The sequence below is a fragment of the Callospermophilus lateralis genome, chromosome 8 (assembly GCF_048772815.1).
Source record: "Callospermophilus lateralis isolate mCalLat2 chromosome 8, mCalLat2.hap1, whole genome shotgun sequence".
Lineage (NCBI taxonomy): Eukaryota > Metazoa > Chordata > Mammalia > Rodentia > Sciuridae > Callospermophilus > Callospermophilus lateralis.
In genome coordinates, this window is record NC_135312.1 from 70,635,188 (window position 1) to 70,695,931 (window position 60,744).

Below are 60,744 nucleotides of genomic sequence, written 5' to 3' on the forward strand. Positions count from 1 at the left end.
TTATGCCAATTATTAGCTACTAATCTAGTAAATATATATTATATCTAAAGGTGAATGCAATGTGAACTATACTAGACTCCTGTTTGTGTCTCTCTCAGTTGTAACATGTGTTTCTCATTCTATCAACATATGCATTTAGACAACACATTCTTGTGCTGTGACAATCATTAAAAAAAAAAAAGTTTTGACTGAATCTACCTGAAGCAAATCAATATTTCTTCTATAAACAAATCATTTAAGACAGTACTTTGATTGACGTGAAATGCCTTGATCAAAATATTTAAGATTTCTTTTTGCACAATACTAATTATACAAACAGTTATTTTAATGTGGACATCAAGATTTCTGAATTTGATTTACTGAGAATTTTCCCAACATTTGCATCCAAAATTATTTCTTCTGTCACAGTTTTCTTCTGGAAATACAAAAGCACAAGTCCTCTAACCTTTTTCTGTTTATTTTTAAGAAATATATCATGCTCCTGGGTTTTAAGAGCCTTATCATGACCAAAGACACAATAAGTTAAGAGTGACATTACTTTATTTCAGCCAAAAAGATCCCAAACAAATAATAATTAGGAAGAGTAAGATTTGCTGTTTTTCTAAAGTGTATCTGGTTGGAAAATACTTATTAGTTCCTTTTTGGTGTTGTCATTTCAATCAAATTTCTTAAACAGGTAATAAAATAAAGACTCTAGAATTAAATCCATATTCCTTGAAACAGGACTTTACATGCTTACAAAGATGCTATTTGTGAATCCTGTACTCTAGGTCCCAAAATGTCTACTCCAGTGTATGGTGTGGTGAAGGTAGAAATGGATCACCAGGTAAATGTTCTACCTCCTCTGCAGAAGTAAGAGTACTTATTGATCTTTTTATATTAAAATATTTTAACATACAAAGAAAGAGAAGGCCAATAACCCCCTACCATTTTTTTCTTTTTCTTCCTTCCTTCCCTCTTTCTTTTTTTTCTTTGTTTCCCTGCTGGGAATTGAACCTCTCAGGGAATTTAACCACTGAGCTTCATCCACTCCCAGTCTTTTTTTTTTAACAAAAGGTCTCACTAAGTTGCTGAGGCTGGCTGGCCTCGAACTTGCAGTCCTCCTGCCTCACTCTCCCAATTCACTGGGATTATGGGGGTGTACCACCATGCCAGGCTCCCTTCCATTTTTTTAAAGATTAGGTACAAGCCTAAAAACATTTTGTGTGATGGCAAGCAGTTTTAAAACAGTCATAAAACCTCTGGAAATGCTGATCTAGAATACAGTCATGAGAGACACTAAGGACTCTGGCTCCTTGGGTTGCCACAGCTCATGCCTTATCGCCTCAGACCTCTGCTTGGAGTACTTCCTTGCCTGTCTCTTCCTCTTCTCTGCACCCAGTTGATGCCAGGAAGCCCACCCCAACCTTGAACAGAGGGATTTCCCAGGCTCTCTGCCTTACCCCAAAGACTGCACCACTTCCCAGCATGGCTCAAACCCCCACACCACTGTCACTGCACCAGTACTGTACCACTCCTCCATCCTAAAATCCCAGAGAGCAGGGAACCTATCCTATCACTTCTAAGGCACTGCTTCCAACTGCTGCTGACTGATAGGTACAAATACTGCTTCAGTCAGCATGAAAAGGAAAAAAAGAGGAGGGAGAAGGAAAAAGTTAAATGCAAACATAGAATGCAAAACCATCCCCTAGAGGTTTAAATGGACCATCGATGAGTTTAAAATAGTATGATGGGCTTATGTGAATGAATTTATATCGATATGAGTTGTTGTGAGTTTGTTATTTTTATTTTTAATTATTTTTAGTTATAAATGGACACAATAACTTTTACTTATTTATTTGTTTCTTTGTTTATTGTTGTGGTGCTGAGGATCGATCCCAGTGCCTCATGCATGCAGGGCAAGTGCTCAACCACTGAGCCACAATCCCAGCCTGTGAGTTTATTATTAATGCTACATGAATGAGTTTGTGATGACCAACAGAAAACAATATTTAGGGAGAGAATAAAGGAAAAGTTCTAGTAATGTCATGCCAAACCTATGTGCATTTTACTTAAAGTGTCAAAGCTTTTTGAAAAACTTTCTAATAAAATTCATTTGTTAAGGAATACCAATATTACAGTGAAGGACAATGAAGTAAAATATATTTCTGGAGAACTGACCTAATATAAAGAAGCTACAGAAAATAACTTAGAATACAACATCAAAAAGAGCTGTCCACACTCCTGCTTGGTATTGCATAGGGGAAAAAGAGGCTTTGCCAAAATGGAAGGAGACTGTTCAATCCTGATAATGTCTACTTCACTTAGATTCAAAAAGACTGAAAAGCAGCAGCACTGGCTGATTAAAAACATCAAGCATTGTCCTTGGGAAAAACTCTCTCTTAAGTTAAATGTTACATAAACATTCCTGATTTTCATGCCTACTTTTAGTCATCTGAATGACAGACATAAATAATTAAGTTCAGGGGTGGGAGTTGTAGCTTGGGGGAGCACTTGCCTAGCATGTGTGAGGTACTGGGTTCAATTCTCAGATCACATATAAATGAATAAATAAAAAGTAAAAATCCATCAACAATTTAAAAACATCTAAAAAAATAATAATTAAGTCCAGTATAAAAGTCCTCTCTGTACTCACCAGGTAACCTATAAATATCCTACTTGTTGTGCCTCTTTTGAAAATGAATTACTTATACTAGATATCATTAACATTAAAACTATTCAATTTCTAAATAAGGCAAACTATTGATCAGTATACACATATAAAAATACCCTCTTAAGATTATTCTCTTTAGCCTCTTCTGCTGAACCTTGGAGTGGTTTTGCTTTAGTTCTTTTCTCAGTCTTACCACCACAAATGCAGCCAGATTATCAATAAAGAATGCATAACTGAGATAATCTGCCATTCATGACAGTATTCTTCTAGGAACTGGAATGCAGTCACCAACCTCCTCCAGAGCAATCTGTGCAAAGCAGATTTCAATTTTATTTTTTGATAATTAGAGACCATAATGTTCTGAAGAGCTATTTTCTTATCCATTGCCAGACTTTTCTTGACAGCCTCCCTCCTGAAAAAGAGAGAAATCCTGTAGCTTTTGTGATTAGGCCTAAGGCCAAGAGATGCAGGAGATTCTTCCCCAGGACAATGTCTGTGTTGAAACCATTTTTTTTTCTCTCAGCTCACCCATGTAGAAACATATTGAAAGAAAACTCAGTTAAAGGCCCCAGTATAGTGTAATCTAAAAGTAGTAATCAGAAGTTCATCTTATAGCTCAAAAGTCAGAAAATAGAAAATAGAGTTCATGAAAGCACTTAATGCTTAAAGGAAAAATGAATTGTAGTGAACAAAAATTCATTGGTGATTGGTCAGATCAAAACAGACTAAAGACTTTCTTAAAGAGATTCCCATACCCAAAACCAAGGAAAATGTAATAAGAAAAGTTACAGTGTGATGAGACTAAATTAACAAATGGGAAGAAGTTTTAAATCCCTACTATGAAAGAACAGCCACCCATCCGTGAAACACAGAACTGCAAAGGGACCTACAGTCATGAAGCAGGTGGACGGCCAACACAATCCTCTCAGATATCTCAATAAATGCTTCAACTGTGGGCTGTGGTTATGGCTCAGTGGATGAGCACTTGCCTAGCATGTGTGATGCACCAGATGCAATTTTCAGCATTGAATATAAATAGATATGTAAGTTCATCAACAATAAAAATACTTCAAAAAAAGCTTCAATAATACACATGCCACTTAAAGATGAAAACTGTTCTGCAGCTATACTGAAAGTCCATGATCCATTTACTCATTTTCCAAGATATAAATTTTGCCTATTGATAAGTGAGAGACACCAGCCAACCACCCAGACTCTGAAGATCAGGTGGCCTTACTCTGATTATCATGCTACATATAAGTTTTTTAAAGAAGCATTTAAAAATCAGGGTAGGAGATGTAGGGATATATTTCACTAATAGCATATGTGCTTGGCCAAACCAAGTTCTGGATTCAATTCCCAGCACAAAAATTGAAACTGATTCTCTGAGGAAAATGGCCCAATAAAGAAAGCCAAGTACTAGCACTATTGGCTGAGCCTAGCATAACCAGAAAGCAAAGATGCCTAAAAGTAGGTATAATTATTAGCCAAAAAATTAAAAGTTTTGGATAAAATCAGGGAAGGTATGCTGAATTTGTGGGTGAAGTAGTTGTATGGTGTGATTAATTATATCACAAACTCTAGCACAAAGTGATGATCAATTCTCATCAAGGAGAAATGATGTGAAATTAATGTTTTCAGGTTAAAAGCACTTGGCTTGAGAAAAAAAAATAGGAAGTGATTTATAAAACAGGCTGTGAACTGAAAAAAGTACAATCAGAAAGAACCTTCCATGGAGCTAGAGCCAGACCAAGGAAAACCACCTGGTAGAAAGTTAATGGATGAGAAGATGCCATTTCACCCCAAATTGATATACAGGTTACTGTAGTTGTTACCAAAATTACAATAAATTTTTTTCTCTGTAGCTATAGATAAGAATATTCTGTAATTTATACGGAAAAGCAAAGGAATAACAATGGCAAATCAATTTTTAAAAAGTGGAATAAAGCTGAAACACTCGATTCAATTTCAAGGTTTATGAGCCAAGAAATCAAGACTGCATGGTGCTGATGGACAGATGGAAACTAGGAGGAATTTAACAGAATACAGAATTCCATGCCATCTAAGAAATTTTAGTTACCTAATTGACCAATGACATGTTGTGAAGCATGTTCCCCAGAGCCCCCAAAGTTCCTGGCATATGATGAATGAAGTACACAATAAGTGAGTGTTCTGCACTAAATCAGTTAACACATTAATCTGGTAACAGAGAACAACTAGCATTTTAGGGTTCTGTAGAATGCCATTTCAAGTCTAGAACAAGGACAAGGGGAATTTATGCAAGCTGGTCTCCCCACGAGGATCTGCTCTAGGTCACCTAGTGTGGTCTAGTACTCTTTCCCAAAAAAAAAGTGGAAATAATATGAACTTTACCACCTGTCCATGAAAAGTGTCAGCATTTTCTGGAAGCTGCTAAAAATGCGAAACAAATTGTGTGTAATGAATAAAAAGGACTCTTATTCTTTCTGCCCCATTGTCTCAGGAATAGTATGATGTAGAGAATCAGATATAACTGCGTTACTATTACTGTCTTGATGGAGTCTGCCTGCAAATGGGATATTCTGTCAAGGTATAGATAGGTAACAGTGGACATGCTTGAAAATGAGGTGTCTGCTGTCCTTGGGAGGGCCTACTTGCAAACAAGAGGCTCCTTCAAGGTTTAGATCAGGTAACAGCGGACATGCTTGAAAACGAGGTGTCTGCTGTCCTTGGGAGGAGTTGCCTGCAAACGGGAAGTCTGCCAAGTGGGCTAGGAGGGCGCTGAGAAAAAATTTTATTATCTGTTCTTAACAAAGAGCAGAGCTCAACATACTCCGGGCCGAGAATAGATTAGCCATGAGAAGCGGGTTACTTCTGATTAGAAAGTAAAACTTCTGTATGCTATGTTTAATTAGCTGAAAGACCTGATTTATTGATGTTGGAAGGCTGCCTTCTTTGTTCACAATACTATAAAAAGATTGCTTGTACACAATAAAGGACTTTTTTTCTACTGCTGCTTCGCTTGCTCTGCTTCTTCTTTCTTTTCCCATGCTGACCTGCAAGTGAATTACTGCAACAGTATGAAGATTCCTGTTACTCTCCCAGCTGCATTTACAAAAAGAATTTCAATCCATCACATAGGTTTAATGAAGATTACATAAAAGTAAAGGGCCAGTTAATAAGGAGTGCAAAATTGGGCTGTGGTTGTAGCTCAGTGGTAGAGTTCTTGCCTTTCATGTGTGAGGCCCTGGGTTCAGTTCCCAGCACCACATAAAAAGAAACTAACTAACTAAATGAATAAATACATTCACAATATATACAATCTATTCTCTTTTATTTTCACTTTTATGGCCACGAAATAATAACCAGATAAATGGTAAGAGTGTCCATAAAATAGAACTTTTAATACTCTTCTAGCACAGAATAATAAAAGTTTCATTTCATTCATTAAAACAAATGTAATATTTTGAAATATTAAATGATAAAAAGATTTTAAATTTGTCTGAAAAAAATTATCCTTTTTTTCCACACTCCCCTGCCAAAATTGGAATAATACTGCTATACCACAAAGAAGTAGAGTTTTAAATTCTATTAATAAAAGATTAATAATCCAATTCTGAGCAAAGATTGTCAAGCAAAACAGAAATCTCTAAGCCTGACAGTTATTCTACAAAAGTCATTCAGATCTGGGCCTGTTGTTTTAAGTGTCTATATTCTTTAATAATAATATATTTCTATTTCCTGTTATGAATGTTAACTAAAATTACTAAAGTTGGCAACAGAAGCAGAAGGCCATTCATAAGACTAGCATAACAGTTTCAGCAAACTACAGAGTTCCCTTCCTACAGTCTTTTAATATTTATACAAATATAAGAGTTGTCATGCTAGAATCCATTTTGGAAATGGAGCATTTCTATTATTTGGCGGTAATCAATTCTAAATTGCTTTAGCTCAATTATAGAAAAGCTATTTAAGTTATATTCATCTTTATTCATACTAATTAACAATAGGTCAATCCTGTCTAGAACTTGACCTAATACCTCAAGTAACTGAACAAAACTATCCTTAATGCCTTCATTCCAAACCAATGAGTCCTATTATTGACATTTTGTGTCTAGTACATCACAAAGGGAGTGGGGTCATGGAGAGTGGGCAGCATACTGGGGACCATTTAAAGGACCTTTCACTTTTTTCCCCAGGTGGAAAATAATTTTTATTTAAAAGAAAATTGCCTAAGTGCCTTTCTGGAAGAGGTTATTTCTACTTTCACACTCCTCAGATTGTACATGATACCCTAAACTTTTTTTTTTCTTCTTCTTACGGGGCTGAATCAGATTGATTAGTTGAGAACTGTGTCCATTGTTTAATGAGTCAGGAGAGAAAGATTTCTGCAGTTACATGTAAACTTGTGATAGGTCAGCAGAAGTTCAGAGGGTGGTGAGGAAGTTAACCATGATCCATCTATGTGAAGGTCACACCAGCTTCATTGTACACTTTGAAGACTTTCTCAATAGCATTGACATAGGCAGCTGTTCTCATGCGCAAGCCCAGGTTATACTTCATGGCTGTACACATAATTTGCCTAGCTGAATGCTCCATGGTGTAGGCTAAGCCAAAATGCACAATGTCTTTCTCTGATGCACTGGATATCCTGTCCTGGAACTCTGCAGTTGGTACAACAGAAATTGTTCCACCATGCTTTCCAAATTTCCTTTCTTAACTCTCTTGCACAGACATGAGCAAGTGGTAGTTAGACTCCCTTTCATATTTGATGGTTAATTGGCCATAGCTGACATGATTTAGATTCTTCAGCCACTCAAAGTAAGATACTGTTACTCTGCCAGCATTTAAGTAGAGATCTGGAATAACAATGATGTACCTCTCCAGGGAAATCTTATCAGCTTCTGGAGTGGTTGGTCCATTGGGACATTCAGCAATGATCTTGGCTTTGACTCCGGGTGCATTGGATTTTGTCAACTGCTTCTCATTTTCAGGCAGGAACAGTAGGTCATGATCAGCCTCCAAGATGCTTCCTTCATAGACTTTTGCCTTGAGGAAGTCCAGAATTGATCCATGCTGCAGTCTGAAATCTTCCAGTTCCTTTGGTTCAATACCATGTGGATTCCATACACTCCCATCAGATTCTCCAACACCAACACATTTAGCACCAAAATGATGTAAATATCTCATAGAGTGCAGGCCTACATTACCAAAACCCTGAAGCACAAATGTTTTTTCTCCAAATTCTGGTGTCATACCTAAAATGCTCATGTAAGAAGCTTCATTGATGAATTATTCAATTCCATAAAACACAACAGCCAGTAGCAGAGATGCATTCATGGATGCCTCCTTGACTGACGGGTTTACAAGTAACACAGGCATGTATATTAATATCATAGTGCCAGCACCCCAAATGGCACATCAACCACCGCACACTTATAAGTCATCAGAAAAGCCAATGGTTTTACTTCATCTACACTCACATCAGTGGATACCTCCTTGCAGGGCATGTGGTGCTGGCTGTGCTGGGCCCAGTAGCCCTCAATGATCTCAGATGTTCAGCACATGGTTACAGGGCTTGATGATTAATTGAATGCCTCGCAATGGGTTCCGCTTCTGTTCTTTGCTCTCCCGGGTCTTCAGGTCCTCCACCAGCTTATTCTCCATGATGCTAGCACCATGGTTGAAGAAGCTGCAGGGATGCAGGGAGGCGTCGGGTTGTCACTGACCCAGCCCAGCAGCACAGCCAAGTTGGCAACTGCAGAGGCCAGCACAGCGGGTCCAGGTCTGGCGCAAGACAACAACAGTGCTTCACCTGGTGGCAATACATGGCAGTAAGTAGAGATGAGAGATGAGCAGCCACAGAAGAGGTGCGCTCCGAGGCTGGGACAGAGGGAGAGTTAAAGGACCTTGTGCAGGCGCTGGAGTTGTAGCTCAGTCGAAGAACACTTGCCTAGCACAAGTGAGGCGTGGGATTTGTACCTCAGCACAACATAAAAATAAATAGTCATTGCATCCATATACAAGTAATTTTTTTTAAAAAAGAAAGTGTTATAGAAAATGATCAAAGAATATACAAATGCCTTAAAGGAATCAGAGAAAGCCTATAACTAAGTAGTAGAACAAGTTCATAAACAGCAAGCCAATGTTAAAAAAATAAAACCGCATAGTTTCTATGACTATGTTATTTCCATGTATCTTTATTTCATGGAGTCTGGATTTTTAAAGGTAATGAAAAAATTTCATTGTTTTCCAAGTCATTACACAGAAAACCTACTTCCAAATTATAATTCTCAAATCAACAAATGTTGGCTTTTATGCCTTAAGCTTATTTTGGAGTAAATTTAGATTTACAAAATACATTTGTAAACACAATAGAGTTTCTGTACACACTTCACCCAGTTGCCTCTAAAGTGCACACCTTTAAAATCATGGCAACATATCAAATTTAGAAATTAAAATTGATTTATTATTTTGAACACAACAATATTTTATCCATTTTTCCATTAACATTTTTTTTCAGTTTCTAGGAATAATCCAAGGTACCTCATTGCCCTTAATAATTTTTTTAATGTGATAACTTTTGTCACATGCTATAATTCTATGTATTATTAATGATGTCCTTCTTATGGTTATTATAGAAAGTATACCTGAAATTCCCTGAAAATATATGATTATTGGGTACAAAGGGAAAGTAACATGAAAAGTCATATGTAGACATTGTATTTCTACTAATGTATTATTTAAGAAAAAATGAAGTTGGTCACTAAGATATGGTTCAGTGCCTATTTGCCAAAAACCTAGGAGATCAAATGACTTAATATTCCAGAAATAGCTCTTTGAAAGAGCCTTGTCACATACCTAGTTCTCAAGGATCTTGTAGTCATAAGATATAAAGTAATCTTTCAATTAATTCTGTAATAATATATAAAGCAATATCATCATAGATAATCAAATTTTCAAATATATATAAAAGTTGCTTTCATTTTCAACTTTCATTTTTAATTACTGTATATTTGTACTAAACAAAAGTACTAATTTCAGGGAAAATAATTGCATGTTTTATTATATTATTATCTTTAGTTTAAAAGTTAAAGCACACAGCTAGGTGCTGTGGCAATCCTAGCAGTTCAGGAGGCTGGGGCAGGAGGACAAATGTTCAAATCCAGCCTCAGCAAAAGTGAGGTGCTAATGAACTCCGTGAGAACCTGTCTCTAAATAAAATACAAATTTGAGGTGGGAATGTGGTTCAGTGTTTGAGTGACACACAGTTCAATCCCCAGTATCAACCCCCCCAAAATTGAAAGCATACAAAATTTCATAAACGTTTTCAGATGAATAGAAAATGTTCCAGAAACAAAAGAAATGACACAATGAATAAAATGGACTATTAAGAGTACTTCACATTATTTTCTGAGTGCATTAAACTGTGGGAATTACTAAATATTCACAGACAAGTAAATCTTTTTGGGGGGAATAGCCTTTTTGATGTGAAAACAGTAATCAAGAATTTGGTGTTATATTTTTGAAAGAAAACATTTGGTAAATTGTCCATGTGTATCAGTTTCCCCAAAACAATCCCAATTTATGCCCACTGTTTCAGTGCCCTAACCAATTTATTTTGTATCCTAGATTTTTCAGTCTCCAGTGATTTTTATGGGACTATTGAAACAAGCTGAGACACATTTCTAATTTTTATTCAGGCTCTGGCATGAGCTCATAGGGTCATGTATGAGATGCACAAGCAGTGAAGCCAGTTATCAATTTAACATGTAGTTACCTCTGAAAGACACTTAGTAGTAACCTAGCTTTTATAAGTACCATAACTGACACCTGACTGTCAAAGAGACTACCCAGAAGAAATACTCAATTCTGCTGCCTCTGCTTATGACTTGCTCAAACACCAGTGGAATAAAAGCAGGTAGAAAAATATTTTATATGTTACTCTATAAAGCATGACTTTTCATCTAGATCAAATGTCATTTAAAAAAATATCTCAGTTCTGATTCAAAATTGTTTTACACAGTTAAGATAAAGTGATCAATGTAATTTTGTTGCCTCCATTAAAAGAAAAAAATTCACAGTGTAATTATTTTAGCTTTCTATCAGTGTCAAATAGAAAAATCAATTCCAATAATTGGTTGATTGCTCCATCTATTTAGTGAACTCAAAGTAAAGCTTTGAATGTTCATCCTGTACAACATGAAATACCTGATATTGCTGTAATTGCTATTTCAACTCAGAAAGAAACTTAAAAGATGAATTTAAAATACTTTTGTGATAAAGATGATGCCATATTTAAAAATACTTCCTCATAGTACATGTCTTCTTTTTGTTTTGCTGTCTTAGAATTCTTTGAATTTTTTAAGATCCACTTGGCAAAATAAATATCATTGATGATTTTCAATCACTTTCTAAATCTTGATTTGATTCTGTTCAAACTCAGTTGTTAATAGCTATGGATTAAAAATATGTGTCCCTCCTCTCAAATGATTATGTTGATGGTATTTGAAGGTATGGCATCTGGGAAATGATTAAGGTTTGATTAGGTCTTGTAGTGAGGAGCTTCATGATTACATTAATGCCTTTATAAAAGATGAAACAAGATAATTCTGGTCTCTTGCTTTCTTCCTTTCAGGACCTAAGGGTACGGGAAGAAAGGGCCCTATAAGAACAAAAGGTCAAAGCAGTTCTGCAACCAGGAAGCAGGCTCTTGTCAGATAATGTATCTGCCAGCATTTTGGTCTAAAGTACTCTTAGCATCAAGAACTACAAGAAATAAATGCTTATTATTTCAGTTACCCAATTTAAGGTATTTTATAATTGCAGGCCAAATTAATTTTCTAATTAAGTATGTAGAATTTAAAGAGAGAATAGATTTTTTTCTTAGGTTTATAATATATGAAAGAATTAAATGAACCAAAGAATGTCTAAAAGTTAAGAGCATATAAAGTTGGTAAAATTATCAAGACCTTTAAAATATATACAACTTATGTAATAAGCCTTGTCTTATAAAAATTTTCTTAACTAGAAGTATTCTAAATGAATTAAATATGAAAGTATCTGTGAGATAAATGGGTTGGAATGTTTACATATTAAATTATATTTTAAGAATTAGAATATTTTAAAAATCTCAATTTGGTAGAATTTGCTTTGAAATGAACAGATACCTTAGCATTTATGATTTGAGAGTCTATTCTAAAATTTTTAAATCTTAATTCAAGAGAAAAGCAGCTATTGAAAAAAATCATTTTTAAAAAAATTTTCAATGTTTTAAAATTTAGCAACCATAAAATGCAACTTTCAAAAATAAACACAATTTTATGATAATTAAAAATAATACAATTAAATTTTTAAATGTCTTTTTTTCAGAAATACATAAATACCCAATTTTATGACTATAATACTAAATAATATACATGAACATTTACTGTGAATCCCATTAGTTTTCTTAAACTCAACCAAACAGTTTTTTGTTTTGCATTAATAAACATAGATAAATGTTAATATTATTTAGAATAATTTTACTAGGACTATTTTGTAGGTTAAACAATGATAAATAAATTGTCAATGAATAAAATCATATAATAGTCTGTTTATAAAATTATATTGATTTATTTATAATCTATAACTCCTTATTCTCAGAAGAAAATCTCAATTTGGACAACAAATTTAATGTTCAATGTAGGTGTGATGATAATTTGATGTGTCAACTTGGCTAAGGTTAGCTGCCCAGCTGTGTAGTCTAATACTAATTTAGATGTTGCTTGAGAGTCTCTGTGGATGTAATTAACATTTACACTCAGATGATTTTAAATAAAGCAGATTATCCTCCATAAATGGTGGGCAGTATTAAATTAATGAGAGGCCTTATCAGAAAAGACTGTGAATAACATGTGAATTTTGCATGAGTTTCTAGATTGTTGGCCTTCCCTACAAATTTCAGACTTGCCAGCTCCCATACTTATGTGAGTCAGTTCCTTAAAATGAATACACTCTCCCTTACTCCCCTCCATGCTCTAATATAAATCCATGCATCCATTCATCCACCTTATTAGTTTGAGTTCTCTGAATTACTCCATCTGACTAATACAGTAGAAAGGGAGGCCAGAAGTGTCAAAGAACTCTATGAAAGAAGGAAGCTATACCTAATGGGAGTGGAAAGTGGAAAAAAAGGTTTTATTTTAGGAAATATGAAATAAAATGATCACATTACTAATAAAGAAGAACTTAATCTCAGATTCTATGACCATGCCTTCCTATACCAGAATGATACTACACATATCAGCAAGGCTGACACATAGGTTTGGAGAACATGGACGTGTCTTACACTTCTTTGTACCCTCTTTCCAGCAGGGTGGTGATGGAGTTGTCTGAGATCTTAAGGACTGTGGTTAAGCTGCAAATGTTAAGGAGTTAATATCCTCTGAGCTCTTGGCAGGCTAGATCAAGCAAGAATAGCCAACTGTTCTCAGAACATACTCAGGTTACATGGTCAGATTTTCCATAAGTTCCTCTTGAGATTGTGGACATGCTTCCTGTTTTTTCCTTGTGATGGATTTATTTTGAGGAATGTTCCTGTTATCTTATGTTTAGCTGCTGGTATAGATCTAGGACAAAGATTAAGGATATAAATGTAAACATGGAATTGTTATTTTTTTAAAGATATTTTAGTATTTTGTCTGCCTAACTCCAAGGTTTTCTTCCATAGTTGGGAACCCACTGTAAATTATAAAATGTTATGCTTGCCAATAACAAATGCTGCACCAAGTTTTGGAACCCCTGTGTCCCTTCTTTTGTCTCACTGGGCTCTTCAGTCCCCATCAATAGGGAAGGAGTCAGACAGATAAGTTCCTCTAGAAGATTTCTAAAAGAAGTGAAGTGTCAGTAAATCACTCCAGCACCAAATACTATTAAGATGGTGAGAGTATATACAAAAAGACATATTCTAATGTTTTAAATAGTATTAGTGTCATTACTCACTGATATTAGTATCCTATATTATATTATTATCTTTATAATATGGGATAAAAATGAATAAATAAAAATCAAATTGTCTAATTTTATATTCACTTATGTCCTTGAAAGACTGAATTCTTGGAACACAGGAAAAGAGATATAATGGAAGATTTAAACACAGTACAGTCTCAAGCCAAAATTTATACAAATAAGAGCCTGTGAAGTGTTTTTACCTTATCTTAAATCTGTGCATTGGGTATTTTGTAAATATTAGGTGTTCCCAAAAGTTCATGTGTGAGACAATGCAAGAAAGTTTAGAGGTGAAATGATTGGGTTATGAGAGGTTTAACCTTAATCAGTTCATTAATTCCTTGGTTGGTATTAACTTGGTGGTAACTGAAGGCAGATAGGGTGCAGCTGGAGGAGGTGGGTCCATGGGGACATGCATAGCTTTAGGATTTATATTTTGTCCTTGTTGAGCACAGCACTGTCTCTCTTCTTCTCAGTGCAACATTCTAGGTCACTTTTCTCCACTATAGCCTTTTGCCATTATGTCCTGCCTTCCCTCAGGTCCTGAGGAATAAAATTGGCCACCAATGCCATGAGACTTCTAAAACTATGAGGAACGAATAAATTTTTTCCTAATCTAAAATTGTTTTTGTCAGGTTCTTTGTTAAGAAGAGCAAAAAAGTTAAAACATATACATATTTCTAACCTCTGCAGGTAAGAACATAGAAACAATGACCAACCCAATGTCACACCTTATATAGGGCTTCTAAAAGAAATGACTGATTTTTCCAGGCATGGTAGTGCATTCCTATAATTTCAAGGGCTCAGGAGACTGACACAGGAGGTTTGTGAGTTTAAAACCAGCCTCAGTAATCATGTGGTGCTAAGCTACTCAGTGAGACCCTATTTCTAAACAAACTACAAAATATGGCTGCGGATGTGAATCAGTGTTTGAATGCCTGAATTCAATCCCCAGTTTCGTCCCCCAAAAACCCTCCCCCTCAAAAAAGAAAGAATGACTAATTTTAGGACCCAGAAGTCAACTTCAAGAATCTCCTCCTGGCCAAAAATGTAATGACTTCAGCTTCAATAATGATAATACTTGAAATTGATTAGAATCACCAAATATATTTAATGCTAAGAATTATTAATAATATATTTTTATAATTTATTACCCTCAATAGATAGGGAACCACCTCATTTTCTTAAAATCAGTAAATTAAAGAGAAAAATATCAAGAAATTATCCTACTTTTTTTTAGTTAATTCTACACTGGGGGTAACCAAATAGTAGGTAAGGGTATATGTTTATTTTTACAAAATTCCAATACAAAATGAAAAAAATAGCTAGGCATGGTGGCACATTCATCTAATCACAACAGCTCAGGAGGCTGAGTCAGGAGAATTGTGAGTTCAAAGCCAGCCTCATCAAAAGCAAGGCACTGGTATACTCAGATAGACCCTATCTCCAAATAAAACACAAAATAGGTCTGGGGAGGTGGCTCAGTAGCCATGTGCCCCTAAATTCAATCCCTGGTACTTCCCCCCTGTCAAAAAAAAAAAAAGAAGAAAAAAATAGAATATTGTCACTTTTACAAATAAATAATGAAAATATACAGTATGCACAAATAGCTACTAGGATACAAAAAGAGATGCCACCAGACATCCAAAATATGTTTTCTAGCAGCCTGAGCATCACTTTGCTATTTGCCAGAAATGTAAATTCTCAAATCATGGTTTAGACTTATTGAAACAGAAAGTATGGACCTAGCACTCAGTAATATTTGCTTTAATAAGCCCAGCAGGTGATTCAGAGGGATGCTATATTTGGCTAAATTCCACACACAGTACTACCAAAGGAATCAAAACTGAGTCTGACCCAGTTTCAGGACAGCTGCGAATTTGTAGAAACAATTGAGAGCAAAGGAACATGCTGATCAACATCACAAGTGTGGAAACACCAAACCCCAGGATGCTGGGTCCATGAGCGGGAAAGCAGCCTACACTGTTTATGTGAAGGTCTCTTAGGGCTCAGGACACTGAGTCTGGATATTTGTGGTTTGGTACACTGACGACAACCAGCCCCCATCCCACCTTGGTAATCTGGCCACCCTCAGATGCATAGCATGTTCCTTTCCTTCTGCTATTTTGCTGCTGACCTGTTAGCCCATCAGCACCATTTGTTAGGGGGTTACAAGCTCATTGGATTATTATGACCCTCAGCTAAATTTTCCAGGAAAGGCTATACATAAAAGGCTTCCCTATGCAATAATAACATTGATCAAGTTTTCTCAAACTGGTCTCCAGAGGTGTCTTTTTGACTCCATCACCACATCATCCTCAGCTGTTTGGTGGGCTTTGTTTTGCCCCATGTTTAGAAACTAGTAGCCTGGATTTTTTATTTCCACTTATGTCTGAAAGAGAGTGCAGCTGGACTGAGTGATCCAACACCAAAATGTAGGAAAATATACAGGAAAAACGTCTGAGGTTCTTCAACAGGTAAAGTACATCAATACTAAGGTGATGAAAATGAAGACTAAAGATTTAAAATCTATAACTTAATGTGTAGACAAAAAGAGATATAAAATTTATAAACTATTTTAAATGGGTAAAACCAGAAGACTGAATTTTGAAATGGAAAAATAGAGTATTACAGAATCTCTCCCCCAACAAATAGCAACTTAACTATGACAAATTATTTCAAACATTCATTTAATTGCTCTGAAAACTGTGATAAGAACATATAACAAATAGAGTTAGAACATATAACAAAATATAACATTCATTCAAGAAAATCTACTAAGTCATAGTAAGTGCTACTTGGTGACATCTAAGCCACGACCTGCTTTTTCTACATATCCCCCACATTTCTAAGTTTTGACTTATGAAATGACTCCATGAGCTCTAGTGTAGGCAGATCTAGTCAAGAAAGGGGGGAGCTTCTTTTTCACTCATTTTTCAGTCTGCCACTACAATTTCACTCTGGCAAGGCATGGTACTGGTATTTCTCATATTCCCCAGAACTTAATGGTAGACTCTCTCTTCTGAATAGGCACAGTTGAGAGGATCCAAGTTCTTTTCCTCTAGCCAACTTCTCATTTGAGGGGTGGAAGCTCTACCCTAGGTGTAACAGACTAATACTGGGCTGCTATCACTCCTAGCCCAGCTTGCTGCTGAAACACTGGTTCTACATCCAGAAGGGCAATCCAAGACTAGAGTATGCCCTGGCTCCTAACCACCTTTGATAAGGCAAGGGTGTCAGTGTGAGAGAAGTGAGACACTATCCTTGTTCTTGTGCAGTGGTTACAAGGTTCAGCCTAGAAGGAGAGGCAAACTAGATAAGCAAGACTCATGGACGAACAGATACTCTGATGTGATGGAACTAAGTATTTATAAGAGAACTTACAGAAACAAATACCTAAGAACAATGATGGAAACAATAAGATCTTCATGGAAGGAAACAAAGAAGGTGTTCACAGCTCCATGATAGAAGCATTAACCACCAAAATGATAGAGCAATAAGAATTTTAACAGAGATAATCAGTAAAAAAGTAGCCACAATAGTAAAATCAGTGTTGGGAAGGTTGCATGCAAGTGATAGACTGAACTAACTCAAGAACATTCAAAGCGGTTCATCGGGCACATGAAAATATTCCCAAAGCACACCCAGATCTTCAACAAAAGGAGGACACCTCACTTTCACTAAGGTCTGAAGAAAAACATTTGATCAAACAGTGGCTGAACAATAAGCTATTCTGCTCCCAAGGCTAATACCTAGAAATCTGGGCTATAAAGCAAAAGCACACACATTCCTGGCAATCTAGAGGATTGTGGGTACACCCAAGGCTGCTCTCTCTTTCACACATAAGTGTAGAAAAAATCCAAGCTATTAGTTTCCATCTAAATATGGGGCAAAACAAAAGTTACTTCAGTTCTGATAATATCTTCAAGCAATACACATATCCAACATTAAAGAGTAAAACATCTAAATGATGAGAGATTATAAGCACAGACTTTGGCCAATGAGTGGCTTGTGTTAATCAAAGGGTAAGCATGGGATAGCAAAGCTAAAAGAAAAAAATAAATCTGAATATGAACATCACAGATTATACACTATGGGGGAAAAGACTTCCCAAAGTCAGTACAGCCAACTCACTAATTAAGTGGTGAACCAAAGAACACTAATACCCCTCCATTTCCAGAAGAGCATGAGTACAGAGCCACTAACTACACTGTTATCTAAAATGTCAATTTTTCAACATATATTGTGAAAAGTGCAAAGATAATAGTAAACTGTGACAATAGCTGGGGAAAAAAGGAAGACAATAAAAATTGATTTTTTTCCCTACATAAAATATCAGTTTTATTTCTGTATATTAAAACCCAACAATTGGAAAGATGATTTTAATAATATTTATTTTAAAAAATTACCAGAATGCTTAATGAAAAAATTGATAAAAATGTATAAGAAATGCTCTACTCTAAAATGTACAAAATACTGCTCTGAGTGCAGTCAAGAAGACTGCTATGGAGTAGACTGTATCCTTTGAAAATTCTATGTTGAACCGCTAAGGGTGGACTCTAATCCAAGAGGATTAATGTACTTAAAAAAAACTGATATCAGGGATCCCCCTGATATCCACCTGAGCAGAAAGAAAAAGCCATGTGAGGACACAGTGAAAAGGTGGCCATCTACAAAGCAGCAAAAAGGTCCCCACTGCCCAGCTTGTGGTATTTTGTTAGGGCAGCATAAGCAGATGAATACACGTGAGCAAATAAATGCAGATATATGCCACGATCAATGATCAGAAATCTTGGTATTAAGATGCCAATTCTCCCAAGTAAGAGACACCAAAGGAAATTATTTCATGCCCCTTGGGAGGTGTCCTTATTATATTGTTCTCCTATGGCCCAAGTAATACCATTTCCCACCTTAACCATTCCAGGTCTAGGTGTATTCATTGTTTTCCAGCTTTAAACCAAAGCAATCCCTGACTGTTTTAAATAGATCTGCTTATACCTTTACTGCCTGTAAGAAGCAAAACTACATTGTGTCTGATGGATGATAACAGCAAAAGAGCCTTGAATTATATCGATGATTTTGCATGAAAAATACAATGCATCCATATATAAATCAGTATGCATAATAAGAGGCAATACTACAGGATGAGACAAGGAGATAAAGATAAGGGGGGAGGTGAAGGGGAGTAGAAAGAGAAACACACCTACAGGAGTTCCAGGTATTAGAGTGGAGTTGTAAGATACATATTTCAAAATGTTGTCCAACATGGTCAATAAGTTAGTTGACAAGATGGAGAATTCAAACAGAGAATCAGAAAGTATATAAAAGAAGCAAATGAAATTCTAAAACTAAAAATTAAATGAACTAAAATATTTAAGAACTCAGCAAAACACTATACTTTCAAATTAAACAAAATAGAAAATAGAATTAGAGAGCTGAAATTAGGAAAAAGTATACAGGTGGCTGAAGTAGGAAAAGGAAAGATAGTAAAGTACAAAAGAGTGATGATCATAAGGAGTGAAAAGCTTTAAATATGTATAAATGGTATTCTTGGAGAGAATATAGAATATGGAACAGAAGCATCACCTAAAGTCTCAATTTTTGAAAATTGATTGCTAAGAACAGAATTTTTCTCTCACCTCCAAAATTTACATGCAATCCCTAAACCCCAATGTAATAGTATTTGGAGTAGAGGTCTTTGAGAGAAAATTAGATGAGGTCATGTAGATGAAATCTCCAGAATGGGATTAATGCCCTTATAAAAAGAAGACACAAGAGTCTCCATTTCTTTGGCTGATGAACGTAGGCCATGTTAATTTCTTGGCTATTTGAGGAGTAAGGCGATGAACAAGGGAGGGCAGTTGTCTCTTCAACATACTGATTCCATTTCCTTTGAATATATACCCAGTTAATAGTATTTATCAGTCATCTGATATTTTATTTTTCATTTTCTGAGGAACCTCCATACTGTTTTTCATAATGGCTATGCTAATTTACATTTCTACAAGAAGTTTGCGAGTGTTCTTTTTTTTCCATATACTTGTCAATATTTATTATGTCAAAACTTGTTTTGTCTTTTCATAACAGTCATGATTACTGGAGTGAGGTGGTATCTCATTGTGGTTTTGATTTGCATTTCCCTCATGATTAGTGTTGTTCCACATTTTTCAGTACCTGTTGGTTATGTGTCTGTCTTTCTTTGAAAAATGTCTATAAGGGTCTATTGTTTATTTCTTTCTTATTTTTTATTATTAGTTCTTCAAAACATTACAAAGCTCTTGACATATCAGATTTCATACATTTGATTCAAGTGGGTTATGAACTCCCATTTTCACCCCATATACATATTGCAGAATCACATTGGTTACACATCCATGTTTTTACATACTGCCATACTAGTGTCTGTTGTATTCTGCAGCCTCCCCTATCCTCAACTATCCCCTCTCCCCTCCCCTCCCCGCCCATCTTCTCTCTCTACGCCACCTACTGTAATTCACTTCTCTCTCTTGTTTTTTTTTTCCCTTTCCCCTCACTTCCTCTTATATGTAATTTTGTATAACTGTGATAGTAGGAGCAAATGTGACTCCATTTTGTTTTATGACTTCATCTGTAAAACAACTATGCCAAGTAGAAGAGTCATGACTGGAGCAAGATGTTCTTTTCATTTTGCTATAGAAACCATTAAGAACACGGAACTACCTAATGGGGCATTGTTTCTATAACTAGGGTAATGGGGCTCTGTTTCTCTAACTGGGGTGATTGGGATAACTGTGATTGGTTAGGCTTCCCTCCGCTTGACTGTACTGTCCTGCTTCTGTAACTTGTCTTGCTTGCATTGGCTAGACCCCCCGAACATCCCTTTTGCGGTTTTCAGGCTTATAAGGAGTGCCCTTGCAATTGTTCGGGGCTGATCAGGGTAACAGCTTTATGTTCCGGTAAGCCACCACCGGTGTGCTTCAATAAAGGCTTGATTTGATTATATGTGAGTGGTCTGGAAGTCAGTTTATGAAACCCTGGGACAAAGCTTTAAGTATGACATAACGATAAGGGTTTCCTTCCATTTCCATGCAATTTCCCTTCTCTCTGCCTTTCCCTCCCACCTCTCGTCCCTGTTTAATGGTAATCTTCTACTCATGCTTTTCCTCCCTGCTCTGTTCTTAGTTGCCCTCCTTATATCAAAGAAGACATTTGACATTCATTTTTTTAGGTATTGGCTCGCTTCATTAGCATAATCTGCTCTAATGCCATCCATTTCCCTGCAAATTCTATGATTTGGTCATTTCCGTGCAGAGCAATACTCCATTGTGTATAAATGCTACATTTTTTTTTTATCCATTCACCTATTGAAGGGCCTCTAGGTTGGTTCCACAGTCTAGCTATTGTGAATTGTGATGCTATGTATCCCTATAGTACTCTCTTTTAAGGTCTTTGGGGAATAGTCCAAGAAGGGGAAGAGTTGGGTCAAATGGTGGTTCCATTCCCAGCTTTCCAAGGAATCTCCATACTGTTTTCCAAATTGGCCGCACCAATTTGCAGACCCACCAGGAATGTACAAGTGTACCCTTTTCCCCACATCCTCACCAGCACTTGTTGTTGTTTGACTTCATAATGGCTGCTGATATTACTGGAGTGAGATGGTATCTTAGGGTGGTTTTAATTTGCATTTCTCTGACTGCTAGAGATGGTGAGCATTTTTTCATGTACTTATTGATTGATTGTATGTCCTCCTCTGAGAAGTGTCTGTTCAGGTCCTTGGCCCATTTGTTGATTGGGTTATTTGTTATCTTATTGTCTAATTTTTCTTTGTATATTCTGGATATTAGGGCTCTGTCTGAAGTGTGAGGAGTAAAGATTTGTTCCCAGGATGTAGGCTCCCTATTTACCTCTCTTATTGTTTCTTTTGCTGAGTAAAAACTTTTTAGCTTGAGTAAGTCTCATTTGTTGATTCTTGTTTTTAACTCTTGTCCTATAAAGGAATTTGGAGCCCGACCCCACAATATGTAGATTAGAGCCAACTTCTTCTATCCAGACGCAGAGTCTCTCTTTTGATATCAAGCTCCTTGATCCATTTTGAGTTGACTTTTGTGCATGGTGAGAGAAAGGGATTCAGATTAATTTTGTTGCATATGGATTTCCAGTTTTCCCAGCACAATTTGTTGAAGATGCTATCCGTTCTCCATTGCATGCTTTTAGCACCTTTGTCAAATATAAATAGTTGTAATTTTGTGGATTGGGCTCTGTGTCCTCTATTCTGTACCATTGGTCCACCTGCCTGTTTGGTATCAGTACCAGCTGTTTTTGTTACTATTGCTCTGTAGTATAGTTTGAAGCCTGGTATCACTATACTGCCAGTTTCACTCTTCCTACTTAGAATTGCTTTTGCTATTCTGTGTCTTTTATTTTTCCAGATGAATTTCATGATTGTTTTATATATTTTTATAAGAAATGCCATTGGGATTTTGATTGGAATTACATTAAACCTATAGAGAACTTTTGGTATTATTGCCACTTTGATGATGTTAGTTCTGCCTATCCATGAACAGGGTATATTTTTCCATCTTCTAAGATCTCTTCTATTTCTCTCTTTTGGGTTCTGTAGTTTTCATTGTATAAGTCTTTCACCTCTTTTGTTAGGTTGATTTACAAGTATTTTTTCTTTTTCTTTTTTTTTTTTTTTTTAGGATATTGTGAATGGGGTGGTTGTCCTCATTTCCATTTCAGAAGATTTGTTGCTGATATACAGGAATGCCTTTAATTTATGCGTGTTGATTTTATATCCTGCCACTTTGCTGAATTCAATTATCAGCTCTAGTAGTTTCTTTGTAGACCCTTTTGGGTCTGCTAGGTATAGGATAATGTCATCCACAAATAGTCTATTTTAATTTCTTCTTTTCCTATCTTTATGCCTTTAATTTCTTTTGTCTGTCTAATTGCTCTGGCCATTATTTTGAGAACTAAATTGAATAGAAGTTGTGAGAGAGGGCATCCCTGTCTTGTTCCAGAATTTAGAGGGAATGCCTTCAATTTTTTCTTCATTTGGAATGATGCTACCCTGAGGCTTAGCATAGGTAGCTTTTAAATATTGAGGTAAGTTTTTGTTATCCCTAGTTTTTCTAGTGTTTTGAACATAAAGTGATGCTGTACTTTGTTGATTGCTTTTTCTGCATCTATCGAGATGAACATATGATTAGTATCTTTAAGTCTATTGATGTGGTGAATAACATTTATTGATTTCTATATATTGAACCAGCCATGCATCCCAGGGATAAATTCTACTTTATCATGGTGTGCAATTTTTTTGATATGTTTTTGTATTTAATTCTCCAGAATTTTAGTGAGGATTTTTGCATTTAGTTTCATTAGAGATATTGGTCTGTAGTTTTCTTTCTTTGAAGTGTCTTGTCAGGTTTCAGAAACAGGGTGATGGTGGCCTCATAGAATGAATTTGAAAGAGCTCCCTCTTTTTCTATTTCCTGAAATAACTTGAAAAGTATTGGTATTAATTCTTCTTTAAAGGTTTTATAAAACTCCGTTGTATACCCATCTGGTACTGGGCTTTTCTTGGTTCGTAGTCTTTTGATGGTGTTTTCTATTTCCTCCATTGTTATTGGTCTGTTTAAATTGTGTGTATTCTCCTGAATCAATCTAGGCAAATCATATGACTTAAGAAATTTATCAATGTCTTCACTATGTTCTATTTTACTGGAATACAGCCTTTCAAAATAAAATTTCTAATTATCGTCTGTATTTCTGTAGTGTCTGTTGTGATATTTCCTTTTTTATCCCGTATGTTAGTAACTTTGAGTTCTCTTTCTTCTTCTCTTCCTTAGCATGGCTAAGGGTCTGTCAATCTTACTTATTTTTTTTAAGAACCTGCTTTTAGTTTTGTCAATTTTTTCAATAGTTTCTTTTGTTTCAATTTTGTTGATTTCTGCTCTGATTTTAATTATTTCTTGCTTTCTGCTATATTTGTTGTTGTTTTGGTCTTCCTTTTCTAGGGTTTTGAGATGAAGTATGAGCTCATTTATTTGTTGTTGTTTTTTTTTTATTTTTTTTAGGAATAAACTTGAGGCAATGAATTTCCCTCTTAAAACTGCTTTAATTGTGTCCCATAGATTCCAATTTGTTGTGTCTGTATTTTCATTTATATCTAAGAATTTTTTGATTTCCTCCTTTATATCTTCTGTAACCCATTGATCATTCAGTAACATATTGTTCATTTTCCAGTTGATGCAGGATTTTTCCTTCCTTCTTTTATCATTGATTTCCAGTTTTATTCCATTATGATCAGATAAGATGCATGATATTATCTCCACAAATTTATATTTACTAAGGGTTGCCCTACGGCATAATATATGGTCTGTCTTTGAGAAGGATCCATGTGCTGCTGAGAAAAAAGTATATCCACTTGATGATGGTTGATATATTCTATATATGTCTGTTAAGTCTATGTTATTGATTGTGTTATTGAGTTCTATAGTTTCTTTATTCAACTTTTGTTTGGAAGATCTGTCCAATGGTGAGAGATGTGTGTTGAAGTCACCCATAATTATTGTGTTATGGTCTATTTGATTCTTGAACTTGAGGAGAGTTTGTTTTATGATTGTTGCAGCACCATTATTTGGTGCATACATATTGATAATTTTTATGTCTTGTTGGTGAATGGTTCCTTTGAGCAGTATATAGTTACCTTCTTTATCCCTTTTGATTAACTTAGGTTTGAAGTTGATTTTATTCCATATGTGTATGGCCACTCCTTCTTGCTTTCAAGGAGGACCATGTGAGTGATATTATTATTCCCAATTTTTCACCTTCAACCTGTGTATGTCTTTTCCTATCATATGATTCTCCTGAAGGCAGCATATTGTTGGCTCTGTTTATTTTAATTCGGGTTACTAGCCTATGTCGCTTAATTGGTGAGTTTAAACCATTAAAGTTTAGGGTTACTATTGATATATGGTTTGTACTTCCAGTCATGTTTGTTTATTTATTTATTTATTTATTTATTTATTTATTTTAATTTGGTTTGTTTTTTCACTTTGATTGTTTCCACCTCCCCTTTACTGACTTACTTCTCACTGTTGGTTTTGGATGTTGTTTTTCATTTCCTCTTCTTGTAGTATTTTTCTCAAAATGCTTTGCAGTTCTGGTTTTCTAGCTGCGAATTCTTTTAACTTTTGTTTATCATGAAATATTTTAATTTCATTGTCAAACCTGAAGCTTAATTTTGATGGATACAATATTCTTGGTTGGAATTCATTATTTTTCAGTATTTAAAATACTTTGTTCCAGGATCTTCTTGCTTTCAATGTCTGTGATGAAAAATCAGCCATTAACCTTATTGGTTTACCCCTGAATGTAATCTGCCTCCTTTCTCTTGTAGCTTTTAATATTCTCTCTTTCTTCTGTATGTTGGATACCTTCAAAATAATGTGTCTTAGAGTTGATCTATTATGGGTTTTGTATGTTTGACATCCTGTAGGCTTCCAGGATTTGTCAATCCATTCCATCTTTCATGTCTGGAATGTTTTCTAAAATTATTTTATTCAACAGATTGCTCATTCCTTTGGTTTCAACCACTATACCTTCCTCTAACCCAATGACTCTTAAGTTTGTTTTTTTTTTATGAAATCCCATATCACTTGGAAGTTTTGCTCATGTTTTCTTATCAGCCTTTCTACATTGACTGGACTCTTTTCGAGTTGATATACTTTGTCTTCATTATCTGATGTTTTGACTTCTACATGATCTAGTCTACTTGTAATACTTTCATTTGAGTTTTTGATTTGGTTTATGGTTTCCTGCATTGCTAGGATTACTGTTTGATTTATTTTTAATCTCTATCTCCTGGTAGAGTTGATTTTTTGCTTCTTGAATCTGTTTATGTAATTCATTTTCAAAGTATTCTTTCATTGTTTGCATATGCTGTCTAATGACTGCTATAAGATTCCATTCTATCTGAGTCTGGTATGCCTTGAGTTCTTTATCTGTCCATGTTTCTGATGCCTCTAGGTTCTCCTGTAAATTTAAGTTGTCCTGCATTGTTTGTAATCCTTTGTTCCCTTATATTTTTCATGGTGTTCATGTTACTTTCCAAATCTGTTTGACTGCTGTGTTTCTGTTTTCTCATATATTTTTTTTTTCATTTTGTAAATCTCTGGGGTCTCTCCTTTGTGATGGGAGATTATGTCTAGAGATGATGGGCTTTATTATAATTTAAAGCAAATTCATTTTTTTCATAAAAGGCTTACGGATTCTCTAGACGTATAGCGATCTACTGTTTGGTCTTAGGACTTTAAGTTTAGGTTGGGTGCTATGATGGTATGACTGTTAGTATGTCTTGGCTACTTTGGAAGATTGCTCTACTGAAGGGAGATATTAACAGGTGAATGGACCAGGGTATTTGGTGATAGCTAGGGACTTAGTAGCACTCCAGACAGCCTCAGAACATTCATCTATTTGCATATAGAGAATTACATGTATTGAAAGTCTTAATGCTTGGGGTGAAAGTTGGGGGAAGGGGAAGGAAGAAGTCCTTAAAGAGAAAGAGGGAGAGAAAAATAAGTAGAATAAAAGAAAATGGAAAGAACAATCAAAATTGAAAAGGGAAAAGAAAAAAAATTAAAAATTAAAAAAAAGATAAATACAGTCTTAGAGTTCTATTTTCTTCTCTTCCAGTAAGTGGAGCTGTGCCCTCCGAGCAGAGCTTCTTCCGTGTATATGCAGGAAACAATCCCTGTAAGGTGGCTCCTCTTCTCCTACTGGCAGCTCTCCAATCCTGGTCGCACAGGGCTGTTTCTCCTCTCGGGCACCTCTCCCCTTTCTCCTGTCAGCCAACCAGGCTCTGTTCACCAGTGGCATTCTCCACAGAACTAGTTACACTTGCAGCCCCCTGAGTGCCCTCTTCTCCTGAACAATTGAGCACTCTCACTGGTTACCATTCACCCAGACACGAAGGTTTTGGAGTGGGTGATCTGGGAACCATCAGCTTACTTTGCCTGGTTCCCTTTGTTGGCAATGCCCGCGGGAGCTGGTAGAAAAAGCCTTGGGTGTTGCTGCTGGTGTTAGGGGGAGTTGGAGGTCAGGTGTCCCCTCCTTCCCTCAGCCCCTACAATCACGTCCATGGAGATCTGGGAGAGATTTTGGAGATTTCCCAGCTGTATATATCTGGTGGGGTGGTAGTCACACACCTGTTGAAGCCAATTTCGCTGGGAAGGGATCCCATCCCCTGCACTCTGGTAACATCAGCTCCCATGGGAGGGGTGGGTCTGGTCTGTCTCTGTTCTGTCCCTGTCTTGGTCTCAGTTCTCGGTCTGCTGTCTCTTGGTTAGCAACCAATTCTAAGGGTCCAACTCTTCGTTTCTCTATGCCGCTGGTGGTCTCCAGCAGTGCTGAAATGCCTCCATCTGCAGCCGGTCTCCAGACAGCTAGTCAGCACCTCCGCCCACAGGATGGCAAAGATTCACCCATTCCTGAGCAAGCTTCCACCTTCAAGAAGCCCAAAATTCCCGACTATGTCTCACTTCAGTGGAATTTTGCCTGGAGTTTCTCAGCAGGCAGAATCTAAATGTTCTGAGGTGTCTCTCTGTCAGCATGTCTGAGGGGGTAATGGGAGCGCTGCCTCCCTGCCCGCCACCATGTTGGTCTCCTCTATTGTTATAAAAACTGATTTTAAAAGGTTACAGATGTTGGAATTAACAGATACAGATTTCAAGGAAGTTGGTATAATATATTTAAAAACTAGAAAAAGCATGTATAAATAACGAAAAGTAAGTGTGATTACATTGTTTCATCAAGTATACAATATCAATAATATATAGATGGTATAAAAAATAGAAATTTTAGAGTTCAAAAATAACTTTTGAAGTGGAAAATTAACTGGAGTAAACCAATAATAAATTTGAATTTACAGAAGAATGAATCAAGCAAGGCACAGAGGTACACTCGTATAATACCAGTTATTAGGGAGTTTGAGGTTAGTGGATTACAAATTTAAAGCCAGCCTGGGCAACACAGTGAATATCCATTAAATGAAAAAAAAAGAAAGAAAAAAGAAGAATACAAAGAAGAAGGAAGAATCAGAGATCATAAACACAGATTAACAGGGATTGATAATTTGAAGAACAGAAGGAAAAACAATGAAGAAATATGAACTGAACCTCAGAGAAAAGTGGGATATCAATAGGAGAAAAGAGAAGAAAGTGAAGAAGTTATTACAAAATTTTGGCTAAAATATTCCAAAATTTGAAGAAAAATAGTATTAATTTATATGTCCAAGAAGCTCAAAAATTCCAAACAAGACAAATCTGAGATATATACACAGAGATATTATAAGTAAAAATATTGAAAGGCAAACAGAAAATCTAAAAGTACTTAGAAAGAAATGAATTGTCAAACATAAAGAAGCCCCCATAAACAGAAAATTAACAGCTGACTTGTAGGAAAAAAACGTCAGAAGGGCAATGGAATAAAAGTAAGAAACTATGGCCCATGAATCTTATACCTAGCAATACTATCTTTAAAAAATGAAGATGAAATCAAGATGAAATTCCAAAAAACAAAAAGTACAAAATTTCTTGATACAAGATCTGTTTTACAACAAATACTAAAGGGAACACTTTAGGCTGAAAACAACACTAAATAGTATTTAAAGACACAAAAAATAAATCAAAGTGTACATGTGAAGGTAATATGTATATAATTATAAAATATACTCTAATTACATATTTCTTCCCCTTTCTCCTCTTTAAAGATTAATTTTATTTAAAAAATATACAATTGTATTTTAGGGCTAATAGTAATCATTGTTATATTCTTGAAAATGTGAAAAAGAAAATGTGAATAAGTTCTATGGGAGTAACCAAATGTTACAAGAGCAAACTGAAATCTGCAGGAATAAATTAAAAGAATGAAAAATAAAAAAGTCAGTAAAAATAAAATTATAACTAGCTATAAAAAATACAACTTCCCAGTTCTTTTGAAAGGTATGGTTATATAAAGTAAAAACCATTTGTATTCACTCAGTTACTAACATAGATATACAGAATAATAGTACAAGAAAATGTGATGAAATATATAATATATATATATATATATATATATATATATATATATATATATAGGCAGAGAGTCTGTATTTCCAGAAAGTAAATATAAATAAAGAAATAAGTTCTTATAAATTGTACAGAAAGTTTTCTGTATCCACAGATTTCTATGTTCATGAATTAAACAAAATGAGCACCAGAAAGCAAAAACTTAAGATTTATTTTTGGTTCATGGATTTAGAAGTTTAATCCATGGTTGCATGGCCTGATTGCTTTCGGCCTATAAAGCCATCCTGAACAACTGAGAAACAATTGGTAGATGAAAACAGATGATTTTATGGTGGCCAGGACACACAGAGCTCACATTTATAAGAAATCCATTCCCATAAAACCTATTAATGAATGAATCTACAAATGTGTGGATCCACTCGTCAGGCCATAATATTCATGATCCTATAACCTCTCTATGTCCGCACCTCTCAACTCTGCTGTATTTTGGGATGAGCCTTCAACTAATGAACTTTTGGGGGCATTGAAGACCCAAGTCATATCAACAATTAAAAATACACTTTTTCCTATCATCAGACGAAAAGAAGAGCTAAAAGGATAAATAAAATCAAAAGTATTAATTAGGGAATTAAATTTCCCCCTTTCAATACTAGATAGAAAAATCAGTAAGGATAATAGCAAGAACACAGAAGTTTTGAACAATATTGTAAGACAACCGACCAATATTCATTAATACAATACTCTTCCCCAGCACCCATTAGACATTCTTCTTAAGTACACTTTAAATATTCTCCAAAATAGATTATGTGATAGGCCATGAACAACCCTAAATAATTTAAAGAACAACACATAATAATACAAAACAGCAAAATGCAATGGAATTATTTCCTTCTGGAAATCCATACTAGAAGAAAATTGGGGAAATTCACAAATAAGGGAAAATAAAACAACATACTCCTAAATAACCAATTTTTTGAAGAGCAAATTCATAAAGGAAGTGCAAAAATTTCCTGCAAAAATGAAAACTAAAACACAACATACCAAAATTTGTAGGATACAGCTAAATAACCATTGCACAGAGGCAAAATAACAGCTATAAACATTGGTTTAAATCAATAACCTAATCGTCTATCTACAGAAGAGAAAACCCTAGAAAAAGAACAAAATAACACAAGCAGAAAAAAATAAAATAATTATGAATACAGTACAAACAAATGAAATAACAAACAGAAAGACAAAAGTGAAAAAAATCAATGAAGACATTTTTAAAAGTGGCAAAGAATGAGGCAATCATAATGTCACTGAGAATGACAGAAAAGGGAAGATCATGGAAGATCAGAATCCAAGCTGCAGGAAATTTAAGGGAAAAAAGGAGGGAAAAATAGAAATGGTATCTGTAGATTCTTCTTCCAATAAAGTTGAATAAAAAAGAGTGAGAAGGGAGAAACTGAAAATACAGGCAAAAAGAAATGATGAGCAGAGCAGGATCTTCCAAGAGATTGAAAGGCATTAAGAGAAAAGGAAAAAAAATAAATGTGCCTTCTGAGGAATTAGCATAAGAGAATCCTAATTGTATTCACACTGGCAGGGTGGAGGGCAGTACATTTTGAGTAGTCTCAGTTAAACATTACTTGTAGGCTCCTGAGATGCAACTGGTGCATATAAGATGCAATTTTGGCTAGTGAGGTAAAAAAGACATGCAGGGGGCACTAAATTCAATACTTAGCAACATATAAAAATAAAATAAAGGTATTGTGTCCTACTACAACTGAAACAAAATATTTTTTTTAAATTACATTAGGAGTTTGGTGACCTTGAATACACAATTAAATACACAATCCATAAACCAATTTTTTTTATATATGAATGGGAACAATTATTCAATTCAAGGGTTTTTAGGAAGATTAAAAGGGCTAACAAATAATTGGTGACTTTAAAAGGGTCCCACACATCAAGACCTACCTGCAAATCTTAGACTTCCTTATCACTAACATGCTGTAACAATATGGAAAGTCATTTGTTATATGTCTGTTTCCTTCTCTGTCAAATAATGAAGATAATGTAGTCCTACATATTTTATATGGTGTTTATGATAATAACATGTGAAAACTAATGTAAAAAAATATCTTTGAACTATAATCAAGTAACTGTAAGACAGCTAATTGTATGTACAAAAAAGTAAAAAAAAAATACTATCAAACCTGTTATAATGCAGGACTCTATAATGTCCAAATTATATTAATTTTATAAGAAAAAAAATTCATAGTTAAAAAAACACCACAATACTCTACATCAATGCCAATCAAAATATTTAAAGTTACTGTAACTAGTTTCAAGAATTGTTTTCTATGCAATTAATGAGCCAAATTAGCCCAACTTTCCAACAAACTAAAAGCAGCAAAACAAAACTTTTGTTCCAGTTCAGGAATTTGGCACTTCAAACTACCAACTCCACTGGGGAAATTAGAAAGAATAAAGAGAGAAGGAGAAAGACAGGCAAGAGAAAGATTAAAAAGAGAAAGAGAAAGCAGGAAGAGAATTTTTGTGGGGGGAATGGAGGAGAGCAGAGCAAAGCAGAACAGAACAGAATAATGGATTTGATTTTAAACGTCCACCAAAAGTTCATGTACTAAAGATTTTTTGGCCACCATGTGGCCTTATTGGGAAACTAATGGCTAATAATTAGTAAGTGTGGGTGAGACTGGAAACTTTAGGTGATGAAGCCTAGTGGAAGAAAGTCTGGTCATCTCAACATGCTCTTGAACGTTTTATTGGGATCCCATCTCCTTCTTCCAGTCTTTCTCTCTCTCCGTCTCTGCTCCCCAGCCACTATGCACTCGCCAATATGATGTACTGTACCACCACAGACCCAAATCAATGGGCCAAACAATCATGAACTGACCCACAGCAAATTCCCAGGCCAAAAGAAATTTTGCCTAATTTTATGTTTATCTCAGATATTCTGTCCCACTGATTGAAACATAACACAAGAAGAAAGGGTGATGTGAGCAGAATGGATAGGACAGGAGAGGAAAGGGGAGAAGAGATAAAATGAAGTGATAAGTGATTTCATACAATTTCTCAACATCAGCTGCATTGACCTTTTATTTATTAATTTAATTTTTTGTCAGGGGAGATGGTCGAATGAATTGTAAGATGCTTCTGGCATCAACCAACTAGATATCCCACACACAGTTGTGACAACAAAAGATGTCTCTAAACATTGAAAAATATCACCAGGGTGGGTTGAAGAAGACAAGATTATCCTTCTACTGATCTAAATACATAGTACCAAATTCCAATATTTATCTCTCTACAGATTGCTGGTTCAGAATGGAGCCTGGCACATCAGCTTTTAAACATAAGAACAAAATAAACAAATGCTGCCTGTGGGATGGTAACAACTTAAAAAGAACTATAGTTACAGTAGGTAGATTTGGATAAGCTATGCTTTCCATCAACAGGAATGTGATAATTTTTGTGTTTAATACTAAAACTTTGCTTTTGATTCCTCTTTGAGGGCGACAATTTTGTCAATCTGTCACTAAACCTTAGTCTCACCCACACTTACTAATTATTAGGCATTAGTGTTTATGTAAAAAAATCTAGATTTTTAATTTCTATAAACTAGGAACCACAATTCATAATTTAAATTTACGTGAATTATTTAAATTATTCAAACAGGTACAGTGTCAAAAGTACCAAAAATAACATTTAGTTATTACTCCTAATAATAGAAGCAAAAAGGTAATATGTAAAAATAAAGGTAACTATAAGAAGTCAAATTTTATGAATTATATTTAAATGCCTGATATGTTTTATCACTGGCTATATATATTGTTTTATACAAGAAAAAATGTCTATACATTTATATTTGCACTCTTGCAATGAAGGAGCTTTAAAATTAGCTTGTACAGGAAACTGGGGACAGGTGGTTATCTTATAACTTGTCCTTAGATATTTGGCACCTGAAGGGATCTCATGGAAGCCTGGGCATAAGAATTCCTGTCTGTGCAGGCAGTCTGCATCCCAGACTTTACATGTCCTCTTGAAGGACTGAGGGGAGAAGAACAGACATCTAAATCCCTTCACCAGGAATTTTTAAAAAGGTCTGTCCATTTGGATGTCTCCCCTGGCTCACAGGCTCTCTCAGCCTCTGGAGGAAAAGGTGCAGACCCTGCCCCATCGGTGACACCTGGCCTGCTGGCACCTTGATGCTTCTCTCCCAGAAAAGCGTGATCCTGCTCTGAACAGGCACCTTTGCTAAATCCAGCGCTTCCCCTGAACTACCAACTGCCACAGCACACAATGCCATAGGACTGCCAGCTGCCACGAGCACAGAAAGTCCAGGGAACTGCAAAAATCCGTGAAAACTTACAGTTTTCCTACATCGAGTGCATCATGGCAGAGTGAAGACCAGCACCTTTCATCCCAGAGGTCCGGAGGTCAGGCAGGCTGGTGCAGGTGCTCTTCCCCCACTCTTCTCCCCAGCGCCACAGCAGAAGAGAGGTGCCCCTCCCCGTCCTTGCCACCACACTTTCATCACCTGCCTCTGGCACAGGTTCATCTGGTGGGTGCTGCCCCATGCTTTTGGGGTTCCAGGGCATGGACACTCCTGCCAGCACAGCTCTGAGAGGAGCTTTGCTCAAAGTCTGTGCCTGGGCTTGGGAAATTCAACAGATAGAGAAAGAGACTACCAGAAAAACAGCAAACAAGTTGTGGCCCCGGGGTTAGGGCAGAGCATCAGGGTTCCAATATTTTCACATGAAAATAATTTTCAAAATCTTCAAAACAGAAATCTACCTTTATGGAAATTCAACAGTTGTTCTGCAAGAAAGTCTAAAGAAAAACAAAATTCTCAATAATATAATAATACAGGCACAAGATAATGTTATAAAACATTGTATGCTTGAAAATTCAAGAATGTAGTGATGATTTTGAAGTTCATGTTTTCATATATATTGGCAAAGCATTCAGTGAGAAAGTTGGAATTGTTGCTTTCCTTTCAAATAAATGTTTAAAAGATTATAAATTGTGAAAATATAATCAGCTAATGAAATTATGAATCAATTTAAAATTAAAGAATGTTTCTCTTTCCAATTTTACTTTGCTTTTTAAGATTTCATTTGGACTTCTCTGCTATTCTTTTAATAAATGAGTTTCTCTAATTCTCCAATATTTATCAATGTAGCTCCATAGAAAGGAAGCAGCATTAGGAGCCATGGTACTTCAAGCAAAACTTAATTATACTGCTTCAAATGTCACTAGTAATCAGTGTTTATTTTTATTTAATCATAAGTTTTATTAACAAAATGAAAGTTTTAGCTTCTTATACATGAACAGAGAAAACAGTTCCTTTGTCCGCTTGATAGCCGGACATTATTACTACCAATAGTGTAATACAGGAAAACAGTGTCTAGAATTCTAAAAAGATTTAACACCTCCCATGGATAGCAGCTCTTTCAAATTGAAGAGGACAGGAGTGAGTTACTGACATTTTGTAAGAAACAAATTAGTCTTCAGCACACAATTACTGGTGAATTCAGAACATAATAAATATTATTGAGCAGAAATCAAGATACGGAACGCAAGATGTTGCTGTGGGACTAAATATTTGCTAAAGTTTTTTAGTTATTCTGTTATTTTGCTTTTTTAGTTATTTTGCTTTTTTTCCCACCATATTTTTCCATTCAGACCATCGTTAGATTTCAGTGATTCTCAGACTTTGAGATTGAATAAAACAAAGAAACAAACAGCAATAACACAGAATGTCAAGGCTCCAAAGTGTTACATTATCTTTTAAAAGAAGGAAACTGTCCTATGTAATTTTCCCATAAATTTGCTTGACATAATTTCTTCCTTCAGTATATACTTTTAAAATATTTAATTAATTTATTTACTGTTGAAACTAGCATTAATATTTTTAAACAATCAACCAAAAATAACATCAGCAAAGATTTTTTTAAAGGAAAAAATTTAAAAGACAAAGAAAGAAAAATGAACATCATTTACAGGAGCTTTTACACATTACTGGGGTAGGGGGTGGTGAGGGATGGGTGGGCAGCCTGAACCCTTTAGGGCTTTATCTCTGTAGTGTGGTACTTTCAACAGTTACTGCTGAAACTTTAAGTGCTATCAAACTTCTCCTATTAACATTCTAGGGAAATGTTAAGCTCAGAACTGAGACGATTGGGGTGATTTTTTGCCAGGTGGAGGGAGTGGGAGTCTTTTGATTTTGATGTTGTTGCAGTTTTCTGCTGGGAATATATAAAATAAACTTTATTTACAGAACTTTGATTTGACAGTTTTTTTGACTACCTGGAACTGTTTCCATATCATATTAACAGCAAGTATAACATTCCATAACCATGTGGCATAGGGATTGGCTTGTTTTGTTTGTTTTAAATCACCCAGGATACCTGTGACTAGACTCCCCAGAATCTATCAGTGGAAACATAACATTTACAAATGCATTTGTCAACTCAAATTACAGACTAAAACATGTTTAAGAGCTGGTGTGTTCTAAATGTTTACGTATTCCAGAATCTTTAAGATAACCCATTACCAAGTACTATTCTTGCAACTTTTCTCTTATATAACTGACCAATGCTTATTTACTACAATAAGCAGAAATCTGTAAATAATTACTAGCAGTAGATTACAAATACTGGTTAAAAATAGACCTTTAGAGCTTGTTTGGAGGTTCTAGCAGTGGAGGGCAGCCACTCATATACCCCTGACTGAAGAATGGTCCTCCTCTATTGGGGAAAGTTATCCTCTTCAAACCAAGCATTCAGCCTTGGGAAGGACATACATGGAGCGGTGAGGGAGGAAGGGGACACCCGCCTACCCAGACAGATCAGCCGAATAAACCCTGGTGATCAATGGGGTGAGAGATGTCGCAGCCAGATGGCCCTCACATGTGAATTGATTATGTCTATTTCAGTGCCTAGCATTAAGGATTGTCGTTTTCTTGATTAAGAAACTATAGAGTAGAATTGTGTTGAGTAATTAGAGTGAATAAAGCATTGAAAGGGGGAATAATAACATTGGCATATGGGACTTGTTGCCAGTTGTAATATGCATTTGTTTTTTTCTTTGTTTGATTTGAGCCCTGGAAGTGGAATAAAATTTGACTACTTAAAATGTCAGTGAAAAAATAAAGTTTTAAATGTGAATTTGTACTGACAAGTAATAATTGTTAATTTTCAGCCAACTTTTATGATTCAAAGAAGATTGGGTTGAATGTTGTGAATGTTAGCAGACTTTCCCATGTGTGTCAGAAAATCCTATTTTTGAATTCTGTCAGTATTGTTTGCTATCTGAAAAAATATCAAATCTAGGCATGAGTTCTTTGTAAATTTGAAAAAATAAAAAGAAATTGTATTAGGTTCTGTGGGAAATATTTTCCTTCAAAACATTCTCTGCTAATAATGGATTTGAAAAAAATGGCTTAATATTTCAATGTCTCGAATCAGAAAATTTGGCTTGAGGGTTTCTTTTTGTCAAAAAATTTAAAAGTATGTGAAATAAGCAACAAAAGGAGATTAGTATTAAGTATGCAGCTTCTGTTAATATTAAGTGTTGTTTTCTGTTTTACATCAGTTTGAACAAGTAAGTTTGTATGCATGCTGGACAAACTTCAGTACCCATGAATAGCCCATGATGAATGTCTACTAGATTTTAGAATGTGGCTTTCAGAGTCACTTTGGAATTCTCAAGTATTCTTAATATGATTTTTTTTTTAGAAATGCTCTAACATTTTGATTCCTTAGCTTGTTAAAAGCCACATGTGATGTATGGAAGAACAGTAGTACCTACTGGCTGTTTAATTCAGATAAATGGATCCACTCTTGGCCTTTGATCATATTTTAAAAGACAGGGGTAGAAAACAACAAAGAATAAGGTGGACTCTTAAGTAACAAAAAAGCATTTACAATTTTTCCCTTGAATGTAGAATTTGTTTTTATTTTATGATTTTGCTAGCAAACATGATAGTTAAAATGTAGCAAACATGATTGTTAAAATGAGGTATTTATATGTATGTTTGAAATGAAATGAATAAAATTCCATTTTTTAATTTTCCTATCCTATTGAAATGATGCATCTAATAGTTTGGATATTGGGAAGTTTTCTGATTAATTGAAGTTGTCAGGGATGAGTCCCTCAGAATTCTTTTGTAAAATTTGTCTTAAAAGAAATCTGATTTAGCTCTTGAGACACATTGTCACAGAGATTTCCAATAGTAGTTAAATTCTTTTATTTTTAAATTAGAATTGCCAGTGTTTTGAAGAAAAGGTTTCTTAGAAAACATGGTATTAGATGGTAACTTTTACACAGTTCTGAGTACAGTCTGGAAAGTATTTTAAAGACAAATGGAAAAGCTAAAAATTCTAAATTTAACACAAATACACTCTTTTTGATTCAGAAGACAAAAATCAGATTTTTCAGAGTAAAAAATTTAAGAAAACTATACAGACTATACATATGCTGCCTATCATATGTCAACAATAGATGTGTAGTTTATATTTTCATCCTTTGGTTATCATTTGAGAGGGCTGGTGAAAAACTTTGATCAAATTCTTCCTTAAGTCCATTGCATAGAATTTTAAGCTTATTACATAATTATCGTGAATATGAAAACTACTATGTCTTAATAAACTCACTTTGAAAGAAAAACAAATCCCATCAAGTCACAATTTGATTCCCTGAAATAGACCCCTAGGGTCTGTCATGTACCCTACAAACTTATTTTTTATTTTTTATGTTTAAGTCATCCCCCAGCCTGGTATCTTTTTGCAATGTCTCTATCTGTGGACTTTAACATGGAAACAAAATCTAAAGCAAAAATGTGATTTGAATTGCCAATATCCAGAGGAAGTATCACAGGCTTGGTATCAAATGGTACGTTTGAAGGGAAGATATAATAACATCATAAATGGCATATTTAATATCATTATTTTTATTCAAAATTGTTTTGAAAACTTGTGTTAATCCAGAAGAAAAAAATCAATGAAAATAAGGAATATTTCCTTTTCCAGTAAATGAGTTACTTTCATTACTGGAAAACAATAGGCAATTTACGTTATTTGCAGATGCTATATTATGTAGGATGCCCAGGAAAGAATATTAAACCACTTTGTTTTGAATAAGAGAATTAGGTAAAGTGGCACAATGTAAGATAAATATACAAATACCAATGGACTTCCTCTGTACTAGCTGCAACTTTGTTGTATAACCAAAGGACTGTAAACTTACAATAGCCAAACATTACATGATCCTTGAGGCTTAGTGTTGAAGGACACTCCTACAAGGGTCTCTCATATTCTCACATGTCTTGCTAGCTATGCTAAATAAGAAAGAACCTGATATTTTCCTACCCATTATTTTATCAGAGATGTTTTTACAGTGAGCAACCTTGAGAGATGAGATAATTTCTACTTCTGAGGCAACAAAGAGAATTGCTCACTGTATGTGACATAATAATGGGTTTTCAAGCCCAGTGCACTTTTTCCATAATGCAGCCCACTGTTTGTCCAGGCATACATCTGGACCCATTCACATCACCACTGCAGGAATGGAGATTTAGGGAAATGATCCAAATGTGCTGATATTCCGACTGTTGCTTTTTCTGTACAGAAATGTGCTGGTGCTCCACCATGTTTTTGAACCTCCAAAACAGTGAACTAAATAAACCTCTTTCATTCATAAATAGCTTGCTTCAAGTATTTCATTATAGTGACAAAATGTTGACTAATCACTCAATATAGAAAAAGCATGGATATATATAATCTTCTTACCATAGAGGGAAGAGATAATGGCCAATAATAAAGGTACATGTTCAAATGATGACCAGTTAGATATAAATGGAAAACAAACTTTTATTTTTTTATATTTTTGGTAAAAAACAAAATTTATGACTCAATCTCCCACTGAAAGGTAAGCCCATAAAGTTCTGAAATGGCTGAGAGGCCCCAACCAAGCATGCAGCTTCAGAACCAACTGTGTTGACAGAGGAGCAGGACTGCAGGGCTCACACCAGAGTCCCATTGGGGACACAAAGAATGTATGGACAGTGCTTACTATAGGACCTGGAACCCTGGTGTGTAGGGGTGAGGGGGGTTGCTGGACAGGCAGTTCATAAGGCAGGATCTTCATCACACATAGAAAGGCTCTGAGACCTTGGGGGCATATAAAGTGTTGAGGAGGGGAGAGGGCAGACTCAGGAAGTGGAATGAATCTGGCTGGTCTTTGAAGTACTGTAGGCTCAGGTGCCTGGCTGTGCACCAAGGGCTTGCCTTTCCTTGGTGGTGGAGCCTACTGCCTCCACCACCAAACCTCTTTCCTGCCACAGCCCTGGGATCCATTACCTGCAGGCCTGCTGCTCAGGTACTTTGGGCATGAGATAACACTGTGTGCAGGTCAGAGAGAAGCAGGAGTCCATACTGGCAGCATGGCCATCAATAAACATTTATTTTACTAGAAACCCACATGCACATCTACCATGCATCAGGGGGTGCCTGGCTCCTGGGTAAGAACCAGGAGATTCTTGATTCAAGAACCAAGGAGGTCAGCCCACAGAACACCTGGACCATGGGGTCACTGCTTGCCATTGCTGCTAGCTGGGAACCTGGGCCCTGTCTGAGCCTTCCTGCTGTTCAGGACCCAGGGTGTGGTTGGCCCATAGATGACCACCTGGTGCTCCTCATTCAGAAGAAGACCAGGAGGCCACAGTGGTTGTGCGGAGACTCGCCCACAGTAAACTTCAATCACAGACTGGGCTTACACTCTGCTGCCTGCTTCAGGCAGGTATGAGAGCATCAGGCTTTGAAGAAGTCTGAGACATACTGAAAGTGAGGCCAGGTTCCAGTGACCTTGGAAGGAGGCCAATGAGAACAGCAGAACAGGGCAAAGGCCACCAGGAAGAACTGCACAGTAGGCCGCAGCAGCCATGCCCACTTCCTGCAGAGCCACATCTGCAAGAACAGCACCAAGAACAGAACACACTACATCCTGGAGGAGGAGTATCCACAGAAGGAGAGCCTAGCTTCTGTGACGTTGGAAGGGCTCCCCCTGCACACCCTCTACAACGGCAGGTAGATGGAAGAGTTGACCCAGATTCAGTCTGTGTTACAGATGGCCAGGAAGTTGGGGCACAGTCGACAGATAATGTATTTGGACAGGTCCATCAAGGACTGGCTCATGGCTGCCCCAAACAGGAAGGTGCCCAGCACCTTTTAGAGGACAGCTACATTGTTATTGAAGAGGGAACTGGAGTCGAGGCAGTAGGTGCACACCAGTTAGGCTTCCCCTGTGGTGGCTGTGATGGTGACACCAGCCATGAGCCTATGGTTCATGGTAGCCAGGCGGTAGGGGCATCAGATTGAGTCATCTCTACAGTAGAACCCTCCCTGGGGCGTTCACCAGGATCAGGATGACTCAGGATAGAGTCGCTCTGCTCCATGTCATTGCCGGGCCTTCCCTGCAACCCCCAGCACACTTCCCAGGGCCACAGGGTCAAAAATGCTTTTAATAATAGGAAAAACAAAAACAAAACTATAAAAAGAGACATTTAATAAACAATTGGAATATGCATATTGTAAACTTTCTTGACATAATACTACATCAGTAAGTGAACATATATGCCATGTTATTGGATAGAAATGTAGGTTGATATAATGTCATTTTCTATGTTAACACATTTCAATGCAAATTAAATTAGAATCTCAATTTATGGTGTTCTAAATAGAAAAAAATGAGTTATATGTCTGTGTATGGACCATTTGGCTCATCCAGGAGAAACTGTTAAGTGATAAAGCATGCTGCAGAAAAATATGCCACATAATATTATTTTATAATCCAAATATCATTTGTTTTTGTCTATATTAACATAATTGTAAATATATACCTTTGTAGGTGAAGGATAATTTTGTAGGGAAATTGATGCAATGATTATTTTTATCTCTATACATCTTGGTATGGCTTGACAATAGAGTTCAGTCCAATAGTATCTCTGAAACTGCCACTTCCTAGACCTGCCTCAAATCATCTGTCTCCTCAAAACTCTCCAATAACTGGTGCTAATCCCTCAAGCATGATGCTCAGCTGAGCACTCCAGCACTCAAATATCATGGTGGCTCTCTTATCCAGTCTGTGAGTTGCCTTTCCATCACTGTCACCAAAATACCCAACAAACAACCTAGAGGAAGGAAAACCTTGTTTCAACTCATGGTTTCAGTAGATCAGTCTACTCTAGGCTGACTCCATCACTCTGGGCCTGAGGTGAGGCAGAACATCTTGGGGGAAATTGGAGAAATATTTCTCAACTCATGGCCCCTGGAAGAGAGAGGGAGAGAGAGAGGGAGAGAAAGATCTTCACTGGCCAGGGAAAAAATATAAACCCAAATGTTTACCTCAAATGACCTGCTTACATCCTACTCACCTATAATTATCATCCATTAACCCCTTCAAATTATTTACCCACCAAATGGATTAATCCACTGATGAGGTTACAGCTCTCGGGACACAAACATTTCACATCTGAGCAATTCTGCATTGTCTCATACATGAGCTTTGGGGTGATACCTCTTATATGAATACCATCTACAATAGGAGATATTAACTTCCTCACACCAAAGTCAAGGTCTTCTGCAATACAACCATTGATAATTAAATTAGGGATGTTTGCATCTACACCCTGAAAGGGACTGACAAAGGTAAAAATGACCTTCCTAACAGTAGGTGGCTCATCCATGATCTCCTCAAGTCAACACAAACAATGTGAATAGAGTGAAAACCTCAGGAAGGACTACATGGTAGTCATATCAAAAATTAGGCAGAGACTAATTTCTGTGAGGCCACAGAAATCACTGTGTCTAAATCATCCTTTGTCTAACATGAGTGACAGCTGCCTATTTACCAACACGAACTGTGACTCTCCATTAATCTTTCCACCCCTGAGATAAAAGTAGTTAAGTTGCCCAGTCACCAAGCTGCCTCACTTCTTGACCCTGTCCTGAATCATATCTTGGAGTCATTGAATAGAAGCCAGAATCCTCTAAGGGGCATGCTCCATGTTTCTTTCTGAGATGCTTCTGCATGGCTGTGGAGACACCAGAAATCTAAGTAAACTGACTCTGACCACAGAATTATGACCAGAATTTCCTAGCTGGCAAAGAGCTCTCTGCATGAAGCAAAACTCTTGCCAACTTCTTGAAAACAGTATTTTGATTCTCATCCTGTGGTTGTCTACACAGCTCACCAGAGCTTAATCTCATATGGAGCTCATGCAAATCAATAAAAATAAACAAACAGCCCAATAAAAATGGAAAATGTAAAATATAGGCTGTTTATAAAAATGACATAAAAAACAGTTGAGATGACATTCCATGTCAACAGTATAGTAATGCAAAGGAAACATAAAGTACATGTGTGTGTTTGCCTATCAAATACAAAGAATAAATAGAATGAGGAAACCTAATGTTGACAGTAAAATGGAATTGTCATGCTCTGATATTTGCAGTGCCAAATTGTCATTACTCTTCTGTAGAGAAAAAAACCTCCATTTTCCAGTCATTCACAATAGTCATTCACATTAGTCTTGGTAATCATTTTTTTTTTGGATACAACATCAATAGCACAGGCAACAAAAGGAAGAATAGATAGTGGACAACATCAACCCAAATTGCAGAAGAGGACAAATGTTAGGGTGGAAAAAAGCCTCAACATGGGAAAAAACATTTGCAAACTTTTAATTTCCAATATATATATAAGTCCTATAGTTTAATAACAAAAAATTTTATAATCCACTGAAACCATGGGCTAAGGATTGGAAGACGCATTTCTGCAAGGAGACCTGGCTTTTTCTGAGCCTAAGTAGCCCCCAGGATAGGCATGGTTGTGAGCAGAGAAATGGTGCACAGTGACTTTCCCTCAGGGACCTGGGGGCCTTGGATTACAAAAATCCATTTCAAGATAAAATTTCAAATTTTCCACAATAACAATACATAAGTTATTTGAGTTGGCATTCTTGGGCTAAATGTAATGGTGCACTTTAAATTTTGGCATATTTTTTGAAACTTCTCTGTAGAAGAGTAATGACAATTTTGTACTGCAATTATCAGAGCATGATAATTCCATTTTGCAACACTGTCAACATTAGGTTTGCTCATTATCTTTATTCTTTGTATATGATAGGCAAACTCACTTACATATACTTTACGTTTTCTTTGGATTACTATATTGTTGACATGGAATGTCATCTCAAGTTTTTGGTATGTCATCTTTTATCAACAGCATATATTTTGCATTTCCTATTTTTATTGGACTGTTTGTTTCTTTTTATTGACTTGTATAAATTCACTATATGTTTAAGCTCTGGTGAGCTGTGTAGACACCCACAGGATCCAGATCAAAATAATGTTTTCGAGCAACTAGCAAGAGTATTGCCTCATGCAGATAGCCCTTTGCCAGCTAGGGAATTCTGGTTCTTCCTTTAAATTCCCAATATGAAATAAATTTTTTCACATATGATATTCTGGTGAAAATGATTGATATTGGTGACAAGGTAGAGAAGATATTTTTAATATTTTACAATCATTTTTTTTACATGGATAACATTTGGCCCACCCAATGTAGGCTTAGGTACTATAAGTCTCTTGAATTGATGAATAGAGTCAATTCATAAAGTCCTACTGAAAGTAAATGCATGTGGGGCTGTGGCTCAGTGGTAGTGCACTTACCTGTCATGTGTGAGGCACTGGGTTCAATTCTCTGCACCACATATAAATAAATAAAATAAAGGTCTATCAACAATTAAAAAAAAATAAAAAATAAAGTAAATGCAAATAAAATCAGGAATATGAATAAGCTACTTTTACTTATTTATTTACTTGTTTGGGCTATTTTTTTCTTCTTGAAATGGGGGGGGGTGCATGTCTGTTGGCTGTGGGATGGACAAGGACCTACCCTGTGCCTGGACTCCTGGACAAGTCTGTGAGGAGGATCTGAGGCCAGCTCATGCTCTGGCGGGTCAACCGGTGGCAAGATGGACTTGGGCCTACCGTAGGCCCGGATCAGTGAAGGCCTGCAGGGCAGATCTGGACCAGGCCTGAGCTCTGGCAGGTGTCCTCTGGTGAACAGAGGTGGTCCTGGGCAAGGGCACCCACACAGGTCCAGGAGGCAGATCTGTGTGGGTCGTGAACATCCCGCAGATGTCTGCGGCTGACATCAGCCATCCTAGGCTAAGTCTGAGGTCTGGTGAAGGATCTGCAAATGGCGGGATGGGCCTGAGACTACCCTTGACCTGGGCTCCCCTGCAAGTCTATGTGGCAGATCTGGGCCGATCAGATCCTGGGAAGATCCAATCTTGGGCTGAGCCTGAGCTCCTGAAGATGTTGGTTGGGGCAGGTAGGACCCAGGCCTATCTTGGGCACCGGTTCCTGTGCACATTGGCAGGGTGGATCTGGGCTGGGTCTGAGCTCTGCCAGGTGTATGCCTGTGGGCATATCAGTCCTGAGAGGAGGTTGTCCTCTGACTGCAGGGTTCTGATGTTGCTGGGATGGACTTGGGGATACCCTGGGCTCCTGCACAGGTCAGCTAAGCATATATTTGTGGATCCTGAACTCCTGCTGGTGTCTCCTGGTGGGTGGACTCTTGGGCCCAGCCTGAGCTTTGAGGGAGGTTGGCTGTGGCAGGTTGAACCCAGGACTACCCTGTGGGCAGGCCCCTTCAAGTTTGCAGGGCAGATATAGGCCAGTTCTGTGCTACTATGGCTGTTCCTTGGTGATTGGAGGCCATCCTTGGCCTGATGGGAGCTCTGATGGCGGTATGCAGGTAGCCAGATGTACAGGGGCCTACCCTGAGCCTCGGCTCATGCACAGGTGAGGCTGATTAGGTCTGTGACTGAGTTCTGGCAGGTGTCTGCAAGTGGACAGAAGCAATCCTTGGACAAGCTTCACCTATGTAGGGGTTCTGGGACATCACCACTGAGGTTAGTGTTGGATTCTAATGCTGAAAGAGGAGGAGGCATTCACCAGGAGGTCGGAACAAGAAGGCAAAGAGATCTGAAGGCCTAAGACACCCAGACCTGGGGGCTCTGCACTCTTGGTTCTAGGTGGGGGGAACAGTGGGTGTGTGGAGCACACCCTCTGTACTTGCAAACACATCAACACAACCACACTCTATAACACACAGACACACAGACACACACACACACACATACACACTTGTACACATTCATAGCAAAAAAAGAAACCCACAAATACACTCACACATGCTCACACCTTTCCACCCATACATATGTTCATCTTCATTCATACATAACACACACAAAAAGCACACACAGACGCACTTGCCGCTCAGCCACTACCTTGCTCTGACAGAAGACAACATAATTCCATTGACAATATGAATGTCCTGCACTCACATATTAGCCACACACATTGTCAAACAGCAGTACACACATTACACACCTTCTTGCCAGCAGCATAGGAAACAAACACATGCTGCGGTCCTTTCTGAACATAAACACATGCGCACTCATCTGTTTTTATCTATGGAGATTCTGAGCTGCTGGCGATTTGATGCAGGACAGCTGTCAGGTGCCCTGGGTGCCAGAGGATGCAGCATCACAGATACAGGAGCTGATTAGGGCTGTGGGGAGAAAGCAGAGGGAAACCAGAACTGAGGTGCCCTGGGTGCCAGAGGATGCAGCATCACAGATGCAGGAGCTGAGAAGGGCTGTGGGGAGAAAGCAGAGGGAAACCAGAACTGAAGCATGACAAGGAATCCATTCATGGATATCCATGAAGAGTATTTGTTCATTCATTTTGGTTTAAGTGGTGCCTTTATTTGCTTGTTTGTAAATTATCCTTTTGCTCCAGGAGAATCCAAGCTCACCCAATGCACAAGTTTGTTGTGTTTGAATCTTCTTCCCTAGCAACTTGAATAAGGTCTGACATATACCTGTTCCCTTAGTGAGTAACTGCAGAATCCTTAAGTGCCTATACAGACCCTCTCCCCCACTGGGAGGGGGCCTCTGAGGGATGTGACATGCCTGGCATCTGACATGATGAGCTGCTTCAAACCATTCATGAGAACTTAGGATCTTCTGCCCTTTCATAAGAAGAAGGTGAAATTACTATCTCTTTCACCTGGGAAGTGATTTGGAATAAGAGTTAGACAGAACCAAGATTCCAAAACCTGTCAGTGATTTCAAAGCTGTAGACAAGATAGAGGGAGGGGGATGAAGAGGAGAAGGAAAGGGAGAGAGTGAAGGAAAATTAATTTGAAGAACATTCTTTGTACACATAATCAGGAATATAAGCCCAGTCACCTCCAGGGCCAGGTCAAGAACATGAATGAGCAGAGCGATGAGCAGGCACACACCTCCCACCAGAACCCCATGATATTCCCTCTACTCATGGGAGAGCGTGAAGGAAGGGCTGTTTTCTCTGGGAATGTGACCCTTGGCAGCCTGGGAGACAAAGCCAAAGATGGGCTGGGCAGACGGGACCCACAGAAGACATAGCCTGTGGTGTCTAATTTTCACAGCATGCACAGTCTTGTGAGTCAAGTGTTGGAAACCCAGGAAAAAGCTGCATGAGTTCCTGGGATATGGAAGTAGCTTCTTGTCTTGGAGTTCTTGTCCCTGGAGCCTAATATCACCCAGCTCTCTGAAGCTCTTGTTTTCTTTTCCATCCTAGTCTTTTTTTCTCCCTGCTCTCTGGAGTTCTGTTCCCTCACTCCCTGAGCCACTTTTAATGTTTCTTTTAGTCTGTCTTCCTCTTTTACTTCTCATATCTCTATCTGTCTCTTTTCAAGTGTCTTGTTTCTGTCTTTTTTTGAATCCCACATACTGCCACACACAGGAATCGGTGTGTTGGGAGCTGGAGTAGAAGCTGCTGGGAACTGTTGGAGTTGTGCAACGTTGGCTTTGACCTTGGTTGCCCCTGGCTGGCTTTGACCCTGTTCTTGTCCTGTGAGCCACTTGCTCCTTTCCACTGGGCCCCTTTTTCACAGCCAGATTGTCTCCCACCTGGGCTCTGACTCTTGGCTCTTTCCACATGGTGGTAGTAGCCTGCAATTGCAGGAACCACAAGTGCTTGTTTAGGACCCCTGAAGATGGGGAGTGACCTGCTTGACCTTGGACATATCTCTACCTCTCTAATCTCATAGCTCCCATCATAAAACAATATCTATTCACTATGTCCAGATCACAAGAGTGAAGGGAAATTAATTTGAAGAACATTCTTTGTACACAAAATCAGGAATATAAGCCCAGTCACCTCCAGGGCCAGGTCAGGAACATGAATGAGCAGAGCGATGAGCGGGCACACAGGGCAGGAGGGCAGGGTTGGGACTGTGCCAATCTAGAGAGCCCAGGATGCAGGGAGCTGCCGCTCATCTTTTACCACCATGCATAAGTAAATGGACTGAACATGGTAAAACTCCAGAGTTTATAAAACTTGAACACAGATCTGTCTTTAAATTTGTTCATCTGGACAGTTTCACTTTGTGGACTGCGTTTGGCCTTGTTTCCACCAGCCTTCCTTTCCTGCATGTGAGGGCATAGCACAAGGGCCTCGATGATCCCCCACCTCTGTATGAAAATGTTACATGCTGAAGACTCACTTCAGAGCATTCCTTTGGGTTAGTAACCTCTTTTACTTTGAAAAAAGTAACTTTTCACTGTGATACATTTATGCTGTGGAGGACATAATCAGGAGTTATGCTAGACAGTAAAAGTGTGTCAGGTGACTGAGGGGTACATTTAGGTAGGGAAAATGGTTGGTCTCCATTGGTGAAGTTTTACTGAGACAAGCCTGCATGTTGAGCATAGTTAAGAAGCCTGATTGACCCGTCTAGGAACTGGAGAATGGGAGCTTGGCATCCATGTTGTGACCCTGCATCCAGTGATATCACACTGATGCCACCCCAGCCCTAGGACCTCAGGGATCCAGGAGTCTTATTCTTATCAGACAAGAAGATATCTTTTAAAAATATATCTGTTAGGTGTTCTATAACTGCAGCCAAGCACATCCCAATGTTACAGTATCTTCTGTTCAGAGTGAGCTGAAGTCTTGCTCAGGAAGAAATCAACAAAAATGCTATTGAGCCACAATTGCTGTCTGGTAATTTTCTAGGCCCTTAGAATTTGAGATCAGTTGAACACAATCTCTGCTTTCACTAAACTGCTATCATGGAGAAAATACATGCACAGTGGTCAGGCCATGCACAACATCTGCCATTGCTTATGGTGAAATGTCGCACTTCAGGACCTGCTGTATCCTGGGTGACCAATAGTGATGCAACAACATGTCTTGCTGGATGAAGTGGATTTGTGCATAACAAATCTCAGGTACACATGGGTCAGGACTGAGCTTCCAGAGCAATAATAAAACATTTCAGAAAATTCTAAAAACCTCTGCTTATGCACACTTGAGTCAATCAGGCCAAATCACACACCCATGTGTTACGTGCCTTAGTCACTGGGCTTGGAACCTAATGACCTTGATGTTATGTGTGGCAGGAAAATCACAAACAAATCATTGCCCTCCCTGTAGTCCCCACATTCTGAATGATCAGGCATGGATAGCCTCTCCTTTTTGAAAGCTTTTTCCAGGATGATACAAGTCTCAGTTAAAATCATACACAGTATAACTTTTGTAAAAAGAATCTTTTATAACCCAACATCTTTGATAAATATGGGGAAAATATTAAACACCTATGGATACATGTATGAATTTAATTTCTGAAGTAGATAGTGGGTTCTGTTTGGAAAATATTCCAAGGTCTCTGTGGAAGTGACTGTACTTTAATTTTTTTTTGAATTTATTTTTAGAATTTGGTAAAAATATTGAAGAGGGTAGCAGCCACATTCACTGAGTTCCAAGCAACAGGAATGCAGCCTGGATACCCACAGGCATAGCTCTCTAAAACTGCTTCATCTGCATCCCTGAAATTTTAGCCCTGGTGATTGACAGGACCCCATCCCCCACCCCTGGCAAATCCCCTTCTACTCTCTGTGTCTATGAGTTGAACCATCTTACAGACCTCATGTGAGAGGAGTCCTGCAATGTTTGTGGTGGAACTGGCCCACTTCACTTGGCCCCCTATGACTCCCTTGTGTTGTCATGAACTGCAGGCCTTCTTTCTTTAAGGCTCCATTGTGTTATCAGCCACAATCTAATAACCTATGCATCTTCTGATGGACTTCTAGATGTGCAGGTGGTGGCTTGGGCCTGGGTATAACCTATGCCAGGGCTCCCGCACAATTCTGATCTGTTCTGGGCCTGAGCTCCCTCAGGTGTCAGTGGTAGGATGGTTCCAAGCCTACCCTGTTCTTTGGACCCCGCACGGGACAGCAAGACAGAATGGGGCAGAGTCTGAGCTTCTGTGGGAGTCTGTTGGTAGTGGGACAGACCCAGGACTACCAGGGGCCCTGGCTTGCCCACAGGTCTGCAGGACAGGCTGTCAATTCTGCAGCAAACTAACTAACTGAACAAGTCATAATAGAATGTAGAGCCAAGGTGCTTGAGAAAAGGCAGTGAGATAATGAATTTGAACAAATTTAATTACATAAAAGGCAACCAAGATAACAGAGAAGTAGCATGATGCACAATCCATTGTTCACCATCAACAATGCTCTTATTTTGTTTCTATAATACTTCCATCTTCCTGCCACTTCATAGTAGCTTCTGGCTGTTCCTTATTTGCATTTAGTAGAGACAAACTATCTGTAATTTCAACATCAAATCTTAACTGTAGAGTTTTGATAGATGGTTACACTGATGCCAGACACAAACCTTCATGTGAAACATTTCCATTTTCCTTAAGGTTGTCCAGGATAGTTGTCCAGGGTTCCCTCCCAAATTTGCCTCTGGGGCAGGAGGTAGCTCAGGGCATAAAGCAGGTCTTTAAATTTCCCTGATATTTCTCTTCCGGATTGGGTGGTGGTTAGATGTATGTTCCCTCTGTAACACTCACTGAACTGTGCACTTCAGATTTATGCACTAACCTCTCCTAATATAACCATTTCATAGAAAGTTTAAATCATAGAACCTATTAGAAGAGCTCATAAAAATATTCAGTTTTGAACTTTGAGGCTTTGGAAGCATTGCTTGATGCTTGGTGATTGGTCAGCCTCTGGGGAACTTCTGTGAAGCAGGTGATGCTGCAGGAGTGGGAGGCAGTACGTAATCTCCTCCTTGATGCTCATTTACAGTTTGCTGAGGCCAAAGATCATTCATTGAAAATAAATATGTGTAAATTCCCTGCTATTTGTTTTATTCAATTCAATATTTATTGAATCATTTTGTAAAACAATAACTGAATATTTTGAAAGCTAGTTTGTACAGAGAGCTGGGTTTGATTTAATCTGAACACAATGGCATTGGGATGTCTCTACCTGCCTTCTGATTCTGTTTGCTACTACACTCAGGGATTTCAGAGCACATGATGTTGACACTGGCTTGAGAAGGGGACACGGGGAATGAAGGTATCACTTCTGCTTTCTTACAGGCAATTATGCACCACAAAGGCCACATGAATGATGACTTAGATTTGTCTAGATCTCATCATGAAGAATCATGCACAGCCCAAGTCATCTGCAGCAATGTCTTCCTCTTCAGTAGATTTTTAAGGTACTTTTGCTTTTGTTGTTCAGGTACTCTGATATTTCATCTTCATTATCTTTCTGGGTTTACAAGTACACAATTCCAAAATGCAAATATACTTTGAGGGAGGTCAGTAGAACACAACACAAAATGCTGCTAGATAATTGTATTTTTTTTAAATTTTTTTAATTAAGAATAAAGAAATGTGCTTTTAGAAATCATGCATGTAATTTGTAATTGAGAGCTACAGATTGGGATTACTTTTCAACTTGTTTTTGTGATAGACTGACTTAATTCACTTTACAGAGAGAGATAATGAAGACTTAAATGCTTGATGAAGTTTGAATTAAAAAAGTGGTCCTTATAATAACTGATTTTTCTACCTAATGATTGAAACAGTTGCATATCCACACACTAAATCAATCATGTGGCCAAAGTGTTTTCTGATACCATTATATCAGTACACTATGTCATCTGTACAGGATGGATATTATCTGTCTCTTGAAATTTAAAAATTTCATGAGAGGAAAATATTTTTGAAATATGCAAATTTTATGTAAACAGATAATTCAATATGATGACGATGTTTAAAAATCATCCATTTTTACAAATTTGCACATATAACCTTTTTTTAAATTTGATTTTGGAAATTTTGTAAATGGACATATTTATGTTTACTGATATTTCTTATTTTTGTTGTTGTATTCTACTTGTTAATGTCTCTACATGGATATTATGAGCTTTTATGTTAATTTATTTTCATCAAATATAAAGTGAAAATACTTCCTACAGTGTATTAGTTTGGGAAAGAATTTTAAAGGCTCGGTGGTAACATGCTTGCCTAGCATCTGTGAGGCATTGGATTTGATTCTAAGCACCACATACAAGAAAATCAAATAAAGGTCCATCAACAACCAAAAAATATTTATTAAAAAAAAGAATTCCACAACTCAAAAAAGATCTGACTTAGGTGGTGGGGCTTCAGCCGGGGAGAGCACCATGTGTGTCAGTTGCTATGGATGTGCAGCCCTTTCATGGCTGTAGGATGGGACACTGGCTCATCACCTCCACCAGACTAGGCTGGTTGAGGCCATGGTCAAGCAGCCTCTCTGTTGTGCAGTAGGGGTCGCAGGGAATGGTGTTCTGCAGACTGCCGGTGACGTGGAAGCTACAGAGCATGCCCCATTTCCTCTACTGCAGGACATGGTCACAGAGGTTATTAGGATCACCAGGTCCTGGAAGGGCCTCTATACTGACATGGAGATGAAATCAGACAATGTTAAGGATAAAGATGCAAAAATTAACTTCCTACAGAAGGCCTTTGATGTGGTCATGATGGATTCGGGACTGTATTATTACTGGGCACCAGCCTGAAAGAACAAATCAGCTGCGTCAGATAAGTGCAAAGTGCAGCATCAACAAACTCTCCAGAGAGGATACAGTGAAGAGAGTTCTAGCTGGAGAGAGGGCTGACAGGAGAGGAAGGGCCTCCCGGACCTTGAAGTCTCTCACCGGTTGAAAGGTAAGAAGTTTCCAGGGCTCACAAAGATAGAGAGGATACAGGAAATTCTGAAGTAAAAGAAGTAAAAGCAGAGATGGAAAACAGAAAGAAGAGTTGAAAGAAGAAAACAAGTCAAGAGGAAAAGAAATCGATAAGGAAAAGATGAAGGAGAATGACGGAGGCTGAAATAAAGATGATGAGAGGGACAATTACAAGGAAGGGGAGATGGAGGAAAATCAGATATAGGGCCAAGCAGGAGCAAGAGAGGAACAGACGGACTCAACAAGGACCTGAACCTAGATGCAGACCTGGAGGAGAGGAAAAGGAGCGGCTGAGAGACTGGGAGCAATGGAGAGTGAGAAATGGGGAGCCATACAGAGACCCAAACAGGGAGAACAGAGAACAGAAAAAGCTGGAGAGAGAGTCAGCAAGCTCAGAAGATGTCTGAAATGTTGTCAGATGGATCCTTTAAAGACTCCAAGATGGAAACAGAGGTTGAGATTTCTATGACAGTGTCCATGTCTTTGACATCAAAAGCATCAAACAACTATCCAAATATTCAGTGGAAGGTGTTCATCAGTGATGCAGAAGGAAAGGCTGCACCTACTAGCCAAGATAAATCTGAGTTGTTCAAGAATCCAGACAGCTCCCTGAGGAGTATCTTGGGCCAGTAGTGCAAGACAGGTGCCTCCCCCATCAAATGGCAGGAGAAAGCATGGAGAACTCAAAGAAGGATAGAACAGGGAGTGGTAAAAAATGTCTCAAATGTGATTATAGAATCACATAATTCAGACAACGAAGATGATAATCACTTTGTGGTGGAGGCTGCCCCTCAGATCTCTGAAATGTCAAAAATTGAAACATTCCAGCAATGGAGCTAGAGGACAGTGAGAAGCATGGTGGACTTGTGAAAACAAATGGAAACTAAGAAAGATTATGAGGAAGTGCAGCAGTCACCCAAACCTGGAGAGAAGGAGAGATCCTTTGACTTTGAGTTGGCATGGAAGAAGGAGAAGTATATTATTTCCAAAGAGATAAAGAAGCTTGAGTGTTCATTCAGATCTTGTGTAAGAGCATGCTTCCTTTGAGGGAAATCATGGACTACATCAGTGAAGATGTGGATACCATGCTGAATGAGCTGCAGCTGTGGCCCAGGAGAACAAACAGCATGTAGAGGCCCTGCAGAAGGAGCAAAGTATCATGGACTATGCCATGGAGTCCATGAAGGTCTAGCTGACTGAGCTTGAGCAAATGATTAAGGACCAGCAAAACAAATGTATGCTGTGAAGGCCAACATTCTCAAAAACAAAGAAAAAATCCAGAAAATTATGTATAGTCTCAAGTTTTCATTGCCAAGGTGAATGCTGAGGATCTCAGGGGTGATAAGTCAACTTTGGTGTGACAATGGAAAGAAAAATAGGAAATCCTTACCCCTCCCCCATGTTCCAGGTGACTGAGAAGATGGACTATTTGCAAAATTATCATAGGCTAAGCTTCTGAGCTCTAAAATGTCAGAACATTGAATGTGTCAAGAGGACATGTATTTTCCCTCCTTTTGGTTGGATCCCTTGTTGGTTATAAATACTCTTCAGAGAACTTTTTTTAAATATTTATTTTTTAGTTGTATTTGGACACAACATTTTTATTTTATTTACTTATTTTTATGTGGTGTGAGGATCGAACCCAGGGCCTTGCACATGCTGGGCAAGTGCTCTACCGCTGAGCCACAATCCCATCCCCTCTTCAGAACACCTTTGTGAGAGGTTTTTTCTTCAAGGTTGTTCTCTGTTTCTCTATATCCTATTTAGTTCTTTAAAAGAATTCGCATGCAGGTAAGAGACATCAGCACTCCAGGGAACTATCCTTTATTTCAGTTTTGAGTCAGGATTTACTGCATTAGCACAAATGAAAGGTCACTGTGAACTTTCTTATGAGCACTTTATACATAGAATGAGCCCTGAAAATGACCAAATTATGTTTTAAATTTCAAGAAGAAAATAGTGGATCAGAGCCTGTATCCTTAGGTAGGTATCAACTATTGGGGTTATTTTTCTTCCTCTTTATGTTTTCACAGAATACTTATGAGGTTAGCCTTATTAATTTTTGCTACTGCTTCTTGCCCTTGAAGTTCACAAATTGGCAAGAGATTTCAGTGTGGCTACTTAGGTCATCATCTGTTATGAAATTACCACAGGGCCACCTTTGCTTTCATCCTGACATTGCCATGGGCTTCCCCTGGTTATCCTGAACAGAACCCATTTGTGAGGCAGTGGCATCTTCCTTCTCCTTTGCATAGGCCTGTGAACCTTGTATGAGAGGAACAGATGCCTCAGGAGAAACTATGTGAAGACTTAGAATGATATGTCAAAACCTAAAATGTGTTCATATCATCCAAGTTTTTTTTGAATTTTTTTAAAGCAAAGTTATTAATTTTAAACACAGTTTGTATTTGATTTTCCACTAAAATACAGTATTGCAAATGAGAAAAAAATATCTGCTGAAAAATATGAAATATTGATGAAAGAAATTGATGACACAATAAAATGGGAAGACATCCATGTTCATATATCAGAAGAATTAATGTTAAAATATCTATACTTCCCAGAAATCTACTGAGTCAATGCCATCCCAATGAAAATTACAATGACATTTGTCATGAAAATAAAAAAAATAATGCTAACTTTCATTTGGAACCACAAAATATGCTGGATGGCTAAAGCAAACAATGAATAACAAATATGAAGTATCATACTACCTTATTACATATAATATGGCAAAGCTGTAAAAATAATAATACTGTGTTGTACTGGCATGAAAATAGATTATGAAATCAATAGAACAAAGCAGAAAGAAAGAATAAATCCATATGTGTACAAGCAACTAATTTTTGACAGTCTAGCCAAAAATACACAATGAGAAAATAATAATCTCTTCAATTAATGATGCTGCAAAAACTACATATCCATGGGGAAAAGAAAAAAAGTTGACCCCATTATTACATCATTAACAAAAACAAACTAAAATTGATTAAATATTTATATATAAGACTATAAACCATACAACTTCTGGGAGAAAATATAGGAAAAATATCCTTGACATTGGTCTTAATAATGAGATTTTTGCATTTGATACCAAAAGCACTGGCAACAAGAACAAAAAAGACAAATGGAAACATACCAAAATAAAATGATTCTGCATAACAAAGGAAACAATAAAATGAATACTACATTTGAAATAGGAGAAACTATTTGCTAAACATATATTTAATAAAAGATTAGCATTCAGAGTATAAAAGACTCATATATCTAACTCACAATCAACCATATCTATAACTACATGAGTTATAGATATGGTCGTCTTGATTTTGATAATGATTTCAAAATATAAATGTGTGTCAATACCCCACATTGCAATCTTTCAATATGCATATACTTTTATTTGTAAATTATTTTTAATAAAGCTAGAAAAATGGATGTTGGAAAAGATAAGTATAATGAATACCAACTATACAAATCATTACTTGTAATGTGTGTAGAGTTTTAAAATACATGTAAAATTAAAATGCATGATAATGATACACAGAAAGGATGAAGGTGTTCAGTGGAAATAAAGGGGTCTGGGATTCTAAAAGTATTCCAAAAGTGGTAAAATTAATTCTTTTTACACTGAAACAAATCAGAATGTACATTTTACCTGCTAGGATAAACACTAGAAGTGTAGTAAACTTGTGTACTTAATGTGATAAAAGAAGGGAAAATAAACTAATATATAACATTTTCGGTGTGGGAGTGGGAACATTCATAGGGTGGTGGGAGGAGTGATGGAAATAATCTTCCAAATAGTGAACAGACCAGATTATCATGGTCTCTTCACTGCTCAGCCATCACCACCCTGCCCATGAAAGTCTGTTCCCCATCTGCTCCCACTCTGCATTTTCTTAACTTGATTTCAAGAATGTAATGAAGGACATGATGGTGAATTGCAACATGCATGTAGAACTGGATAAGGACATAAAAAACTTACATTTTACAGCATATGTCAGATCCAGTACAGAAACAACCCTTGGGTGCAGATCATGCTGCCTTCACCATTCCTGTAGTTCTATTCAAAGGGCAGATCTTAGTAAATGTAAAGATTAAGACCCATAAAGTCATAGAGATTTTCATTAAAATCTTGAGGAAGAAGGGAGAAATGTTCCAGAAAGAGGAGCAGGAGAAAAGGTAGCTCTATCATTCAGTCAGCTTTGACTGCCTGTAGTGCTGCCTGCCTGAGTACATCTGCCAAGTTCAAAGGCAAGTGCCCTGCCCAAACCTGATGCCTTTGCTTGAGAATAAAACCAGAAATAAGTTTCTCTGAAAGCCTGCATAGAGTAAGGCCAAAGACACTGTGGCCTAGGGCAATTGTAGAGGACAAGTGGAGAGATTGGTCTAGGGATATCTTGGCCCCAGAGAAGTCACCAATTCTGTCCCTAGAGAGTCAAAGGAAGTCTCTTTGCACACACACAAAAAATCATCTTTACACACCTATAAAAAAGGAGGGAGGGAAAGAACTTCTATAGCTTAACTGCAGAAAAAATACCCTTATTCCATCACTCAATAAAACACTTCTCAATCCATCAAAAATGTTCTTAGAATCTAAAAACAGAAAAAAGAATTAAAAAGAAAGTATAAATTTCTGGATCACATAAAACATGTATAAGACGATGATGTAAACCTAGAGATAGCAATAATTCTATTAACTATATGGATTTAACATTCCAAGTAAGACTAAGTTTGTCAAACTTGATGTAAATAAATTATATGTGGTTATAAAGGGCATATTGAATATAAGAAAACAGGATGAAAATAAAGAGAAGGTAATATTGAGTAAAAAATACTCCATCACACACAATGTACTTCATAATTCTGTTCATATAAAGTCCACAGATTAGGTACTTGAATCTTCAGGAACTGGTAGATCATGAAATGTGTTTGTTTTAAAAGGGATCAACTTGATCAGAGTAGGCAGGAATGGGCAGGATAAATTAAAGAACACAGAGACTGAAGGAATTGGCATAGTCCAACTCAAGATAATCAAGTCTCTTTCTGTGCTGTGAGGTCATCGCCTCTTAAAGCTCCTTTATTCACATTGTATAAAATGACAAACATATTCCTCTGAGGAGACCAATTGGGGGTTTGGGCTGGAAGCTATAATTGGCAGTTCTAATTTCTATCAATGCCCAGTTCATTGAATCCTTTGCTTTAACCCTTCTCCTTGTCCCATTTGGCAACTCCATAGGGCCTTCAAGTCTATTAAAAAATTTGCTCTAGACCAGTTACACCACATTGAAAATGTAAGTTGCTGTGCGACCTTCTCAGGAGTTTTTCTCTATATCTTGCCTAAGGATATAAATAGAAAAATACATTTCCTTCTTAAGGACGTTGACTGCATTCAGGAGCTTTGGATTTAGTTGAGATATCTCATGTTAGCTCCTGCTATGGGATTTAGCTCAACTGAATATGTTATTGTGATTTGATCCAACTCAGCAGAAAAGGATAAATATTGAACTGCCTTAAACATTGTCAATTCCAACTCACCAGTTTCACAGGTGAAAAAACTAAAGAAAGATTTGCACTTCATATGACATGCTGAGTTCATTTTTTCCCCCGTGTGCTCCCTAGGAACTGCACCTAAGTTACAATAAAAATATTTTTAATGATATGAATGCAAGAGGACAAAGAAAATGAGAGCAGTAACACACTAACCAAAAAAAAAAAAAAACTTTAAAATCACAAATTGAACAAAAGAGTGGTAAATTAACATAGTGGATTTGCAAAAGCCTGAAAAACCTAAACCTAGATACTATTAGGGAAGATTATCAGAAATGTTTCTCCTACAAGAAGGGGCTGGTCTTCCACAACATCTCTTGTAGGAGAACCTGAGCATTACAGATAAAGAAAATTTTGACTGCTTAAGAAAACATTGAATATGGAAACCCAGCAACCCTGAGTTTTCCTGGCATTGCCCACTTTACTTAGAATAAACATGGATTGGAATTGAGCTATCTTAAGCTAGTTGCCTCAAAAAAGTGCAGAGCATATAGCTGTTTAAGCCATCAGATCCAGGTCAAAGTCTGCAGCACTACATGGGCTTTTCGTTAACTTTCAACTCTATGACAAAAAGCGTAACTAAATTGTAGAGCAAAGTATAAATCCTCATGTTTTCATGGTGATGGAGATATAAAACATATTAATATTAATTTGGAGAAAGACAGATGGAAATGGCCATTGGCAGAAGTTAAAATCCCCGCAATGAAAACTAGGGTTTTGCTCTATCCTCCTGCTTTTCTTTTTTCTTTTGCATTTACTTAATAAACCCAAGACAGAAAGACAAGTTGCCTCTATAAACAGTTGATTCTTTCATTATCCAAAACTGATCTTGATTGTAAATTCTCTCTACACAAAAAAGCTGGAGTTATTTTACTAAAATATATTTGTAAGTATAGTTGGTAAGTGTTGTACATTTAACCAGCCTTTTCTAAACCCCCAGTTCCACAAGCTTATTACCTTCTTTATCCTTAGACTAATTTTATGACCTCATTGTATCCCACTAGAAGATTAGGATTAATAATAGTTTTTGTCAAATAACACTGCTGTGAAAATTAAATGAAGATGCATTTAAGAGCTTACCTGTAACACCATTTGGACATAGCAAGTGTTCAATTAAAGTTTTTATTACTACTAGTACTACTACTACTATTATTATTATTATTAATTTAATGTAGAAGAAAATTCTTTAGCTTTTAAATTTATTGTTCATAAAATTGCTTGCAAGATTATTTTAAAAAGAAGTATTTCTGTCTATACCTTATTTTGCTATAAAATTTCTGCATTGAAGGGAATCTTGTTCTCTTTGTTTATCTTGAAATACTTTTCTAAAAACAAAATTGCTCAACTATGAGAGATCCATTAATGGATGAGTTATCTGCACAAGAAGAACAATTCAGAACTGTCTGAAAAGGATCTTTGATTCTCCCCCAGCACACCTTAGAAGTATAGCATAGATTTCTGATAAGGTAAGGCCCTTGATGATTCCTTGGTTTCCATATTTTGATCTTAACTGGCACAAAGTTGGTAGGTGTTTTGAAGGTAAATTAGTTCTCACCTGGCAGCAAACAATAGTTTCTTTCTAGACCCTTATTAAGAACCTATTCTAGCACTTTCTGCTCTTCAAATAATTAAGCACAATAACTCAACATTAAATGCTAAAATACATATCAGAGTGGAGCAGTTGGCAAAGAAATAGATACCTAAACCACAAATATTTAAGCCCTCCAGAGCCTGTTTAAACAAATTGAAGATGTTGTGATGTCACAAACCCATACAATTACCTTTTGAGAAAATTCTGTGACTACGTTACAATGACATGTTATACATAGTCCTCTTAATGAGAAATTATGGAGAAATTCCTATCTGAAAGTAGAATAAAAATAATTGAAATAAAAATATTTATTATTATAAAAATAATTGAAATAAAAATAATTGAAAGTAGAATAAAAATAATAATTCTTAAAATATAAATATGAATGGTTAACTATACAGCCCTTTGATGGAAAGATGGTCAGTCATTTTTTTATGTATTTTCATCTAATTTTTGATCACTTGGCCTCAACTTGTTTTTTTATCATTCAATATAGTCAAATGTTTCCAATTGTGTAATATTTTATGTATTCTTATAAGACACTTTTGAGCATGGATGAGAAACAAATCTGATATAATAGTATATTTATATAAACCTTGTGGGATGATATATGTATGAGTTGGCTGTGGAGGATAAACAGATTTTAAACAGAGCTGCTCTGAAAATACTTACAGAAGGAAAGCTTACCTAAGCAGAGCACTAGAAGCTGTGTTTCCAGAGGGGTGTGCTCAAAGGCACCAGGAGTTTAGCTTACAGTTATGGAAAACATTTGGCCAGTGTGGGCACAGTGAGAAGAAACATTTTTAAAAGAATTTAGGTAGAAGTTTTTATTTGTCTGCTTTCCCATATTCAAAATTTTAAAAACTCATGTTGATTTACTTTTCTTTTATGTAAAGTTGTCTCTACTAACTTTAAATTTTTATTTTTTGCATGTCTGAAACATTATTTTATCATAAAATTTTACAATTTAAGGATATTCTTAATAGGGTTACATCTCTGTTCATACAAGATTTTTTTTAAAAAATCATTTTTTAATTCTTATTTTTAAAGATTCTGGAGGGGTGAACCCAGGCCTTCATGCATGCTTGAAAAATTCCTTCATTTGAACTATACCCCATGAACTAGATTCTCTTTCAATGCAGAATACTACAAATATTGCTCAATGTTTTTTTAACTTTTGTGACCTCTTCTATCAAAACTAATAATTTGTGAGTTTCAATTCTTGTGATGGGTCTTCTATGTGACCAGGATATTGATCTGGTGACCTAATATGAAGTAAAGTTTCCATGGCTGGAATAATTAGTTATATCCCATGCCTACTTGTCCAGATATAGTGGTGTTTTAACTGCTTTGTAACTTCACCAAGAGAGGGGACAAGGGGGATAAATGAGGGAGAAGCTTTAGGACCAAAGGGGTTCAAGGTAATATGTCCATAAACAGTTTGCTCTATGAAGCTATGAGTATACATGACAATTAACATATCACCCAAAACACAGATACAGCACCAGTCTCTATAGAAGTACTATTCATACAGAAAGTTAAACACGTTGAACATTTTTAATATTTATTTTTAGTTGTAGGTGGACACAATACCTTTATTTTATTTTTATGTGGTGCTAGGATCAAACTCAGTGCCTCATGCATGCTAGGTGATCGCTCTACCTCTGAGCCACAATCCAAGCCCAGCACCATTAAATATTTTTTGAAGAATTTTGTTATTCATGTTCTCAGTTTGGGAATAATTCTTCTGGAGTTTAGATATATTATAAGCTC

General features: G+C 37.0%; 3 pseudogenes; 1 reads left to right on the top strand and 2 right to left on the bottom strand.

Moving 5' to 3' along the window:
• Nucleotides 1-7,093: 7,093 nt before the first annotated feature.
• LOC143405716 (glutamate dehydrogenase 1, mitochondrial-like) lies at nucleotides 7,094-39,118 on the bottom strand (annotated as a pseudogene).
• Nucleotides 39,119-39,494: 376 nt separating this feature from the next.
• LOC143405717 (phospholipid phosphatase 2-like) lies at nucleotides 39,495-45,178 on the bottom strand (annotated as a pseudogene).
• A 6,248-nt stretch (nucleotides 45,179-51,426) lies between these two features.
• Nucleotides 51,427-53,153, top strand: LOC143405718 (TRAF3-interacting protein 1 pseudogene; annotated as a pseudogene).
• The last annotated feature ends 7,591 nt before the right edge of the window (nucleotides 53,154-60,744 follow it).